Below are 72089 nucleotides of genomic sequence, written 5' to 3'. Positions count from 1 at the left end.
GCTAAAAGCCTCAAAATATGCACAAGACAAGGAACAACCCATAGGTAAACACCTATCTACAAAAAACCTGTCTTCCCAGAAACAGCCCAACAACCTCACGCTGTCTGGGTGAAACGGAAGCAAACGAAAAGCGGACTCAACATCAGTCTTAGCCATAAGGGCCCCACGACCACATTTCCGGACCCAACCTGCCTCTTCATCAAATGAAGAGTATACCACTGAACAAATCTCCGGATCGATACCGTCGTTAACCGACCTCCCCCGCGGGTGAGACAAATGCTGAATAAGCCGAAACTTATTGGGCTCCTTCTTCGGAACCACCCCCAACGGGGAAACAACCAAATTCGGAAAAGGAGGAGACACGAAAGGGCCCGCCATGCGCCCCAATGAAACTTCTTTTTGGATCTTCTCCGAAACAACTGACGGATGCTCCAAAGCAGAGCGCAAATTTTTCAAAACAAACGGGATTTCAAACGGAGGATCCGGAATCCGAAAACCCTCCTCAAAACCAGAATACAACAGCCCCGCTCCTACCCTATCAGGGTATCTATTTAGATAAGGGACCATCCTTTCCAGATTCACTGGAGTCTCCCCCTTGCAAATTACCCCCACCAGATTTGGACTTCCCTTTTTTAAAACACTTTGATGCCCCATGTGAGGAACCATTGCAGTTTGAGCACAGGTGTTTAAATTTACAGTTGGCCCCAAACTTACACTGGCCGTCATTAAACTGCCAGCACACCCCCGCCTTGTGCGTTCCAGACTGCCCTTGACCCCCACCACCCGTAGAGCCGGCAGTGCCGCTATTCTGGCTGGTGCTTCCAGCCCCGCCAAGAAAGGAACTCCCAGACTTATTTTGCGCTATCACCCGCATCCACAAGCCAATATCTTTTTGGTCCCAGCGGATAGCCGGACGCACAGCTTTCCTCTGACGAAACTGCTCATCATACCGCAGCCACGCCTGCCCGCCATACACTCTATAAGCCTCCCCAATAGCATCCAAATAACAAAATAACGCGGAGCAATTATCAGGGGCCTGTTCCCCGATAACACTCGCCAAAATAGCAAACGCCTGCTGCCAATTTACAAATGTCTGAGGAATCAAGCGCCACCTCCGCTTTTCCTCCTCTTCCTTTTTGCTATCCTCTTTCTTACTTTTGTCCAAATTGAACTTCTCAAGAGGCAATAGCGAAAATATTTCAACATATTCATCCTTCCAAATCCGCTCTTTCACCTCCTTTTTCAAATGGGCCCCCAACGAACCCTCAAAACACACATACACCTCGCCATGCGCCTGATCATCCAGATGCACACAACACTCCTTTTCCTTCTCGGTTTGCACCGACACCGAAACCGGCGTGCCAACACAAGGGCCCGACGCACCCATGCCCTGACCCGCCAACCCGTGGCCCAACCCACACTGCAACCGGCGACGACCCCACAAAACCCTGCTCCAAACGCAAAAGCAAGCTACGCACATCCGCCAACACATCACATACTCCCCCAGCCGACCCTGAACTGCTAAAACCAGCCTCAACCCTGCCAACCCCGGACTCAGCTAAGGGGCCCCCAAGCGCCACAGACGAAGACAAAAGCGGGTGACAAACAGGGGACATAGACGCATACTCACCGGGCTGCGAGGGGGCTGTGTGCCCTCCAGCCGGAAATCCTGGATCCCCAGATGATGACGCCTCGTGGACTTCGCGCCTCCCGGCGGCTAACTCACCGCCTCGTTGGTGCGGCCCGACGACCCCTGCAGACTGAGCCGGGGTGGGAGGCCTGAACCCCCCGGTGGAACTGGGCAGCGACACCCCCAAAAAGGAAGGCTCCTGCCTCCCCCCGCCGAGAGTCACTTCGGCCACGCCATCGCGAGGCACCCGGTCGCTTAGGGCCCCCCATGGCAACTGGGAGCCCGACAGTGTCCTCCGCTCCCGTCTTCTGGCAGCCGGCACAGACTCCGCTGGGCTGCCCTCCGGTCCCGCTGCAGCCATGGGGCTGTGGCACCATATCGGGGGGTCCGCGGCGAGCACCGCTGCAGGGGCACCGCAGCAGCGCCCCCCCGTTCCCGACAGCTCCCCCCACGGCCAAAATAATATACCAAAAATAATAATAATAATAATTTTATTTCTATAGAGCCAACATATTCCGCAGCACTTTACATTATAGAGGGGACGTGTACAGTCAATAGACATTACAGCATAGCAATAAACACATAGATCAAAACAGATACCAAGAGGAATGAGGGCCCTGCTCGCAAGCTTACAGTCTATAAGGGAAAAGGGGAGACACGAAAGGTGGATGGTAACAATTGCTTTTATGGTTTGGACCTTCCCTAGTGTAAGAATCGGGTGTTCCTGTTGCTGCATGAACCAGTTAACAGTCTAAATATGTAACAGTACAGACACAGAGGGCTAATAAATGCAAAAAGAATGTGAGCACATGATATGAGGAACCTGGATATGGTAAAAATTTAGAATTGAGCCACACAGGGAAATTTATGTTAATGCGTTGAGGCGATAGGCCAGTCTGAACAAATGAGTTTTTAAGGCACGCCTAAAACTGGGGTTTGGGGATCAATCGTACTAGCCTGGGTAGTGCATTCCAAAGAATTGGCATGTCTCATGAAAAGTCTTGGAGACGAGAGTGGGAGGTTCTGATTAATGAGGATGTTAACCTCAGGTCATTAGCAGAACGGAGGGCTCGGGTAGGGAGATAGGCTGAGACGAGGGAGGAGATGTAGGGTGGTGCTGAGCCAAGAAGGGCTTTGTGGGTGAGGGTAATAAGTTTATACTGAATTATGGAGTGGATGGGTAGCCAGTGTAATGACTGGCACAAGTTAGAGGCATCGGTGTAACGATTGGCAATAAATATGATCCTAGCTGCAGCATTCAGGACAGATTGGAGGGGGGAGAGTTTGGTAAGAGGGAGACCGATTAGTAGAGAGTTACAATCACAGAATCACAGAATCGTAGAGTTGGAAGGGACCTCCTGGGCCATCTGGTCCAACCCCCTGCTCAATGCAGGATTCGCTAAATCATCCCAGTCAGATGTCTGTCTAGCCTCTGTTTGAAGACTTCCATTGAAGGAGAACTCACCACTTCTCATGGCAGCTTGTTCCACTCATTGATCACTCTAACTGTCAAAAAGTTTTTTCTAATATCTAATCTGTGTCTCCTCCCATTCAGTTTCATCCCATTGCTTCTAGTCTTTCCTTGTGCAAATGAGAATAAAGTTGATCCTTCTACAATGTGACAGCCCTTTAGATATTTGTAGACAGCTATTAAGTCTCCTCTCAGTCTTCTCTTTTGCAAACTAAACAATCCCAAATCCTGCAACCTTTCCTCATAAGACAGGGTTTGCAGACCGGTCACCATTCTGGTCGCTCTTTTCTGAACTTGCTCCAGTTTGTTGATGTCTTTTTTAAAATGTGGTGCCCAAAACTGGACACAATATTCCAGATGAGGTCTGACCAAAGAGGAGTAGAGGGAAATAATGACTTCACGTGATCTAGACTGTATGCTTCTGCTAATACATCCTAGAATTGCATTTGCCTTTTTTGGACAATAGTCCAGAGGAGAATAATAATAATAATAATAATAATAATAATAATAATAATAAATTTTATTTTTATAGCGCCGACATATTCCGCAGCACTTTACATTTCAGAGGGGATTTGTACAGACAATAGACATTACAGCATAACAATAATCACATACAGTAGATTATAACAAATACCAAGAGGAGTGAGGGCCCTGCTCGCAAGCTTACAGTCTATGAGGAAAGAGGGAGACACGAAAGGTGGGTGGTAACAGTTGCCCTGATTGTATGGACCAGCCATAATGTTAAGTGTGTAACAGTACAGACACAGAGGGCTAATGGATGCATAAAGCATGTGGGAACGTGATGCAGGAATGAATAAGAGAAACAGTAAGAGTTTTTGCAGAGTCAAAAGTAAGAAAGGGTCAAATTCTAGAAATGTTTTTGAGGTGCAGATAACAAGAGCGAGCCAGTGATCGGATGTGGGGGGTGAATGAAAGATCTGAATCAAGTATGACCCCAAGACAGCGGGCATGTTGCTGGGGAGTAATAGTGGAACCACAGACGGAAATGGCAATGTCGGGTGTAGGTACATTAGTAGCGGGAGGAAACACAAGGAGTTCTGTCTTTGACAGGTTCAGTTTCAGATATAGTGAGGACATGATGTTAGAGACAGCAGTAAGACAATCATTGGTGTTTTCCAAAAAGGCAGGCGTGATGTCAGGAGAAGAAGCGTATAATTGGATGTCATTGGCATAGAGATGGTAAAAAGGTTGCACCCTATGTGGAATATGTGAAATTTTGTATGTTAGCTTACTGACCGAGCACTCTGCCCTCCACCAGGTGGTGATTTTAATTACAGCAGGTCCCTACTTACCCATAAATGCAGACATTGCTGACAGAGGTGTCCACATTCACCCAGGAATTCAGACATCAGATTTAGAGAGGTATTCACACAGTGTAGGTACCCATCAGACCACCTTGATGATGGTTGATGGGCAGATAATATTTGGCCAAATTTTATGCTAAGCGTCTCGTATTTTTTCCTAATACTCCAAAGCCGTATTGCTATTCAAATTTCACATATTCCACATTGACATGCTTTACCCTGATAGAGTGCAACCTTTTTTGTATATTGTATATGGGGGTAGCTTCTCCTGGTATGCACCTATTCACACTAGTCTGGATAAGTCATGCCCCCATCACCACGGCAGCGCGTCAAACCAAAAGAGGGACATGATAATATGTACACAAAACTTATAAAAATGAATCTGCAACTAATTATTGAAATGTAGAACTTAGAATAAGATAATGTATGGTATAAAGTATGAGATATCAATAATAGAGATTCATACATAGCAGAAAATGTAGCCTATGTAAAAAGATCAAAAATGACTATTGTCAAAAGCACATGCTGAATACATGCTATGTAATAGATGGTAAAGTCTCATTAGCTGAATTATGGACAAATTTATTATGAATAGTGCTAGATTATTAGAAAGGCTATCAAGTATATTGTGGGAAACCCCACAATTAAGAATGTAAAAGTGTATAGTATACATACAAATATTACTATGAATCAAACAGAAGTTATATTCAAATTCCCAAAAATAATAAGAGCCTATATATATATATATATATATACACTCACTGGCCACTTTATTAGGTACACCATGCTAGTAAGGGGTTGGACCCCCTTTTGCCTTCAGAACTGCCTCAATTCTTCGTGGCAGAGATTCAACAAGGTGCTGGAAGCATTCCTCAGAGATTTTGGACCATATTGACATGATGGCATCACACAGTTGGCGCAGATTTGTCGGCTGCACATCCCTGATGCGAATCTCCCGTTCCACCACATCCCAAAGATGCTCTATTGGATTGAGATCTGGTGACTGAGGAGGCCATTTGAGTACAGTGAACTCATTGTCATGTTCAAGAAACCAATCTGAGATGATTCGAGCTTTATGACATGGCGCATTATCCTGCTGAAAGTAGCCATCAGATGTTGGGTACATTGTGGTCATAAAGGGATGGACATGGTCAGCAACAATACTCAGGTAGGCTGTGGCGTTGCAACGATGCTCAATTGGTACCAAGGGGCCCAAAGAGTGCCCAGAAAAAATTCCCCACACCATGACACCACCACCACCAGCCTGAACCGTTGATACAAGGCAGGATGGATCCATGCTTTCATGTTGTTTACGCCAAATTCTGACCCTACCATCCGAATGTCGCAGCAGAAATCGAGACTCATCAGACCAGGCAACGTTTTTCCAATCTTCTACTGTCCAATTTCGATGAGCTTGTGCAAATTGTAGCCTCAGTTTCCTGTTCTTAGCTGAGAGGAGTGGTACCCAGTGTGGTCTTCTGCTGCTGTACCCCATCTGCCTCAAAGTTCGACGCACTGTGCGTTCAGAGATGCTCTTCTGCCTACCTTGGTTGTAACGGGTGGCAATTTGAGTCACTGTTGCCTTTCTATCAGCTCGAACCAGTCTGCCCATTCTCCTCTGACCTCTGGCATCAACATGGCATTTCCGGCCACAGAACTGCCGCTCACTGGATTTTTTATCTTTTTCGGACCATTCTCTGTAAACCCTAGAGATGGTTGTGCGTGAAAATCCCAGTAGATCAGCAGTTTCTGAAATTCTCAGACCAGCCCTTCTGGCACCAACAATCATGCCACGTTCAAAGGCACTCAAATCACCTTTCTTCCCCATACTGATGCTCGGTTTGAACTGCAGGAGATTGTCTTGACCATGTCTACATGCCTAAATGCACTGAGTTGCCGCCATGTGATTGGCTGATTAGAAATTAAGTCTTAACACACAGTTGGACAGGTGTACCTAATAAAGTGGCCAGTGAGTGTGTATATATATATATATATATATATATATGGCATATAGCTGAGATATAATATATATACTATAAAGAGTCGGCATGAGATATGCTCAAAAGTTATGACAGCAGTTATCAGCACACATATGAGAAAACTTTACGCAGCAAAAAAAATGCTTGCTTATATGTGTGTTTAATATAAATACATAAAAGACTATAGTAGTCATAATGTATATATCACAAACAGACGTAACGCCAAGATCCGTCTCAATAATGGAGTCCCCAGGAATCATATAGATAGCCAAAAGATTAACTTGATAGTGGAAATGGGTCCAAAGCAAAAAAAAGAACATAATAGGCACAGCAGAATACGACAATTTGAAATGGAATAATACCTAAGAGGTTAAAGAGAAATAAATTAGTAAAGAAAACCAGCAAAAAGCGTAAATCCAGAAATCCCCAGACCATTAAAAACAACACAAAATTATTCAAAGAAAATTGTTCAAAGATAAGACTTGAAACTGATAGCCTCATTGAGGCCTTCTGGCATAAGGGTCTCCAGAGTTACCATCCAGCGTGTTTCTTTCTGCAGAAGTTTTTGTTTGAGGTTGCCACCTTGGATACCCATATAAACACAATCAATGCCACATACTAAGAAACCTTTAGGGTTACAGTCGTGGGCCTAATAAGAAGTGTTTGGGAATTGTTTTCAAAAGGTGTGACTCCAAAGATTTGGCCGCATTTTTGATGTCCCTATCATGTTCCTGCACCTGTATTTTGAGAGGTCTTGTCATGTCAATGTATATACGGCCACAGGGGCAGTTGACATGATAAACAACAGCCTCTGTGTTGCATGAAATATGATGTTCAATTTTGTAGATCTTATCTGAAGATAAGTTGGAAAATTCTTTCATCCTCAGAATATTTCGGCAGGCAGAGCAATCCCCACATGGAAAACAGCCCCACGGAGGGCCTCTATTGTTTTTAAAAAAATAATTGTTTTTAGGGGGATATAGTGACTACCGCATAGGCTATCACCAAGGGTACGTGATCTACGCAAAGTAATGGACGGATAAGGTGTTATCTGTTATGAATGAGTCACTGGAGGAGGAAAAAACAAAAATGCAAGCTAAGTCCAGAAAACCGGAGAAGTTGGTAGCTAGCGGATTGCAGAACCCTGATACTATTCACAACAACTAACAGTAGCCGTGGAGCATTCCTACGGTGGTCCTAGATGCCTCTTCACAGCTGGAGAACTAAATATGCCTAAAGAAAGAAAGGGGAAATCTAAACTGCCCCAGAGCAGACCCCAAAGCAATAGACAGCCCCCAACATGTATTGTCGGTGAAAACAGATGAAAACACAAACACAGACAGAAAGACACACAGAGCAAACTGTTGTGAGTTCATTTTCCCCTTCATTACTGAGGCCCGAGGAACTCCCTCTTCTGGTAAAGAAAGGTAGTGAGCCTGATTATCAAACACCTGAGGCTGATGATGATGACTGGCTGAGTGGAGTTACTGACTGGATATAAGGCTGCCGACGCCCTTCTGACCTGCGGGTGATTTCTCTGTGGGATCCTTGGAGACCAGTCTGAATTCCTGCTCCTCTAAAGCTAAGTTTGCTTCTCAGCCTTTTGCATTTGTGCTTTGACCTTGTTTTGCTTTGTTTTTCTGGATTTCTGCCATTCCCGGCTGGGGTGTGCTGAATTCATTTAGCTCTGTCTTCTGAAAATACCTGAGTGCTGATTTAGTTTTTGAAGCCTAGCTGCTTCAGGGCCTTTTTCATATCAGCTTGTTGGCTTATGTCTTTGATAGGGTTTTGGCAGATTGCAGACAGCAGCCTTCCTGTCCTTTCCTATCTAGGTAGTTTTGGGCCCCGTCTTTGCTCAGTCTATCTTTCTGTCTGTGTTAGTATTTTCATCTTGCTTCACCGTCATTATATGTTGGTTATTGCCTATTGCTATGGGGTCTGCTCTGGGGCAGTTTAGATTTCCCCTTTCTTTCTTTAGGCCTATTTAATTCTCCGGCTGTGATCGAGGGGTCTAGGGCATCGTAGGAACCCCCCACGGCTACTGCTAGTTGTGTTGATAGGTTCAGGGGTCTGCAATCTGATAGTTGCCAACTTCTCTGGTTTTCTGGACTTAGCTTGTATTTCTGCTTTTGCCTCCTACGGTGACTCAATCATAACAGAATCACCTTACCGCAGATCCTAGGGTACTCAATAGCAGGAAAGAATTGTAAAAAAAAAAAAAAAAAAGGTGTGTATATTTTTTCCTCTATATCTCTGAGGCCGTAGGGGGAATTTTTTTTCTCTCAATGGAGATAAAGCAATTGTCTGATCGTGTGGAGCAGCTCGCTGCGGAAGTGCGGGGAATTTCCGCCTACCTTGCTCATTCACATGCTGCTGAACCAAAGATTCCTACACCTGATGTATTTCTTGGGGATCGGTCTAAATTTTTGAATTTCAAAAATAATTGTAAATTATTTTTTGCCTTGAAGCCTAACTCGTCAGGGAGCTCCGCGCAGCAGGTTAAAATTGTCATCTCTTTGCTGCGTGGCGATCCCCAGGATTGGGCGTTTTCTTTGAAACCAGATGATCCTATTCTGAATAATGTGAACGCATTCTTTCAAGCTTTGGGGTTGTTGTATGACGAACCTAATGCCATTGATCAGGCTGAAAAGACCCTGCTGGCATTGAGCCAGGGTCGTGATTCTGCAGAATTGTACTGTCAAAAATTCTGAAAGTGGGCAGTACTTACTACCTGGAATGATAATGCCTTGGCTGCTCTCTTTCGGAAGGGGTTGTCAGAAGCCGTAAAAGATACTATGGTGGGATTTCCTGTTCCCTCTGGTCTTGACGATTCTATCTATGTCATTAGCCATTCAGGTTGATCGGCATTTGCGCGAACGCAAAGCTGCTCGAGAGGTGTTGCCACCTGTTAAACAAATGTCTGAACCTATGCAATGTGATAGTTTTTTCCAGAGAGCAGCGTCAGGAGTTCAGAAGGCGTAATAAGTTGTGTTTTTTCTGTGGAGATGCCTCGCATATTATTTCTGTCTGTCCTAAACGAGAGAAACGCTTTGCACACACGTTTTTTGTTGGGGGTGTTCAACCTAAGTTTCTTCTGGCTATTACTCTGATCTGCTCCCTCTCCACATTTTCCGCCAAGGCTTTTGTGGATTCAGGAGCAGCCCTAAACCTAATGGACTTGGATTTTGCTAAACGTTGTGGATTTCCAATGACACCTCTGCAGACGCCTTTCCCTTTGAGGGGGATTAATGCTACTCCTTTGGCTAAAAATAAACCCCAGTTTTGGACCCAGGTGGTAATGCGGGTCGCCCCAGACCATCAAGAAAATTGCAGATTTTTGGTGTTGCATAATCTGCATGATACTATTGTTCTGGGGTTTCCCTGGTTACAGATTCATAATCCAGTGTTGGATTGGAAATCTGTGTCTGTGGTGAGTTGGGGTTGTCGGTGTGCCTTTAGTGAGGCTCCGGTGTTTTCCACCTCTCCTCAGTCGCATGATGTTCCTGATTATTTGGCGGACTTTTATGATGTATTTAGTGAGAATGAGTCTGCGTCTCTGCCTCCTCATAGGAGTTATGACTGTGAAATTGAACTGAGCCCGGGGTGTAAATTTCCCAAGGGTCGGCTCTTCAATTTATCTGTACCCGAGCACGAGGCTATGCGATCCTATATTAAGGAGGCGTTGGAGAAGGGTCATATTAGACCATCCTTGTCACCCTTAGGTGCCGTTTTTTTTTTTGTAGCCAAAAAGGATGGATCATTAAGACCTTGTATTGATTATCGTGCCCTCAACAAAATTACTGTTAAATATCAGTATCCGTTACCCCTGATTTCTGATCTATTTTCCAGAGTTAAAGGTGCTTGCTGGTTTACCAAGCTTGACCTCAGGGGGGCGTATAATCTTATTCGCATTAAGCATGGGGATGAATGGAAGACGGTGTTTAATACTCCGGAGGGACATTTTGAGTACCTGGTGATGCCTTTTGGGCTCACTAATGCCCCTTCTGTCTTCCAGTGTTTCATGAACGATATTTTCTGAGATTTTGTTGATAAATTTTTGATTATCTATCTGGATGATATTTTGATCTTCTCCAAGGATTGGGATTCTCATGTGGAACATGTTTGGACTGTGTTCCGGATCTTGAGGGAGAATTCCCTGTGTGTCAAAGGATCTAAATGCCTTTTTGGAGTACAGAGGATTTCTTTTTTGGGATTTATTTTGTCCCCGTCAACTATTGAAATGGACCCGGCCAAGGTACAGGCCATTCACGATTGGGTTCAGCCCACTTCTTTGAAGGCCCTCCAGAAGTTTTTGGGTTTTGCTAATTTTTATCTGAAATTTATAGCAAAATTTTCTAGTATTGCCAAGCCATTGACTGATTTGACTAAAAAGGGTGCTGATGTGTTAAATTGGTCTCCGGAGGCTGTTTCTTCCTTTCAGGAGCTGAAGCGAAGATTCACCTCCGCCCCGGTTTTGCGGCAACCTGATGTCTCACTTCCATTCCAGGTAGAGGTGGATGCTTCTGAGATTGGTGCAGGAGCTGTTTTGTCCCAAAAGGATCCTGTAACTTCTAAAATGAATCCCTGTGCTTTCTTTTCCCGAAAGTTCTCTCCATCTGAACGTAACTATGATGTGGGGAATAGGGAACTGTTGGCCATGAAATGGGCATTTGAGGAGTGGAGACATTGGTTGGAGGGAGCTAAGCATCAAGTCGTGGTCCTCACTGACCACAAGAATTTGATTTACCTAGAGTCGGCTAAGCGCTTGAACCCTAGACAGGCTAGGTGGGCCTTGTTTTTTACACGTTTTGATTTTGTGGTTTCTTTTCTTCCTGGAACAAAGAATGTCAAGGCAGATGCCCTCTCTAGGAGCTTCTTTGCTGATTCTCCTGTGGTGACCAAGCCTGCTACCATCTTAGGCGAAGGGGTAGTTCTTTCTGCCATCTCGCCCGATTTGAGACGTGCTCTAGAAGAGTTCCAGGAGGACAAACCTGAACGTTGTCCCAGTGGAAAGTTGTATGTTCCTGACCAGTGGAAGAAGAGAGTGATGTCTGAAGTTCATTGCTCTGCTTTGGCTGGTCATCCAGGTATTTTTGGTACTAGAGATCTGGTGAGTCGGTTTTTTTGGTGGCCCTCCTTGTCTCGTGATGTCAGGAATTTTGTGCAGTCCTGTGGGACGTGCTCCCGGTCTAAATCGTGTTCTCGCTCTAGTGGGTTGTTGATGCCTTTGCCTGTCCCCAAGAGGCCATGGACCCATATTTCAATGGATTTCATCTCTGATATGCCTGTCTCTCAAAGGATGACTGTTATTTGGGTGATTTGTGATAGGTAGAGTTGAGCGAAACGGGTCGAAAAATTTCAAAAGTCGCCGACTTTTGGCAAAGTCAGGTTTCATGAAACGAAACCCGACCCTAGGATGAGGTCGGCCACGAGGTCGGCGACTTACGCGCCAAAGTCGCGTTTCAAAAGTTTGTTTTGCGCTCTTTTTCAGCCAATCAGGATCCACGGACACTGTGGGCAACGTGATGACATAGGCAGGGGTCACCACCATCTTTCAGAAGGGCATGCAAGTGATTGGCTTGCTTTGGTGGGCATCACAGGGGGTATAAAAGGGCGTCCACGCCGACCGCCATCTTACTTCTGCCGATCTCAGTATAGGGAGAGGTTGCTGCTGATTCTGTAGGGAGAGCGTTAGGCAGGGAAGAAGACAAAAAAACTGCTTCTGCTGCTAGCGATTTGGCCTGCACAACACACCAGTCACTGTGTGTGCAGTGCAAGGGGAGGCTATATAGTGGTGTATCAGTGGTGTTGGTTGTTGGGCTGCCTTCTAAGGCTTCCTGACATTCCTGCATTGCTGTTTACCCACTGCTCCGCAAACTGCTTTTTTAAAAGCAATCCCAATTTTTTTCGTTTTGTCCTGCTGAGAAGAAAAAAAAACTGCTTCTGCTGCTAGCAATTTGGCCTGCACAACACACCAGTCACTGTGTGTGCAGTGCAAGGGGAGGCTATATTGTGGTGTATCAGTGGTGTTGGTTGTTGGGCTGCCTTTTAAGGCTTCCTGACAGGCTGGCATTGCTGTTTACCCACTGCTCTGCAAACTGCTTTTTTAAAAGCAATCCAATCTCCCTTATCCTCTAGTCACTTTTGTCACAGCTGTGCCATCGAGCCTGTCACATAGCGCTCAGATATTCATTGGGCCTCACACAATCCAAAAGTGTCCAGTGTCCAAAAGTGTGTGCAGAGATTCAAAATCTCCCTTATCCTCTAGTCACTTTTGTCACAGCTGTGCCATCGAGCCTGTCACATAGCGCTCAGATATTCATTGGGCCTCACACAATCCAAAAGTGTCCAGTGTCCAAAAGTGTGTGCAGAGATTCAAAATCTCCCTTATCCTCTAGTCACTTTTGTCACAGCTGTGCCATCGAGCCTGTCACATAGCGCTCAGATATTCATTGGGCCTCACACAATCCAAAAGTGTCCAGTGTCCAAAAGTGTGTGCAGAGATTCAAAATCTCCCTTATCCTCTAGTCACTTTTGTCACAGCTGTGCCATCGAGCCTGTCACATAGCGCTCAGATATTCATTGGGCCTCACACAATCCAAAAGTGTCCAGTGTCCAAAAGTGTGTGCAGAGATTCAAAATCTCCCTTATCCTCTAGTCACTTTTGTCACAGCTGTGCCATCGAGCCTGTCACATAGCGCTCAGATATTCATTGGGCCTCACACAATCCAAAAGTGTCCAGTGTCCAAAAGTGTGTGCAGAGATTCAAAATCTCCCTTATCCTCTAGTCACTTTTGTCACAGCTGTGCCATCGAGCCTGTCACATAGCGCTCAGATATTCATTGGGCCTCACACAATCCAAAAGTGTCCAGTGTCCAAAAGTGTGTGCAGAGATTCAAAATCTCCCTTATCCTCTAGTCACTTTTGTCACAGCTGTGCCATCGAGCCTGTCACATAGCGCTCAGATATTCTTTGGGCCTCACACAATCCAAAAGTGTCCAGTGTCCAAAAGTGTGTGCAGAGATTCAAAATCTCCCTTATCCTCTAGTCACTTTTGTCACAGCTGTGCCATCGAGCCTGTCACATAGTGCTCAGATATTCATTGGGCCTCACACAATCCAAAAGTGTCCAGTGTCCAAAAGTGTGTGCAGAGATTCAAAATCTCCCTTATCCTCTAGTGACTTTTGTCACAGCTGTGCCATCGAGCCTGTCACATAGCGCTCAGATATTCATTGGGCCTCACACAATCCAAAAGTGTCCAGTGTCCACAAGTGTCTGCAGAAATTCAAAATCTCCCCTGTCCTATAGACACCTTGTACCTTGTTTTACATTACTATATAGTTTGTTGGATTTTGTCTACATTTCTACCAAAAATGAGGAAGGCTGGTGGAAGAGGCCGTGGAATTGGGCTGGGGTTGGCAGCTGGTAATGATGGTGCTGGTGGTGGATCTGATGGTAGTGGCAAGAGCAAAATAGGACCGAATGCAGGAGGTGTTGAGCCTGCGTCATCGTCTGGCTACATAAGGCCTCGAACGCTTAGTTTTCTAGGAGTTGGCAAACCGCTTTTAAAGCCAGAGCATCAGGAAAAAGTTTTGTCTTACATTGCTGACTCAGCCTCCAGCTCTATCGCCTCCTCTTCTTCAGTTGTAAAAAGTAAAAGCACTGAGTCGTCATTGGAGGCTCATGTTCATGAACCACACCTTTCCTTGTGTCCTTCACCCCAACCAAGATTGAAGGATGACGCAGGCCATACTACTGATTACTCCATGGAGCTGTTTTCACATACCATGCCTGGATTATCAAGTCAAATGGTGAATTACCCAGGCCAAGATGAATCTGACATGTAGTGCACTGATGCACAGCCGCTGATGGATGATTCTGCTGGTACATTCACTCAGAGCACTACATTGTCCTCGCAGTGTACAGAGCCAGATTCTGACCCTGATGAGACTCAGGTGCCCCTTCCCGCACACTATACCACCATACACGGTGACACAGAGGAAGGTGCACATGACATAGAAGAGGAGGTGATGGATGACCCAGTTGTTGACCCAGATTGGCATCCATTGGGGGAAGAGGGTGCTGCTTCCAATAGCTCAGATGAAGAGCATCCACAGCAGACATCGACATCGCAACAGCTGTTATCTGGCAGGCCCGGAGCACTCCAAAGACAGGTTCCAAACATCAAAAGAGTTGCTGGACAGCTTGTCCAAAGGGTCAAAAGATCACAGCGTCCTAGGCCGCAAAATGTCTGCCAAAGTAGGAAGAGTGCAGTGTGGCACTTTTTTGAACAAAATCCTCATGATCAGGCCAAGGTTATCTGTAAGAAGTGCACAAAGACCTTTAGCCGAGGGAAAAATCTGAAAAATTTGAATACCAGTTGCATGCTTAGACATTTAACCAGCATGCACTTGCAAGCGTGGACACAACACCAAACCTCAAGTGCCACATGTGCAACTGATCACAACGAAGGTAGTCAGCAACGCTACATTGTTTCCCCCACTGTAAGCCCACCGGTTAGCACAGCAGCAAATGTTGAGGTGTCGTTGCAAGGCCACAGCAGTCAGGGAATCCCACTGTTATATCAACGAAAGACTGATTCTAGGCCATCAGAAAGAACACCAACTCCATCACCATCATCAACCCTCTCTCAGTCCGCCCTGTCCACCGCTACTTCCACCATATGCAGCTCTCAAGTCCAGCTCACCCTCCCAGACACTATGAGTAGGTCAAGAAAGTACTCAGTCTCTCATCCGCGTACACTGGGTTTGAACGCCCACATTGCCAAACTAATCTCGTTTGAGATGATGCCCTTTCGGTTGGTGGAAAGCACAGCTTTCCGCGAACTCATGGCCTATGCAGTACCACGCTATGACCTACCCAGTCGCCACTTCTTCTCTCGCAAAGCCATCCCAGCCCTCCACCATCATGTGAAAGACCGCATTGTCCATGCACTCAAGCAGTCAGTGAGCGGAAAGGTGCACCTCACAACTAATGCATGGTCCAGTCGGCATGGCCAGGGCCGTTACGTGTCCATCACTGCGCACTGGGTTAATGTGGTGGATGCAGGGTCCACAGGGGACAGCGGTGGTGGGACAGTGCTGCCTAGCCCACGGTATAGGAAACAGTTGGCTGTAGGCGTTCGACCCTCCTCCTCCTCCTCCTCCAGAAGCGAAAGCTCGTCCACAAAGCGCAGTCGTACGAGCACTCCATCTGCAGCTGCCACTGTTGCACACGATGTGTCCCCCTAGTGGAAAGCGTCAGCAGGCTGTGTTGTAGATGATGTGTTTGGGCAACAGACACACCGCCGAGGTGCTGGCCGAGTACTTGAAGCGACAAACTGAGTCATGGCTGGGCAGTGTACATCTTGAGGCAGGCAAGGTAGTTAGTGATAACGGCCGTAATTTTGTGGCAGCCATAGCCCTTTCAAAACTCAGCCACATACCTTGCTTGGCTCACACCTTGAACCTGGTGGTGCAGTGCTTCCTCAAAAATTATCCGGAGTTAACAGCCCTGCTAAAGAAGGTGCGAAGACTGTGCGCGCACATCCGCCGGTCGCCTGTACACTCCGTTCGTATGCAGAAGCTGCAGCGATTGCTCCACCTTCCCAACCACCGCCTCATTATCGACATTGCAACAAGGTGGAACTCCACCCTGCACATGGTGGAGCGGCTGTGCGAGCAGAGGCAGGCCATAATCCATTTGTGGGAGGATACACGGCCAGGCACTTTGAGAGCAGACATGGAGTTGACAGGTGTGCAGTGGTCGAAGCTGAAAGACCTCTGTAAAGTCCTTCAGTGTTTTGAGGAATGCACACGGCTGGTAAGCGCAGACGACGCCATCCTAAGCATGAGCATCCCACTTATGCGTCTGCTCATGCAAACTTTGACGCACCTTAAGGAGCAGGCGTCTGCAGCCAATGTTGATGAGGAATACTGTGCGCTGCTGAGATCAGGATAAAGTCACCACATGAGAAACTTTTTAACTCTTTATTCCCAACGCGTTTCGAAATGAAAAACCATTTCTTCATCAGGGGATGACAAGTAGTGAATAGATACAGCCTTCTCTCACAAGATGACTGTACAGCTGGCCAGTAGAGTTGAGCGATACCATCCGATACTTCAAAGTATCGTATCGGATGGTATCGGCCGATCTTTAAAAAAAGTATCGGTATCGCCGATTCCGATACCGGAAGTCCCATTCAAGTCTATGGGACTTCCGGTATCGGAATAAGAAAAACCCTTTCCTGCCCTTGTACAGCCTCTCTGGGGTCTGTACGGGCCTTTCGGGGGGCTGTGCCGGCCTGCCAGGGGGTCTGTGCAGGCTCCGGTGGTCTGTGCCGGCCTGCCGGTGGTCTGTGCAGGCTCCGGGGGGCTGTGCCGGCCTGCCGGGGGACTGTGCAGGCTCCGGGGGGCTGTGCCGGCCTGCCGGGGGGCTGTGCCGGCCTGCCGGGGGGCTGTGCCGGCCTGCCGGGGGGCTGTGCAGGCTCCGGGGGTCTGTGCAGGCATCGTCCGATGGGACTACAAGTCCCATCGGGCGATGCCTGCTACCATGACAGTGATTGACACATTAGCCAATGATGGGACAGTAGTAGTCCCATCATCCGGCTAATGTGTTAAATGTAAAAAAAAAAAAAAATTACATGCTACATACATACAACATGCATACTACATACATGCTACATTCATACTACATACTACATACATGCTACATTCATACTACATGCAACATACATACTACATATATACTACATGCATGCTACATACATACTACATGCTACATACATACCACATACATACTACATATATACTACATACATACCACATACATACTGCATACTACATGCTACATACATACTACATATATACTACATGCATGCTACATACATACTACATGCTACATACATACCACATACATACTACATATATACTACATACATACTACATACATACTGCATACTACATGCTACATACATACTACATATATACTACATGCATGCTACATACATACTACATGCTACATACATACCACATACATACTACATATATACTACATACATACTACATACATACTGCATACTACATGCTACATACATACTACATATATACTACATGCATGCTACATACATACTACATGCTACATACATACCACATACATACTACATATATACTACATACATACCACATACATACTACATATATACTACATGCATGCTACATACATACTGCATGCTACATGCATGCTACATACATACTACATACATACTACATACATACTACATACATACTACATACATACCACATACATACAATACATTCATACAATACATACATAGACATACAGTACATATAACATAGAGTAACATACTTACCAATACTTGTCACATTGTTCCCCGAAGCCATTGTCGTCTACGGAATAAATATTAACATAACAAACCACAAAAATACTCACCCACGATCCGAAGCAGTCCACGAGTGTGTCCCACGACGATCTTGGGTAGAGAACTGCAGCATCAGCTGTTGCTGCCGTTCTCTACGGGCTGCAGGAATCCAATGACGGAAGGTAGGTATCCTTCCGCACTGTATTCCTCCGCCACTTAAAAAAAAAAAAAAGTCCCTAGTCTCACTTTATGCCATTGCTGTGTGGGAATTTCCCACACAGCAATGGCATAAAGTGAGACTAGGGACTTTTTTTTTTTTAAGTGGCGGAGGAATACAGTGCGGAAGGATACCTACCTTCCGTCATTGGATTCCTGCAGCCCGTAGAGAACGGCAGCATCATCTGATGCTGCAGTTCTCTACCCAAGATCGTCGTGGGACACACTCGTGGACTGCTTCGGATCGTGGGTGAGTATTTTTGTGGTTTGTTATGTTAATATTTATTCCGGAAAGACAATGGCTTCGGGGAACAATGTGACAAGTATTGGTAAGTATGTTACTCTATGTTATATGTACTGTATGTCTATGTATGTATTGTATGAATGTATTGTATGTATGTAGTATATATGTGGTATGTATGTAGCATGTAGTATGTATGTAGTATGTATGTAGCATGCATGTAGCATGTAGTATGTATGTAGCATGCATGTAGTATATATGTAGTATGTATGTAGCATGCATGTAGTATATATGTAGCATGTATGTAGTATGTATGTGGTATGTATGTAGCATGTAGTATGTATGTAGCATGCATGTAGTATGTATGTAGTATATATGTGGTATGTATGTAGTATGTATGTAGTATATATGTAGTATGTATGTAGTATATATGTAGTATGTATGTAGCATGTAGTATGTATGTAGCATGCATGTAGTATATATGTAGTATGTATGTAGCATGCATGTAGTATGTATGTAGTATGTATGTAGTATGTATGTAGCATGCATGTAGTATGTATGTAGTATGTATGTAGCATGTATGTAGTATGTATGTGGTATGTATGTAGCATGTAGTATATATGTAGCATGTATGTAGTATGTATGTGGTATGTATGTAGCATGTAGTATATATGTAGCATGCATGTAGTATATATGTAGTATGTATGTAGCATGTAGTATATATGTAGCATGCATGTAGTATGTATGTAGTATGTATGTAGTATGTATGTAGCATGTATGTAGTATGTATGTGGTATGTATGTAGCATGTAGTATATATGTAGCATGTATGTAGTATGTATGTGGTATGTATGTAGCATGTAGTATATATGTAGCATGCATGTAGTATGTATGTGGTATGTATGTAGCATGCAGTATGTATGTAGTATGTATGTAGTATATATGTAGTATGTATGTAGCATGCATGTAGTATGTATGTAGTATGTATGTAGTATGTATGTAGCATGCATGTAGTATGTATGTAGTATGTATGTAGCATGTAGTATATATGTAGCATGCATGTAGTATGTATGTAGTATATATGTAGTATGTATGTAGCATGCATGTAGTATGTATGTAGTATGTATGTAGTATGTATGTAGCATGCATGTAGTATGTATGTAGTATGTATGTGGTATGTATGTAGCATGTAGTATATATGTAGCATGCATGTAGTATGTATGTGGTATGTATGTAGCATGCAGTATGTATGTAGTATGTATGTAGTATATATGTAGTATGTATGTAGCATGCATGTAGTATGTATGTAGCATGTATGTAGTATGTATGTAGTATATATGTAGCATGCATGTAGTATGTATGTAGCATGCATGTAGTATGTATGTAGTATGTATGTGGTATGTATGTAGCATGTAGTATATATGTAGCATGCATGTAGTATGTATGTGGTATGTATGTAGCATGCAGTATGTATGTAGTATGTATGTAGTATATATGTAGTATGTATGTAGCATGCATGTAGTATGTATGTAGCATGCATGTAGTATGTATGTAGCATGTATGTAGTATGTATGTAGTATATATGTAGTATGTATGTAGTATTTTTTTTTTTTTTTTTTTTTTTTTTAACATTTAACACATTAGCCGGATGATGGGACTACTACTGTCCCATCATTGGCTAATGTGTCAATCACTGTCATGGTAGCAGGCATCGCCCGATGGGACTTGTAGTCCCATCGGACGATGCTTGCACAGACCCCCGGACATCAGCACAGCCCCCCGGCAGGCCGGCACAGCCCCCCGGCAGGCCGGTACAGACCCCCACAGGGTGCACAGCCCCCCGGCAGGCCGGCACAGCCCCCCGGCAGGCCGGTACAGACCCCGGGCAGTCCACACAGCCCCCCGGCAGGCCGGCACAGCCCCCCGGCAGGCCGGCAGAGACCCCCGGAAGGCCCGAAATGACGGCGCATCATGATGCGCACACACCGCGCATCATGATGACGTCAGGCCGTCAATCAACTGAACTTCCGATTCAGATGCCGAATTCCGATATTGAAAAAATATCGGAAGTCGGTATCGGAATTCCGATACAGCAAGTATCGGCCGATACCCGATACTTGCGGTATCGGAATGCTCAACACTACTGGCCAGTTAAAAAGTTTCTCATGTGGTGACTTTATCCTGATCTCAGCAGCGCACAGTAAGCCTAAATTATTCATCCAAAAGGAACTATATTGACGGTCACGGTTGTGAACCTCGGGCGTGCAGCAGGCTGACATTGATTTATATGCTTTCATTCATTCTGGGGAAGGTGAGTAGATTCCATCTGAATTTATTTCATTTTTTACCCAGATAAGTCCCTATTGCGCTTTTTCTTTCCTTAGTTTTATAATGTTGATGAGGAGGAAGAGGAGGAGGGAATCCTTGATGACATTCAGCCATTGTCTGCTCAGGGACCTCTCCTGGACGAGGTGGAGGAAGAAGAGGAGGAGGAGGAGGATGATGGGGATGATTACTTAGTGGAGGAGGATGCATCTCGTGGGGCAAGTGAAAATGTTGGCGTGGCAAGGTCTGGTACAGGGTTTGTGCGTGACTGGAGGGATGTGGATTTGCCAGAAAGTGCTCCTTCACCCAGCACTCGCAGTGCATCATTGACACCGGGAACATTGGCCCACATGTCAGATTATGCCTTGCAGATCCTAAAAAGAGACCCACGCATTGCCAAAATGATGAACGATGACGACTACTGGTTGGCCAGCATCCTGGATCCATGCTATAAAGGCAAATTACAAAACATCATGCCACAGGAGAACCTTGACCTAATATTGGCTAATAAACAAGCAACTCTGGTAAATTGGTTGCTTGAGGCATTCCCAGCACACAGCAGCGGTGATGGTTCTCACACGAGCCGTACGGGCCGGGGGCAGCTTGGCAGAGGTGTTCGTGGTGCACACAGCAGAAGTGGCGTTGGAGACAGGGGTTTCATGACAATGTTGTGGACTGATTTTTCAAATACCGCTCACACAACTGGTAATACTGCATCGATGGAAAGTGACAGGAGACAGCAGTTGTCAACTATGGTTACAAACTATTTTTCCTCCCATATCGATGTTCTCCCACACAGGTCATTCCCCTTTGACTATTGGGCCGCTAAACTGGACACCTGGCCTGAATTGGCCCAATATGCCTTACAGGAGCTCGCTTGCCCAGCTGCAAGTGTGCTATCGGAAAGAGTCTTCAGTGCAGCTGGATCAATCCTGACAGAAAAAAGGACCCGTTTGTCAACCCAAAATGTGGATGATCTAACCTTCATTAAAATGAACCATGCATGGGTTTCCAAGGATTTTGTCCCACCTTCCCCTGATGACACATAGGGTGACAGAAAAATGGCTTGCTTTGGTCCACCTCTTCCTGGGACTTCACCTATTTCGCCTTTTGCATCAGCTGAATGTCCAACATCAATATATGCAACTTTCTAAAACTCCCTAACTGTGCTGCCTCCCCCCCCATGGCCGGGGTCACCACCTAGCGCACGACACGGTGCGAGTGCCGTTGCCCTGGACAGGTGGGTAGGCCGACTCTTGGGCGCGGGCACTGGCACAGGGTCCCTCATAGTGCAATCAAGTGTCTCTGACGGTGGTGGTGCACACCTGCCGTCAGACACACCGAGGTACTATGAGGGGCCCAGTGCCAGTACCGACGCCCACGAGTGGGCCCCCCTTGCTTGGGCAGGGCCCCAGCATTTGCAATCTTTACCTCTCCCTGCTCCTCCGCTGTGTAATCTGGGCCGTCAAATCCATACTGTGCTTGACACCGTCTGAGCCTGCCTCCTGATGTATAGACATATATTTTGAATGTGTACGCTATCCATACATGTTATCCGGGGATACGGTACCCTTTCTAACCTTTGTGCAATCACGTGCAATCCATACTGGGCCTAACACTGTCTGAGCCTGCCTCCTGATGTACAGACATATATTTTGAATGTGTACGCTATCCATACATGTTATCTGGGGATACGGTACCCTTTCTAACCTTTGTGCAATCACGTGCAATCCATACTGGGCCTAACACCGTCTGAGCCTGCCTCCTGAGACATATATTTTGAATGTGTACGCTATCCATACATGTTATCCTGGGAAACGGTACCCTTTCTAACCTTTGTGCAATCACGTGCAATCCATACTGGGCCTAACACCGTCTGAGCCTGCCTCCTGAGACATATATTTTGAATGTGTACGCTATCCATACATGTTATCTGGGGATACGGTACCCTTTCTAACCTTTGTGCAATCACGTGCAATCCATACTGGGCCTAACACCGTCTGAGCCTGCCTCCTGATGTATAGACATATTTTGAATGTGTACGCTATCCATACATGTTATCTGGGGATACGGTACCCTTTCTAACCTTTGTGCAATCACGTGCAATCCATACTGGGCCTAACACCGTCTGAGCCTGCCTCCTGAGACATATATTTTGAATGTGTACGCTATCCATACATGTTATCCGGGGATACGGTACCCTTTCTAACCTTTGTGCAATCACGTCCAATCCATACTGGGCCTAACACCGTCTGAGCCTGCCTCCTGAGACATATATTTTGAATGTGTACGCTATCCATACATGTTATCTGGGGATACGGTACCCTTTCTAACCTTTGTGCAATCACGTGCAATCCATACTGGGCCTAACACCGTCTGAGCCTGCCTCCTGATGTATAGACATATTTTGAATGTGTACGCTATCCATACATGTTATCTGGGGATATGGTACCCTTTCTAACCTTTGTGCAATCACGTGCAATCCATACTGGGCCTAACACCGTCTGAGCCTGCCTCCTGAGACATATATTTTGAATGTGTACGCTATCCATACATGTTATCCGGGGATACGGTACCCTTTCTAACCTTTGTGCAATCACGTGCAATCCATACTGGGCCTAACACCGTCTGAGCCTGCCTCCTGAGACATATATTTTGAATGTGTACGCTATCCATACATGTTGTCCGGGGATACGGTACCCTTTCTAACCTTTGTGCAATCACGTGCAATCCATACTGGGCCTAACACCGTCTGAGCCTGCCTCCTGAGACATATATTTTGAATGTGTACGCTATCCATACATGTTATCTGGGGATACGGTACCCTTTCTCACCTTTGTGCAATCACGTGTAATCCATACTGGGCATGAGAACGGCTGGCGAGCTGTTAAGCAAGCTACAGCACCTGTGGTTTGCACACATAAGTTTTTCATTTTTTCAGGAATGACGGTTAGGCCTAATTCCGGAACTGCGGTTGACCTGCACTTACTGGGAAATCATTGTTCGCGGGTAATAATTGTAATCAGTGATCCCCATCACTAACGTTGTTCAGCGGGTTATCTGCACCTGTAAGCGACAAACGCTGGCCTTTTCAGTGTAGCGCACATGCAGCCACGGACATGTAAGGGCATGACACACCAGGTATTGGCCAATCTCATGTGCCAGAGCCTCACGTGTCCCTTTAGTAAGCCAGACTCGGACCGCGGGGCATGACGGAGTCTCGTTCTTTAACGGAATTAAGCTTGCAATGTGTGCATCTGTTCTGTAGCTTGCATGGTTGAGGTTTCCCAGGTGGAGTCGAATTAAACCGTAGGCTCCACTCCTGGTGGTGCCCTTCTGGACATTCCTTTAAGGTTCAGCTTTGCAACCATACTGCCCACGTAAAACAAACACTTTGCCTTCATGAACGCTGTTTGGAGGGTCATGACTCGTCTGAATAACGCCGCCCAATCAGATCCTTCGTTGCTCCCAAGCATGACATCACACTCCCTAGGAAGAAGGTAATGCCACTGTGGCGACCGTACTCCTGGGGGCGACACAAGTGCACTGATGCCCAGCCACTGCTCGATGAATCTGCTGGTACATTGACCCAGACCACTACATTACCCTCGCACGCTACCCGGCCTGAATCTGACCCTGATGAAACTCAGGTTACCCTTCCCATATACAGTTCCATCTTACACGGTGACAAAGAGGAAGCTGCAGATGAAAGTGCAGGTTCGGCCCACCCGCCATCAGACACACCACCGTACTATCAGGGGCCCTGTGCCAGTGCCGTCGCCAATGAGTGGGCCCCCCCTGCTTGCCCAGGATCACAGCACTTGCAAAGTTGAAATACTGTGCAGTGAGATGGAAGATGGGGACGACGAGGAGTCTAGACTAGTACAGGGATTCCCTAGCGAGGAGACTTATTTGATTGTTTTCAATGTTGGGACAGCAATTTTTGGGGAGCACTATACTCTGGAGAATGATAGATGGGGCCCACCATACACTGGAACATTCCAAAGGTGGACATCAGACACTGGAGCAGCATTTACAGGGCCCATTATACACTAGAGCATTCGAAATGGGGCCCATTATGTTTGGAGCATTATTTGGGCCCATAAGACAGTGAAGCTTCATCCATGGGGACCAACATATACTGTAGCATTATGTGGAGCTCATCATATACTGTTTCAAACATTATATGGGACCAATGATTCTGTATGGAGAAATAGATGGGCCTCATCATGAGATGTAAAAAGTGAAGTATTTTTCATTGTTCTATACCGCTATTTCTCTGCCATATCGGAGCATGATGAGTTGTGGCATGTGTTAAAGGGGCGCTCTTTCGCCCAGGGCACATGAAAACCTGCAGCCAGCCCTCCCCCCCACAACTTTAGCCAAATAACCCCCATTTTTCAGTGCGTAACTTGTATTATGAAGTTAATTAAGGTTGACAAGCTTAAGTAAGAAGAATTGATGCTTTTGGCATTCAAATGGGCACTGTAGGTGTGTTTCCTGTCCTCCTCTCACTGCCGACTTTTATTCCCCATTGACTTACATTGGGTTTCGTGTTTCGGGACGACCCCGACTTTTCCCTATAATCGGACGATCTCTAAGATGGTTCATCTTGTACCACTCCCTAAGTTGCCGTCTTTCTCTGAGTTGGTGCCCCTGTTTTTACAACAGGTGGTTCGTTTGCACGGGATTCCTGAGAACATTGTATCTGACAGAGGAGTCCAGTTTGTGTCTAAATTTTGGAGGACGTTCTGTTCCAAGTTGGGAATTCAGTTGTCCTTCTCCTCTGCTTTTCACCCTCAGACCAATGGGCAGACAGAGAGAACAAACCAGACCTTGGAGTCGTATTTGAGATGTTTTATTTCCGCTGATCAGGATGATTGGGTTTCATTTTTGCCCTTGGCCGAATTTGCTTTAAATAATAGAGCTAGTTCTGCCACTTTGATGTCACCTTCTTTTTGTAACTTTGGGTTTCATCCTCGATTTTCTTCAGGGCAGGTGGTGCCCTCTGCCTGCCCAGGTGTTGATACTGTGGTGGAGAGAATGCACCAGATCTGGGACCAAGTGGTGGATAAGTTTTCTCTCTCCCAGGAAAAGGCCCAGCAGTTTTCCAACCAACATAGGATCATTGGTCCCCAGTTTAAGGTTGGTGATATGGTGTGGTTATCATCAAAAAATATTGCTATGAAGGTGGCTTATCCTAAGTTTAAGCCTAGATTTATTGGAACTTACAAGATTGTGGAGATTATTAATCCGGTCTCTTTTCGTTTGGCTCTCCCTGTCACATTTAAAATCCATAATGTGTTCCATAAATCTTTGTTGAAGAGGTTTGTTGAACTTGTTGTTCCGGGGGTGGCACCTCCAGACCCTGTATTGGTTGAAGGTAACATGGAATGAGGTAGAGAAAGTACTGGATTCCCGTCTGGCTAGACAGAGACTCCAGTATTTGGTTAAGTGGAAGGGTTATGGTCAGGAGGATAATTCCTGGGTCTCTGCCTCTGATATTCATGCCAAAAGATTGGTGCGTGCCTTTCATCGGGCTCACCCTGATCGCCCTGGTGGCGTAGTTGAGGGTTCGGTGACCCCTCCTCAAAGGGGAGGTACTGTTGTGAGTTCATTTTCCCCTTCATTACTGAGGCCCGAGGAACTCCCTCTTCTGGTAAAGAAAGGTAGTGAGCCTGATTATCAAACACCTGAGGCTGATGATGATGACTGGCTGAGTGGAGTTACTGACTGGATATAAGGCTGCCGACGCCCTTCTGACCTGCGGGTGATTTCTCTGTGGGATCCTTGGAGACCAGTCTGAATTCCTGCTCCTCTAAAGCTAAGTTTGCTGCTCGGCCTTTTGCTTTGGTGCTTTGACTTTGTTTTGCTTTGTTTTTCTGGATTTCTGCCATTCCCGGCTGGGGTGTGCTGAATTCATTTAGCTCTGTCTTCTGAAAATACCTGAGTGCTGATTTAGTTTTTGAAGTCTAGCTGCTTCAGGGCCTTTTTCATATCAGCTTGTTGGCTTATGTCTTTGATAGGGTTTTGGCAGATTGCAGACAGCAGCCTTCCTGTCCTTTCCTATCTAGGTAGTTTTGGGCCCCGTCTTTGCTCAGTCTATCTTTCTGTCTGTGTTAGTATTTTCATCTTGCTTCACCGTCATTATATGTTGGTTATTGCCTATTGCTTTGGGGTCTGCTCTGGGGCAGTTTAGATTTCCCCTTTCTTTCTTTAGGCCTATGTAATTCTCCGGCTGTGATCGAGGGGTCTAGGGCATCGTAGGAACCCCCCACGGCTACTGCTAGTTGTGTTGATAGGTTCAGGGGTCTGCAATCTGATAGTTGCCAACTTCTCTGGTTTTCTGGACTTAGCTTGTATTTCTGCTTTTGCCTCCTACGGTGACTCAATCATAACAGCAAACGATGGGGCCCAACTAACTAGATAGGAAAGGACAGAAAAGATGCTGGCTGCAATCCGCAAAAACCCTACCAAAAATGTCCCAACACGTCTGATAGGAAAAACGGCCCTGAAGTCACTAGACTTCAAAATCCCTATATCAGCACTCCGATATATTCTGAAGACAGAGCAAAAGAGATTTAACTGATCAGGGACAAAAATGGAAATTCAGCAGAGCCCCAGCCGGGGCTGGCAGAACACAAAACTAAGCAAATCAGACAAAATCTCATGGAACAATAACAGCGCAAAACTTAGCTTTAGAAGACAGGAACTGAACTGGAGGCCAGAGCTCAGAGCAGAGAAATCACCAGCAACCCTACAGGGCGTCGGCTGACTTATATCAACTCAGAGATTCCGGATGTCCAATCGCAATCCATCTGTTCAGGTGACAGGTTTCTCCCATCCAAATCAGTTTCACCACCTCCTTTCACCAGCAGAGGGAGTTCATCGGACATCAAAGGTGAACGAGAAAATGAGCTCACAACAGTTATCTGATGTTGTAGATCTTTGTCTGTAAGCAATACCGACCAATGTTTAGGCAGGATTTTATTTATCTCCACCCAATTAGATTTGAATTTTGTGATGAATCTAGGGGTTGTCTCTATATTTTTGGTCTTCTTTTTGGAAGATTTGATCAGACGCATATACCTATCTGAAAGTATTACTCCAAGGTACCTTCTATTAGGATTTATGAATCGGATATCCTCTATTCATAAACCGACAGGATAAATCTCTACCTTGTTTATGAAAAGTCTGATCATCAGAACAGATTCGACTGACCCGCAGAAATTGTTCTATTGGTATAGAACTCTTAAGTTTGGGCGGGTGTGAGGATGTAAAGTGCAATAATGCATTTGTGGTGGTGGCCTTATGGAACATGTCTGTGCTGATGGTCCCATCTATGGATTTTGAAATTTGCAAATCCAAAAAGTCAATAAAATTTTGACTGTATTTCCAAGTCAGTCTAATATTGAATTCATTATTGTTCAAGTGACTTAAAAAAGCATCTAGTTGTGACATAGAACCATGCCAGATGAATAGTATATTGTTAATATAGCGAAGACAACAAAACCATGACCCGGTATGACAAGGACCGTATCCCTCTCCCACAGCCCCTGGAAAAGATTAGCATGTGAGGGCACACACGACGCCCCCATTGCTGTTCCCTGGAGCTGTAGGAAGGGGTCGTGTTGAACACAAAAAAGTTTTGAGTCAATATAAAGTGTAACAAATTCAGAATGAATTGGATCAATTCTCGTTCAGGGTTAGTCATATTGAGAAAAAATTGGGCAGCTCGCATCCCGTAGTCATGATATATCGACATATACAGGGATTCCACATCGCAAGTAACAAGCCACATGTCACTCTCTAATGTGAGACCATCCAGCCTTTTTAGGACATCAGTAGTATTCTTTACAAAGGATGAAAGTGTTTCGACACATTTTTGAAAATAGAAGTCAATGATTATGCAAGCTGGTTCACAAAGACCCACAATGCCAAAGACAATAGGTCTGCCTGATGGAAATAGGGGGTCCTTGTGAGCTTTGGGAAGCAAATAGAGTGTAGGAGTTACTGGATGTTCTGGTAATAAAGCCTCCCTCATCTTTTTAGAGATAACAGTAGATTCAACTCCTTCATCCAAGAGGTAAGTTCTCTTTGGAAAATGGATAAGGGTATAGAGTCCAAGCGACGTTAGCAGTCCTTATTATTAAGCAGTCTGAATGCCTCTGCCTCGTACATCTGCACCAGCCAAATAACCACCTTACTCACCCTTGTCCGCACTCTTGATAACAATATCTTTAATAATTTTAAGCATCCTAAAAGCTTCTCTCAGAGGGCGGAATAGATTATCCTGTGAAATTTGAGGATCGAGCTTGTTGAAGTCCTCCTTCACCAACTTAACAAATATCTCATTTTGAGGACATGCGGACAAAGGGGTAAACACGTTAGACCGCCAGTCCAGATGCACTGGAACAGAGGAAGTCTCAGATGATAAATTCTCAGCTGCAAAGATTTCAAGATCATGAAGTGCCTGCAGTTCAATCGCAGACATAGATGGATCCACCTTGGGAGAGAAATGTTTCTTAAGAATAAGTTTACAAGCAAAAAGTTCCAGGTCCTTGATTAGAGTGAATCGATCAGAACCCTCCACCGGTGAAAGGGAAAGTCCTTTTGACAAGACCTCAATTTGTGATGAAGATAAAGAATGTTATGAAAGGTTGATTACATTCAAGGTCTCTTTCCTTTCTTGTCTCTCATGTTCTATGAATGTTTTTTCCCTTTTGAAACCGGTGTACGAAGATGCTGGTGATGATTGTTGATTGGACCTCCATTTATGATTGGTCCAAATCTTTTGTCTAAAAAATGATCACCACACGTTCCTTCAGAGGCAGTGGAAAGACTAGATATAGATTGTGATCTAGATTTGATTTTGGGTTGCTTCCGGCGCCAACGGTACACCCGTTTAAGCTGGTAATCTTTGAGGTCACGTCGATATTTTTTAGTTTTATTGTTTTGTACCTCAAGTTCCCATTTTAGGAGATTTTCTTCTAAAGATTAATCAACCTTTTTGTATTCGTCACCAGAATTTTATCACGTGTGACTTCAATTTCCTTTTCAATTGATTCCAAAGTTTTCTTTATCTGTGCCTATAAGTAGCTCCAACAGAGTGCGAGAGCACTTAGTGAGAGTGTCCTCCCATCTATGGATGAAGGAAGGATCCTCAACATCCAATGTGGGGAATAGTTTAATGCAAAAACCTCTTGGTATTATATCCTTTTGTAAATAATTTTCTAAAGCGGCCTTGTTCCACCAAATTGTAATCCTTTTTCTTATAAGTTTCCTAATTTTCAGTTTCAATTTCTTTTTTTATCATGTGTTTCTCTATCATTAGGCTGCCCCTCACCGAATACCACCCCGAGTTGCGTTACCCAGGTTTTGTCCATGTAACCTGTAAGGGAGTATGTAAACACAATATAAACAATAATAATTATCAACCTATAAACAATATCTACGTGGCCAAGCGATACGCACCCCTAAGCCTAAATCACTATACCTATACTAGAAAATCAGGGGATCTTTTGAAAAAATAACATAGTAAATTATTGTACCAATTAGACTGAAAAGCAATAATATAAATCTCAAGATCCAAGTGAAAAAAAAGGGGATTCCATAATCGATCAATAAAAATTTTATTTGCATATATTACAAAATAGACAGGACATGAGGCATACAGATGAGGTATACAGCTAAAATCAAAGTACAGATGATAATCATGGAAGACAAAATGGTGCACTAGGAAGAGAAAACAAGAAGAACAAGTGTCTCATAGCACCTGATTGCATGGAAGTGAAAAAACATCCACAAACTGTAAGATAAACAGACTTATAGGTCTGATAAAAAAGCTCACAGGTAAGGAGGTACTGAAGGTGACAATCTAAATGAGCTCTAACAGCAGAGCCGAGGCTGGTCAGCCAAACAGCTTAGCTGCATATAGATACAAGAAAAAGTGCAGAGTAATAGCCAAAATCAGGTCTAACCGCAGAGCCGAGGCTAACTATCCAGACCGCTTTGCTGCATATGGATCCAAACCAGAGTATAGATAATTACGGACGGAGTTGTCTCAAGCAAACAATAAAAGAATAGCATATAATCAAAATGTTACCTTGAGACATGATGTAAAGTACATGAAGGGGTGCAGGGACACGCAAGCCACGACGCGCGTTTCACCGCCTTCGGCTTTGTCAGTGAGGCGTGTTTAGACCTAATTTTGGCACTTCGTTTTTAGGCTTAGGGGTGTGTCCCGCTTGGCCACGTAGACATTGCTTATAGGTTGATAATTATTATTGTTTATATTGTGTTTACAGACTCCCTTACAGGTTACATGGACTATAAGAAACCTGACAAAACCTGGGTAATGCAACCAGGGGTGGCATTCGATGAGAGGCAGCCTAATGATAGAGAAACACAAGATATAAAGACTTGAAACTGAAAATTAGGGAACTTTTTTGGAAAAGGATTAAAATTTGGTGGAACAAGGCCGCTTTAGAAAATTATTTACAAAAGGATATAATACCAAGAGGTTTGCGCATTAAACTATTCCCCACATTGGATGTTGAGGATCCTTCCTTCAACCATAGATGGGAGGACACTCTCACTAAGTGCTCTCGCACTCTATTGGAGCTACTTATAGGCACAGATAAAAAAAACTTTGGAATCAATTGAACAGGAATTTGAAGTCACATGTGATAAAATTCTGGAAATACTCCCTAGTGACGAATACAAAAAATTTGATTCATCTTTAGAAGAAGATCTCCTTAAATGGGAACTTGAGGTACAAAACAATAAAACTAAAAAATATCAACATGACCTCAAAGATTACCAGCTTAAACGGGTGTACCGTTAGCGCCGGAAGCAACTCAAAACCCAATCTAGATCACAATCTATACAGTATCTAGTCTTTCCACTGCCTCTGAAGGAATGTGTGGCGATCATATTTTGGACAAAAGATTTGGGCCAATCAAAGATGGAGGTCCAATCAACAATCATCACCAACATCTTCGTACACTGGTTGCAAAAGGAAAAAAACATTTATAAAACATGAGAGACAAGAAAGGAAAGAGACCTTGAAGGTAATCAACCTTTCACAGCATTTTTCATCTTCATCACAAATTGCGGTCTTGTTAAAAGGACTTTCCCTTTCACCAGTGAAAGGTTCTGATCGATTCACTCTTATCAAGGATCTGGAACTTATTCTTCAGAAACATTTCTCTCCCAAGGTGGATCCATCTATGTCTGCGATTGAACTGCAGGCACTTCACGATCTTGAATCCTTTGCAGCTGAGAATTTATCATCTGAGACTTCCTCTGTTCCAGTGCATCTGGACTGGCGGTCTGAAGTGTTTCCCCCTTTGTCCGCATGGCCTCAAATTGAGATATTTGTTAAGCTGTAAAAGAGGACTTCAACAAGCTCGATCCTCATATTTCACAGGATAATCTATCTCGACCTCTTTTTCTGATCCCCCTTTGTATCCCCCTGTGTACAATAAGGATTTCTGCTAAATGGAATATTTTTTTAAAGATGATGCAATAAAATGGATTTTAATTGCCGAGTAGGAAGAATCCTCTGGAATCATTTGTTGTTTCCTGTGGCTAGTCCAAGATTACATCCGTCCAAGTCACACAAATTCAGTGGCCTAATACCGATGCTGCCATTTGGGAATGTGTACATTCTTAGATTTTCTTGTCATGTCCCATTTAGGACAGGGTGGTGAGGGTGTACTATTTAAGGGCAAAATCTTTTTACAAAAGATGCACATTTCACTCTACATATCTGTTAACGAGTCCAATTTAGCAACAATACATCCCATGACAATGCTACATGACACATGTTCCTTCCTTGGTTAAGGATTTTTTTTTACATAAGGGAGTGGGGGTAAAATGAAGAAATATAAGTTTTTTGTTTTGTATCAATATTTTACTAGCCCAATGAAGCAACTGTACTCACCATAACAATCCTGAAGGCTGGTGTTGCATCTGCCTATCCCTGCATGTACTTACCTACAAATGTAGCAGTCTTGGTTATGACTTTTTGTCAGAGAGGAGGAAGAATAATGTTTGTTATAAAAAATAATTGTAAATATCTATTGAGTTCTCATGCGAACATTAAAGCATGGATTAAATGGAGCAAAAGCTGGCTATGTGACCTACATATGACCCTTGTCTTCGGCTGAGATCCCCCTGCCTTACACTCTGGCAAAGAGTTAACTAAATTTGTAATCTGATAAATAGCAGATGGGAGCTCCATCCATTGCTTGTATAATAATGCAGAAGGTGACAGATTTTTGGTCCTTGCCTGCATTGGGCTGCTTTGTTCCATCCAAATTATGAATATTGAGGTTTTTATGAACAGTATAGATAAAACTGTTATGAAAGTCATATTTTTGGAGGCGTGACAAAGTGGCGCACAAAGTGCATTGTCTTACCTCACCTAGTGGTTATAATAACACTTTCAATCTAATAATGGAATAATGCACAGATGGATGATGCTATCCATGCCATGTTTCCTCTTCATAGAAAGGTAAAATTGTGATAGGAAACATGACAGTAATATCTCCCTGGCCAATATTAATTCTGGCTTAATACATGTAATACAATTGAATGTGTTGCATAAAGCACAGAGCCACAATGCTGAAAATATGTCTCCTATATCTTTAGAACCTACACCTATCACAAAAAACAATATTCATATGTGGTAACATGGCCCCGAAAAGTCTGGGACATTGTCCTTTGCTGCTTTTAAAGTGAGGAAGAGCCTAACTGCACAAGGACAGAAAAGTGTCTTCATCTTCACATCAAACTTTTGGCTCATATTCAAACTGACCACTTCAAAGGAAGCATCTGCATCACAGACTTTCTGTTCAGCAGGTGGTCATTGAGAAAATGGGAGGAAGACATTGTCAGCTCTTCTTCCCGTGGCCTTGATTCACAGTTCGTAGCGATGCTCCTATGCTCGAAATGAAGATAACAGTGTGCTTAATTTGTCAATGCAGGTGTGAGATGTAGACACAAGATATTCACAGGGGCCCTCCACTGTTATTGTTCATCCTTGATGTGACTCTCCCAGTTTATAGTTTTGGTCTCCTAACATTTATTTTCTAGGCTGAATTTACCTCCACTGAATTGGACTCAAGATGTCGGGACTAAGACGGACATTGTCTCTGCAAACCCAAGCATCCTAATAGATAAGTAAGTTTCTGGGATGGGTAGCCAACGAAAATTAGACATCAATGAAAGTATTTCCACATTGCAAAGTAATGGCATACTTCTAGAATCATAGAATCATAGAATGGTAGAGTTGGAAGGGACCTCCTGGGCCATCTGGTCCAACCCCCTGCTCAAAGCAGGATTCGCTAAATCATCCCAGTCAGATGTCTGTCCAGCCTCTGTTTGAAGACTTCCATTGAAGGAGAACTCACCACTTCTCGTGGCAGCTTGTTCCACTCATTGATCACTCTAACTGTCAAAAAGTTTTTTCTAATATCTAATCTGTGTCTCCTCCCATTCAGTTTCATCCCATTGCTTCTAGTCTTTCCTTGTGCAAATGAGAATAAAGTTGATCCTTCTACAATGTGACAGCCCTTTAGATATTTGAAGACAGCTATTAAGTCTCCTCTCAGTCTTCTCTTTTGCAAACTAAACATTCCCAAATCCTGCAACCTTTCCTCATAAGACAGGGTTTGCAGACCGGTCACCATTCTGGTCGCTCTTTTCTGAACTTGCTCCAGTTTGTTGATGTCTTTTTTAAAATGTGGTGCCCAAAACTGGACACAATATTCCAGATGAGGTCTGACCAAAGCGGAGTAGAGGGAAATAATGACTTCACGTGATCTAGACTGTATGCTTCTGTTAATACATCCTAGAATTGCATTTGCCTTTTTTGCTGCTGCATCACACTGTTGACTCATATTCAGTCTGTGATCTATTAGTATACCCAAGTCTTTTTCACATGTGCTGTCACTTAGCCCTATTCCTCCCATTCTATATATGCTTTTTTCATTTTTATTGCCCAGATGTAGTACTTTGCATTTCTCCCTGTTAAAAACCATTCTGTTAGTTGCTGCCCACTTCTCCAGTTTATTTAAATCTTTTTGAATTCTCACTCTCTCTTCTCTAGTATTATCTATCCCTCCTAGCTTTGTGTCATCAGCAAATTTAATCAGTTTACCCTCAATTCCTTCATCTAAACCGTTGATAAAGATGTTGAACAATACAGGGCCCAGGACAGAGCCCTGTGGTACCCCACTTGAGACATTCTTCCAACTGGATGTGCAGCCATTTATGACCACTCTTTGGGTCCGATCACTAAGCCAGTTATGAATCCACCTAACAGTTGCCTTGTCCATTCCATACTTAGTCATTTTTTCAATAAGGATTGTGTGAGATACTTTGACAAATGCTTTGCTGAAGTCAAGATATACTATATCTACAGCATTTCCTTGATCCACCCAATCAGTGATTCCGTCATAGAAGGAAATTAAGTTAGCCTGACATGACTTATTAGTTACAAACCCATGCTGACTCTGTTTAATCACTTCATTCTTATCCAGGTACTGACATACATGTTGTTTAATAATTTGTTCAATGATCTTTCCTGGTATAGAAGTCAGACTCACCGGCCTATAGTTGCCTGGGTCCACCTTCTTCCCCTTTTTGAAGATAGGAACAACATTTGCTCTTCTCCAGTCTTCTGGCACTTCTCCTGTTCTCCAAGAATTTTCAAAGATTATGGAGAGGGGCATCTTCCAAGCCTTCTTTATCAGTGGTGATCAAACCTCTGGAATCCAAAAAGATTAAGGAAATGAAGGTGCCCTCTTCATGTATTACTGAGTCCTCTCCATTGTACTAATGCCCAGAGTGAGTGTGGGAAATTGCAGCCTAGTTTTATTGAAGATTTTTTTGGGCACAGTGAGTGACCCAAGAGGACTAAGGTTCAGAAACAAAATAAAAGGAGACACAGCACTAAACTAGCAAGGTGGCACCTTTATGCTCAGCATTATTGGACATCCCAGAAATCGAACCTCCACCATTCATAAAGTTATGGTGAAAACTGGCAAAATGTAAGCACTGGGGTCCTGGGTTCAAATCCAACCAAGGTCAATATCTGCCAGGAGTTTGTATGTTCTTCTCGTGTTTACATGTGTTTCATCCGGGTTCTATGGTTTCCTCCCACATTCCAAAGACATACTGATAGGAACTTAGATTGTGAGCCCCATTGGGGACAGCGACGATAATGTGTGTAAGGCACTGTGGAATTAATGGCGCTATATAAGTGAAAATAAATAAATAAATTAGTGTACATAATGCAAATTCTTTTCCAAGTCAGTGGTGGTCATGGTTTCTCGTTAGGAGACCCTCATGAGCACTGTTGAAAAAGTCAGAGCATTTCAAGGAAAAAACATTAATATGAAATGATAATTAACAGCGATATTCAACCCAGTGGTCAAACATTGTTCCCGTTTCATCAGCTTCATGGTCTCCAATGATGTTTCAGCATGAACATTTGATCAGTTGGCTTCAGCAGTTCTATGTCTATGCTGGATGTCATACCTGGAATAATGAAGAGAAGAGAATGGAGGGAGACTGAGAGGTGATGAAACAGGATTATCAAGAGGTCAGTGACCATTACTACCTAGATTATGTAATGCCATTCATTGTCATTACTAAAAATGTTTGGACAAGCACTTGAGTGAAAGGAGTAGAAATCCAAATCCTCTCATCTGTCTGGATCTTGAGATATTGGGCTGCAGCAATGAGCTGAATATTTGTCCTGATTAGTGTTGAGCATTCCGATACCGCAAGTACCGGTTATCGGCCGATATTAGCTGTATCGGAATTCCGATACTGGCTTTCGATACTTTTTTCATATCGGATACCGGAATCGGAAGTTCCCATAATGCTATGAGCCCGCTTGCTTTGATTCAGCCAATGGGAATCCTCAGAAGTGTGGGCACATCCTGTTAGGCATATAGGCATGTTAACTATTGACATGGCTGTGATTGGCTGCTGAATAATGTCATGATGCACTATAAAAGCCGCCGCCGCCGCCATTTCTGGTCACTCTGCTGTGAATTCAGTTAGGGACAGGGTGCTGTTGAAGACTGTGAGGGACAGTTAGAAATAGCGATTCTACACAACATATTGTGCTTTACCCAGGCTACATAAACCACCACTGTAGCTTGCTTTTCCCTAGCAGCAGTGTTCACAGCTGTCTGCAAGGGCTGTGTGAGTGCAGCTCACGCTGAGTAGTGTGTCCTGCAGCCACGTCTGGTTGTAGGCCGCCCAGCGTGCCTCACTGCTTCCTCATACATTTTCTTTTTGAGCTGCTTATTTTTCAAAAATTCTATCTAGTGTGCTTCCATCCGTATCCATATACGTTGGTTGCAAACACTAGTAGTAGACAGCGGAGCCTTTCTGCAGCCTTTCAGTGCTAGTGCCCACTTAGCTGCACTGTTCATGGCTGTCTGAGAGGTCTCTGACTGTGTGTGAGTGCAGCTCACGCTGAGTAGTGTGTCCTGCAGCTACGTCTGGTTGTAGGACGCTCAGCGTGCGTCACTGCCTCACACATATTTTTCTTTAATTGCAGCTCATTTTTTCTTCTCTATTAGTGTGCATCCATCCGTATCCATCTACATTGGTTGGTTGCAAACACTATATAGGAGTAGATAGAGGAGCCTTTTTTCTGGCTTGTGCCCTTCAGCTGCAGCCAGATTAGTATTACCCAATTTTTTTGGAGCCTCATCTTTTGCATTGTAGGTTACCTGCCTGCATTGTAATAGCTCCAAAAAGTTGGTGATACTATCACTTTCAAATCTTAGGTCACATCCTTTTAGTATTTTTTCACAAAAAACAACAAAGTTCACCAAACACTACATTTGAAAGTTGTGTAGGCCACATTAGCTCCTATTAAAGTGTAGTCCACACACACACTTCATAAAATTAGTGTTTATTCGGTCGTCCATGACAGCACCACCTGAGAGAGGGGATCCGCCCTTTAGGAACAGGAAACCTACAGATACAAAAAGGGTGGCACCTCTCCCACGCATCAGTTGGTTTCCTTTAGGACGATAATAAATCTTAAGGCCCTCAACAAGTTTCTGGTCATACATCCGTTTAAAATGGAAACAATTAAATCTACAATAAAATTGCTGTTCCAAAACTGCTTTATGGTGGTGTTAGATTTAAAAAACGCATACTACCACATACCCATCCATGCAGGCCATCAGCGGTTTCTCAGAGTGGCGGTTCAGTTGGATGGGTCAATTCGACATTTCCAATATGCGGCCCTCCCCTTTGGAGTGGCAGTCGCTCCCCGAGTATTTACTAAAGTGATAGCGGAGGTCATGGCCCATCTACGTGAATCAGACATTCTGGTGATCCCCTACCTGGACGATTTTCTTATTGTAGGCAAAACGGCAAATCATTGTTTACAACAGCTACAAAAAGCAATGTCTGCCCTAGAACGGTTAGGATGGTTGCTGAACGTCAAAAAATCTTGGTTGCAACCAATGAGAGTTCAACAATTCTTGGGCCTAACCCTAGATTCTGAGAAACAGGAATGCAGTCTGCCTCCGGAGAAGCTTGTTCGCCTCCATTATCAGATCCTGAACGCCTCCAATAACCCCACCATATCCCTCAGGAAAGCCATGTCTCTTCTAGGCTCTCTCTCGGCCTGTATCCCGGCAGTCCAGTGGGCCCAGTTTCATGCAAGGAAACTACAGAGCGAGGTCTTATTACAGCAAAAAGTCCTTGGGGGTTACTTAGAGGGACAGCTAACCTTGTCCCGTAACACAAGGGAGTCCCTAGAGTGGTGGTTAGACAAGGATAATTTGTCTAAAGGGGTGCCCTGGGAGTATAACGTAACCCGCATAGTCACCACGGATGCTAGTCCTTCCGGTTGGGGAGCTCATATGGGTGAAATACTAGTCCAGGACCAATGGCAACATCATCAGTTAGGAATGTCGTCTAACCTAAAAGAATTGACAGCAGTGGAGCAGGCGGCTAAAAAGCTCCTTGTGTATCTACAGGGCCATCACGTGCGAGTGTTCTCCGACAATCAGGTCACCGTGGCATATATCAATCACCAAGGCGGGACCCGTTCCAGACCCCTGATGATTGTAGCAGAGTGGTTGTTCCAACTAGCAGAACAATACTTTCTATCTTTAACAGCGTTGCATATAAAAGGAAGAGACAACATCACGGCAGACTTTTTAAGCCGCAATCAGCTAAAGCAAGGGGAATGGTCCCTAAACACCTCCATATTCAATCTGATTGTACAAAAGTGGGGATATCCAGAGGTATGAAAACAAACAAACCAGCTCACCAAGTGTTCACCGCAGACCTCGGAGCTCCGTCTGGACTGACGTGTAATCAATAGGAAAAAGCAATTAGTTCCAGCTGCGTGTAAAAAATTTCTTCTTTATTTCAACATTAAAAATATGTCATCTTCATAGTATATGCCATACACACGGACACGGCAACGCGTTTCGATCTGTAAGATCTTTGTCAGAGCCATAGAGATACACTGATCTCAGCTGCATATATACTACATTTGATCCAATGACATGCACAAATACAATCACATGACAATTAACTCATTAAAATTACATAGCAATGTACAAAATAAATTAAAACACATGTTGCAAAAGAGAAATATTTATCTTTTCAACAATAATGAAGCATTAGGTCATTTCGTTTATTTAAACCATTCGGGGATCGGACATCTAGGTGATAAATCCAAAAAGCCTCTCTTGTTAACAGGCGTCGCTTTGAATCTCCGCCGCGGAAAGGAATTTTAACCTGTTCTATTCCTTGCACTTTGAAACTCGAGGTATTTCTAGCATGGTGCCTAATGAAATGCTGCGACACAGCTGATATATTACGATTCATGTTATTCGTATTCTCAATATCATGTAGATGTTCCCTAATGCGCATCTTCATTTTTCTAGATGTGCACCCTATATATGATAATTTGCAAATAGTGCAATCTATCTTGTATATTACATTAGTTGAATTACAATTGATATATTGTTTTATGGTATATTGCACTTTATTTGCCGCATCAGAGAATTTTTTTGTGACATTTGCATATCTACATGTTTTGCATTTTGTAGCTCCACATCTGAAAAAACCATTGCAGGTTAACCAGGTTTTATTAGTTTTATTATTGAGAGAAAATAAATTAGGTGATAATTTGTCTCCCAATGTAGGAGCTCTTCTCGATACTATATTAATACCTGGCTTTAATATATCGGCCAATTTGCTATCTTCATATAAAATGGGCAAATATCTATTAATGATTCCCTTGATTTGTGGAAATTGGTGACTAAACTGAAAACAAATATACGGTTTCTTTCCAATAACTGTCTCATTTGCGTTGCCACCAGAAAAAATCATTTTATTGCGTTTTTTATTTTTTACTATTTGTTGTGCTCGATTTAAAGACCAATCCGGATACATGCGATTTTTTAATTTTTTCTTTACATGTTCCAGTTCACTATCTAGATTACTCTCTTCACTACAATTACGTTTAACCCTTGTGAGTTCTCCTACTGGTATTGCTTTGAGGGTATGTTTATTGTGACTGCTAGTCGCATGTAAGATGGTATTCCCACTATAGGGTTTATGATGTGTTTTCGTAGAGATTATTTCCCCCTCAACACCAAATAAATCCAAATCCAAAAAAGATATATGTTCCATATTATGTTCATGCGTAAATTTAATATTGTATTGGTTAGAGTTTAGATATAGCATAAAGACAGGTATGGCAGATACATCTCCATCCCAAATTAATAGGGTATCATCGATATATCTGCCATACCATGCCACCTGTCCATAAAAAGGATTGGAATCTGAGAAAATAAATTCATATTCCCAATACGACATAACCAGATTTGCAAGGGACGGTGAAAATTTGGCTCCCATGGCTACTCCCTTCAACTGTAAATAATAACACTGGTTGAAGGAGAAAAAATTATGTGACATCAAAAATATTACTACTTGCAAAATATAATTAATTAGATCCATAGAGTAGTTACTAAACCTTTTTAAATGAAATTGCAAAGCTCTTATTGCTAAATCATGAGGGATACATGTATATAATGATACTACATCACAACTAAGCCATGAATATGATGACAGCCACATCTTGTTAGAAAACATTTGTAACACCTGTTTGGAATCTCTAATATAGCCAGGCATCCTCTGTACAAGGGGTTGCAACAATGTGTCAACCCATTGTGACAAATGCTCATGTGCTGAACCGATGCCCGAGACAATCGGTCGCATAGGAGGAATGCCACAGCCTTTGTGTATTTTGGGTACTCCATATATAATTGGAAGCACCGGTTTTTTCACTTGCAGATATTCTGCCTGTTTTTTAGTAATGACTCCTAACTCCAAACCTTCCATGATAATTTGATTAGTTTTATCCCTAAATTGTTCTAAAGGGTTATAATCCAGTTTCCTGTATGTCAATTCATCTGACAATAACTCAATCATTTTATCATAATAATCTTTAGAATCTAGAACCACAACTACCCCACCTTTATCTGACATTTTTATAACAATATCTGTCATTGATTTTAATTCTCTTAGGGCTATAAATTGCTTGCCAGATAGATTTTTAAATTTACTATTTTTTTGATTAAACAAAATTTGCAATTCCTTTTCCACTATATCTTGGAATCGGTCCATACACTCAGATCTCGCGTGGACCAGATAGAAATAGGGATTTTTTGTGGAAAAATTTAATGACTGATTAACATATTCCATCTCTCTATTTTTTTCTGTATCCAAATCTTGTAAAGTTACCAATGACACCTGCTCCTGAAAGTTCATATGTAAAAATTCGTTAGTTATTGTCTGAGTGTTGTCATCACATTCTCCTTCTTCATTCATTGTTGTTTGTGAATCATTCATAAAGTGTTTTTTGACAGTCAAGTTCCGCATGAACTTATTCACATCTAGTATAGTTGTGAACAAATCAAAGTCCTGATCCGGAGCAAAGTTTAACCCCAAAGATAAGATCTCAATTTGATCTGGAGTTAAATCTCTGGATGAATAATTTTGCACATTCTTAATTACTTGGTCATGTAATGCTTCTTGCGGGTAGTAATTCCTACTGCGCCTGTGGTGCTTGCGACCCCCGCGCCTCTTGCGTTTTTTGAAAAATGTTGGCCTATATTCACACTGGTTGGTGCATTATCGTCTGAAGCACTCAAGTAATTATCAGAGGAGTCTGGGTCTGATGATGTAAAGGAAACATGCGGTTTGTTCAGTCTAGCTCTTGAATATTTGCGTTTTTTATGAGCATGGCTTTGTTTGAGAATGGACTTAGGAGTTTTATCAAAATTAGTCCACTTGCCCCAGTCATATACTTTGTTGCTTGTGTAATCATTAGTATCTCGCACAAATTTTTTCTTTTTTCTAGTAATAACTTCTTCCTCCAAAGCTGAGACTTTCTCATTTATTTTTGCTATGGAAGAATCAAACTGTGCCAATGTCTTGTATTGCAGTATAGACGAATTAACTGTTTCCATCTCCTGCTGAATGTCTTTCAGTTTAGTCTCTTCCTGCCGAACAATCAGTTTCATTAAGTTCTGAGAACAATTGCCTAGAATAGTATTCCATTGCTCTATGAATTCATCCGAGTAGATTGTGGTGGGAATTTTTTTAATTCGCAAACCTCTCGGTATCATTTCTTTGCTCACATAATTGTTAAGCGTTTCATGATCCCACCACAGTTTCATTTCCTGCATACGAAGTTTTTCCAAATTAATCAGACACTCATTAAAGCCTGTAACACTGCTGTCTGGCTCTTGCTGATTAGAAAAAAACCTCTGCAGCCTTTAAAGACCGATCCCTGTTCAGGTCTGTGGCCATATTAAAACGTGACCTCTGAGAATGTTATCCCGTGTAGGCAAGACGAAAATATTCTTGTATAAACAATGTTAGTACTTTAGATATCCATCAATAGATACAGATCTGGGAGCAAGGCAGTCCAACCATAACATGAAAGCAAACAAAAGCCAGCTCACCAAGTGTTCACCGCAGACCTCGGAGCTCCGTCTGGACTGACGTGTAATCAATAGGAAAAAGCAATTAGTTCCAGCTGCGTGTAAAAAATTTCTTCTTTATTTCAACATTAAAATTATGTCATCTTCATAGTAAATGCCATACACACGGACACGGCAACGCGTTTCGATCTGTAAGATCTTTGTCAGAGCCATAGAGATACACTGATCTCAGCTGCATATATACTACATTTGATCCAATGACATGCACAAATACAATCACATGACAATTAACTCATTAAAATTACATAGCAATGTACAAAATAAATTAAAACACATGTTGCAAAAGAGAAATATTTATCTTTTCAACAATAATGAAGCATTAGGTCATTTCGTTTATTTAAACCATTCGGGGATCGGACATCTAGGTGATAAATCCAAAAAGCCTCTCTTGTTAACAGGCGTCGCTTTGAATCTCCGCCGCGGAAAGGAATTTTAACCTGTTCTATTCCTTGCACTTTAAAACTCGAGGTATTTCTAGCATGGTGCCTAATGAAATGCTGCGACACAGCTGATATATTACGATTCATGTTATTCGTATTCTCAATATCATGTAGATGTTCCCTAATGCGCATCTTCATTTTTCTAGATGTGCACCCTATATATGATAATTTGCAAATAGTGCAATCTATCTTGTATATTACATTAGTTGAATTACAATTGATATATTGTTTTATGGTATATTGCACTTTATTTGCCGCATCAGAGAATTTTTTTGTGACATTTGCATATCTACATGTTTTGCATTTTGTAGCTCCACATCTGAAAAAACCATTGCAGGTTAACCAAGTTTTATTAGTTTTATTATTGAGAGAAAATAAATTAGGTGATAATTTGTCTCCCAATGTAGGAGCTCTTCTCGATACTATATTAATACCTGGCTTTAATATATCTGCCAATTTGCTATCTTCATATAAAATGGGCAAATATCTATTAATGATTCCCTTGATTTGTGGAAATTTTTTGCAACTCTTTTGCAACATGTGTTTTAATTTATTTTGTACATTGCTATGTAATTTTAATGAGTTAATTGGCATGTGATTGTATTTGTGCATGTCATTGGATCAAATGTAGTATATATGCAGCTGAGATCAGTGTATCTCTATGGCTTTGACAAAGATCTTACAGATCGAAACGCGTTGCCGTGTCCGTGTGTATGGCATTTACTATGAAGATGACATAATTTTAATGTTGAAATAAAGAAGAAATTTTTTACACGCAGCTGGAACTAATTGCTTTTTCATATCCAGAGGTAGACCTCTTCGCCACCAGAGACAACAGGAAATTGAAACAATTCTGCTCCCTAAATCCCAGAGAGAATCCTCTGGCGGTAGATGCTTTCCTGATAAAGTGGGACTTCAGACTAGCCTACGCCTTCCCTCCCCTATCTCTTCTACCCCTGGTGATGAGGAAAATCAGGAAAGACAGAGCGAGGGTTATAGTTATCACTCCATTTTGGCCCAGGAGAGCATGGTTCTCATGCCTCAGGACCATGTCGGTGTCCGATCCTTGGGTTCTGCCGGATCTCCTGTCCCAGGACCCAGTCTTCCATCCTCAGGTGGCTGGCCTACATCTGACGGCGTGGAGTTTGAACGGTCATTATTAGAAGAGAAGGGCTTCTCCTCAGACCTAACTAACACCCTACTTAAGAGTAGAAAAATCATTACCACGAAAATTTATGTTAGAATTTGGAAAAAATTCCTTCAAAACTCAGGAGTAGTCGCTGGGGATTCAGCACCTATAATTCAGATATTAGAGTTCCTACAAAAAGGTCTGGACATGGGGCTTTCTACCAGTACCCTTAAAGTACAAGTGTCAGCCTTGGGGGCCCTTTATAGCTGCAACATCGCTGGTAATTATTGGGTAAGCAGGTTCATTAAGGCGGCAGGTAGATCCAGGCCAATAATGAAGGATAGATTCATGCCGTGGGACTTGAACCTAGTCCTCACTGCTATGACGGAAACCCCATTCGAACCTATCTCGTCGGCTTCCCTAAAAAACCTGTCCCTCAAAGTAGCCTTCCTGGTAGCTCTAACATCAGCCCGCAGAATAAGCGATATCCAGGCATTATCTAGGCGTCCTCCTTATTTACAGTTCAAAGAGGATAGGGTAATACTTAGACCTGATCCAGCGTACTTGCCTAAGGTAGTTTCTAGTTTCCATAGGACACAGGAAATAGTTCTCCCATCCTTCCTCCCTAATCCAACTAACGAGAAGGAAAAGACACTACACACCCTGGATGTTAGGAGAGGGCTCATAGAATATCTGACAGTCACCGATCCCTAGAAGAAAGATAATGCCCTATTTATCTCTCATCAAGGCCCCAGGAAAGGTTGTAGGGCATCGAAAAATACACTAGCCAGATGGATTAGAGAGGCGATTTCAATAGCATACACCTCAAAGGGCAGGTCGCCACCCAGGAAGCTGAGGGCGCATTCCACCAGGGCCATGGCGACCTCATGGGCCGAAAGATCAGAAGTCTCCATTGACCAGATATGTAAGGCGGCTACTTGGTCCTCTCCGAGCACCTTTTATAGTCATTATAGGCTAGACCTGGGTGCTTCCACAGACCTCTCTTTTGGTATAAGGGTGCTGCAGGCTGTAGTCCCTCCCTAAAGCTGATATCACTCTCTGTAAATCTCTCAGGTGGTGCTGTCATGGACGACCGAATAAAGTCTTAGTTACTCACCGGATAACGGTATTTTTCGGAGTCCATGACAGCACCCGTATATTCCCTCCCTTTAGTTTAATTTGGGTGTGCAGGTCTTTCTCTTGTATATGCTCACTGGTGATAAAAGTTTATAATTGTAAAGAATACTGTACATAAACCATGCATTAACCTTGAAAGTCCTCTTGTGCTCTGTAATCCAACTGATGCGTGGGAGAGGTGCCACCCTTTTTGTATCTGTAGGTTTCCTGTTCCTAAAGGGCGGATCCCCTCTCTCAGGTGGTGCTGTCATGGACTCCGAAAAATACCGTTAACCGGTGAGTAACTAAGACTTTCTTCTACCTGTAAACAGCTGTTCAGGAATAAGCACACTAAGGCCCCCCTTTGTACTTTTCTGCCTATCTTTATCAGTCTAGCAAGATGAAGAAGGCAGGGAGTAAGGCACGCGGGCGTGGGGGTGGAGTTTCAGCAGGGAGAGGACGTGGGGATTCTGCAGGGAGAGGACGTGGGGATTCTGCAGGGAGAGGATGTGGGGATTCTGTGCCTGCTGCGTGCACCAGTGAGTCAGCATCCCCCAGTTTTAGCAGGCAACAGTCCTTTATGCGCAGCTTTGTATGACCTTGCCGTACCCCACTGCTGCGGGAGGAACATATTGAAGCCGTTGTCGGATGGATGGCAGCTAACGCATCGACTTCAATGACTTCCACATCCTCTCAGGGCCAGAGCACCGAAGAGCAACCATCTGTCTCTTCACCACCTGCCAAAGTGCCCAGGCAGTCAGAGAGCCCTGGACAGGAGCCATCACAGTCTCTACTTCTGTTCTCTGAATCTGTTGTCTTGGAAAGAGGGGGCCAGCCAAGCAGCATTCCAGAATGTGAAGAAGAGGGAGTATGCAGTGATGCGCAACTTCTTTGTCCCTCTGAATCTGAAGAGGCGGGTGGGCCAGTGCCTATGGTCAGCACACCTCAGTACGCATCAGATGATGACGAGACACAGATGCCACTTTCTGATGCGTACGGTGCTGGCGAGACAACCCAGGAGAAGCAGGTGTTTGAAGAGGGGAGTGTAGATGATGAGGTCCTTGACCCATCATGGCGTGAGGAACAGGAAGGTGGTGAGAGCAGCTCTGAGGACGAGATTCCCCGAACGGCCAAAACAGGAGAGAGAGGGAGGGGGCAGACATGGTTGCCTGTAGCCTCCACTTTGGCACCCGTTAGGAGCATTCCTCTTTCAAAAGGCAAAACGGGCGCTACCAAGACTTGCAGTGCGTGGTCCTTTTTTGACACAGTTGCAGATGACATTTGCTTTGTCAAATGCAAGCTGTGTCATCAGAGAGTCTAAAGAGGGAAAAATGTCAGCAACCTCAATACCACTAATATGTGGAAACATGTGCGGACCAAGCTCGAGGTGGAGTTACACAGACACACTGAAGAAGTAGGCCAACATACAGCACCACCTACCACCTCTTCAACTCGTGTTGGGGCCTCTTCCTCCAGCTCACACACAGCTGGTTCGGCTTCCTCACAGGATCGCCAAGGAAGAACCTCTGGCACTGTTGTCCGGAGACCCTGTGACATTCCACCCACAGCACCACGTTCCCAGTCATCCTCACACTCCCAGGCCACTCGAAAGCCATCGGTAGCACAGGCATGGGAGAAAAGGCGGCCATACTCGGCAAACCATCCCCGAGCACAGGCTCTGAATGCTGGCATTGCCAAACTACTGGCCCTTGAAATGCTGTCATTCAGGCTGGTGGAGACTGACACCTTCCGGGACTTCATGGCATTGGCAGTCCCACAATACACCGTGCCCAGCCGCTTTTATTTCAGCAGGCGAGCCGTCCCTGCCCTGCAGAAACATGTGGAGGGAAAAATAAAACATGCGCTACTAAACGCCGTTAGTAGCAAGGTCCACCTGACCACCGATGCGTGGACCAGTAACCATGGACAGGGACGATACCTTTCCCTCACTGCCCATTGGGTCAATGTTGTGGAGTCCGGTACAGATCTGGAGAGTGGCGCTGTACGTGTTCTGCCAACTCCACGGATTGCAGGAATCCAGTCTGTACACATAGACTTCTCCTCCTATTCAAGTTCCTCAGAAACAGCGCAGCAGGAGCCTGTTACGACCGATATGAGCACAGCCGTGGCCAAACGTCAACAGGCCGTACTCAAATTAATTTCTTTGGGGTATCGAAGCCACACAGCGCAGGAGCTCTGGAATGCCATCAAGCAGGAGAGCGACGTGTGGTTTGTGCCAGCGAATCTCCAGCCGGGCTTGGTAGTGTGTGACAATGGCCGAAATCTGGTGGCAGCTCTTGGCCTAGGCAACCTCACTCACATTCCATGTCTGGCACATGTGCTGAATTTGGTCATGCAGAGCTTTCTGAGGGACTATCCGGATCTTGATGCACTGCTGCACAAGGTTCGCATAGTGTGCGCTCACTTGCGGCGTTCCAGCACGGCAAGATCGCGCCTTGCTGCTCTGCAGCGCCGATTACACCTTCCGGAACATCGCATCATATGTGACCTACCCACCAGGTGGAATTCAACGTTACATATGTTGGAGCGGTTGTGTGAGCAGCAGGCAGCAGTCATGGAGTACCAGCTGCATCAGGCGCAAACAAGTCGCAGTGTGCGCTGGTCATACTTCAGCACCACTGAGTGGGCCTCTATGAAGGACATCTGCCTCGTTTTGCGTGCCTTCGATGATTCCACATGGATGGCGAGTGCAGATGATGCACTAGTCAGCATGACTGTCCCCCTTATCTGCCTGCTTCAAAAAACACTGCAAGCACTAAGGGATGAGGTTTTGGAAGAGGATGAGGAGTCCCAAATGCCATCTGCTTCTGGACAGTCTGCGCTACGTGGTTCCTCACAAAGGCCTAGGCAGGGGACACTTTGTGAGGAGGATGAGGAAGAGTCGATGGAGGAGGAAGACATCTCTCCACAGGAGGGAGTTACACAAAGCTCTAGTCAGTATGTACAGCGAGGGTGGGGTGATACAGAGCAGGCAGAGATCACGCCTCAAGCAGGGGACAGCGGTTCTTTGGCAGTTGGGAGTCTGCAGCACATGGTTGATTTCATGCTGCAGTGCCTGAGAAACGACCGCCGCATCGCCCACATTCTCTACACGGCTGATTATTGGGTGTACACCCTCCTAGATCCTCGCTACCGGGACAACTTACAAAGCCTCATACCAACGTTGAACCGGAAGCGTAAACTGCGGGAGTACCAAGACACACTGGTTCAGTCCATCATGTTTTCCATTCCACCCGACAGCAGTGGTGCTAGTGCTTTACAAAGCAGCTCTGTGCGTCGAGGCATTGGAGGAAACTCGGCACAAAGAGAGAGCAGAGGCAGCACCTCAGCACAAGGCAAGACCACTGTGGCCCAAATGTGGCAAAGTTTTGTGTGTCCGCCACAATTGTCTACACTATCACAGACGGCTCCAGTCAGCAGGAGGCAACGTTTCCATCAGATGGTGACAGACTACATGTCTTGCCCTCTCAGTGTACTCCCAGATAGCTCTTCCCCCTTCAAGTTTTGGTCTCTAAGCTGGATACATGGCCAGAGCTTAGCCAGTATGCATTGGAGGTGCTGGCTTGCCCTGCTGCCAGTGTATTATCGGAACGCGTCTTTAGTGCCGCAGGTGGTGTACTAACAGACCGTCGCACGCGACTATCTTCCGATAACGTCGACCGGCTTACTTTTCTGAAAATGAACAAGGCCTGGATCTCTCCAGAATTTGCCAGTCCTCTTCCCGACTAAATAATTGGTTGGCAACTGTATCCAGGTCTCAGATGTGTCGTCTGCACAGAGAAAAACACACTAGCTCCTGTGTTAGTGGGGTTCAGTAACGCCAGCTGCTCCACTGCTGTGTGGACGGCAAAGTCTCCTGCTCCATCCACATTCAAACTCCTACTGATTTTTAACCGTGCTCCACTTAGGCCTCTGGCTCCACTGTCTCTAGTATTTCCCCTGGCCTCCAACCCCGCCTGTTACAGCTCTGAAGTGCCGTCTGCACAATCCACACTTGTTCTTGTGTTACTTGGGCTCAGTCACGTCAGTTGATCCCCCGATGTGTGTCCGGCAAGGTCTCCTGCTCTGTCCACATTCCCATTACTAGTAGTGTAAATGAGGAAAGAGCAGGAGACGTTGCCGGACACACATCAGGGGATCAACTGACAGGACTGAGCCCCAGTAACACAGGAACAAGTGTGGATTGTGCTGACGCCACTTGAGAGCTGTAATTGGCGGGGTTGGAGGCCAGGGGAAATACTAGAGACAGTGGAGCCAGAGGCCTAAGTGGAGCACGGTTACAATCAGTTGTAGTCTACAGCCTCTATAAAACCAGCTGCAAGTTGGCCTCCACCTGCTGCATGCCTCATCCTGGGCTCCAACAACGCCAGTTGGCGTTCAGAAGTGTCGTCTTCCCAGGGAAAAACACACTAGCTCCTGTGTTAGTGGGGTTTAGTAACGCCAGCTGTTCCCCTGCTGTGTAGACGGCAATGTCTCCTGCTGACTCCGCTTGCCCAAAACATCAGGCCTCAGCCTGCTCCATGCCTCAACCTGGGCTCCAACAATGCCAGTTGGTGTTCAGAAGTGTCATCTTCCCAGAGAAATACAGACTAGCTCCTGTGTTAGTGGGTTTCAGTAACGCCAGCTGTTCCCCTGCTGTGTAGACAGCAATGTCTCCTGCTGACTCCACATGCCCAAAACATCAGGCCTCAGCCTGCTCCATGCCTCAACCTGGGCTCCAACAACGCCAGTTGGTGTTCAGAAGTGTCGTCTTCCCAGAGAAAAACACACTAGCTCCTGTGTTAGTGGGGTTCAGTAATGCCAGCTGTTCCCCTGCTGTGTAGACGGGAAAGTCTCCAGCTGCCTACACATGCCAACAACATCAGGCCTCAGCCTGCTCCATGCCTCATCCTGGGCTTCAACAATGCCAATTGGTGTTCAGAAGTGTCATCTTCCCAGAGAAAAACACACTAGCTCCTGTGTTAGTGGGGTTCAGTAACGCCAGCTGTTCCCCTGCTGTGTAGACGGCAATGTCTCCTGCTGACTCCACATGCCCAAAACATCAGGCCTCAGCCTGCTCCATGCCTCAACCTGGGCTCCAACAATGCCAGTTGGTGTTCAGAAGTGTCATCTTCCCAGAGAAAAACACATTAGCTCCTGTGTTAGTGGGGTTCCGTAAAGCCAGCTGTTCCCCTGCTGTGTAGACGGCAATGTCTCCTGCTGACTCCACATGCCCAAAACATCAGGCCTCAGCCTGCTCCATGCCTCAACCTGGGCTCCAACAACGCCAGTTGGTGTTCAGAAGTGTCATCTTCCCAGAGAAAAACACATTAGCTCCTGTGTTAGTGGGGTTCCGTAACGCCAGCTGTTCCCCTGCTGTGTAGACGGCAATGTCTCCTGCTGACTCCACATGCCGAAAACATCAGGCCTCAGCCTGCTCCATGCCTCAACCTGGGCTCCAACAACGCCATTTGGTGTTCAGAAGTGTCGTCTTCCCAGAGAAAAACACACTAGCTCCTGTGTTAGTGGGGTTCAGTAATACCAGCTGTTCCCCTGCTGTGTAGACGGCAAAGTCTCCTGCTGCCTCCACATGCCAACAACATCAGGCCTCAGCCTGCTCCATGCCTCATCCTGGGCTCCAACAACGCCAGTTGGTGTTCAGTAGTGTCGTCTTCCCAGAGAAAAACACACTAGCTCCTGTGTTAGTGGGGTTCAGAAGCTGTTTCCCTGCTGTGTAGACGGCAAAGTCTCCTGCTCCATCCACATTCAAACTACTACTGATTTTTAACCGTGCTCCACTTAGGCCTCTGGCTCCACTGTCTCTAGTTTTTCCCCTGGCCTCCAACCCCACCAGTTGCTGCTCTGAAGTGGCGTCTGCACGATCCACACTTGTTCCTGAGTTACTGGGGCTCAGTCACGTCAGTTGATCCCCTGATGTGTTTCCGGCAATGTCTCCTGCTCTGTCCACTTTCCCATTACTAGTAGTGTGAATGAGGACTGAGCAGGAAACCTTGCCAGACACACATTAGGGGATAAACTGATGTGACTGAGCCACAGTAACACAGGAACAAGTGTGGATTGTGCAGACGCCACTTCAGAGCTGTAACTAGCGGGGTTGGAGGACAGGGGAAATACTAGAGACAGTGGAGCCGGAGGCCATAGTGGAGCAAGGTTACAATCAGTAGTAGTCTACAACCTCTATAAAATCAGCTGCAAGTTGTCCTCCGCCTGCTGCATGCTTCATCCTGGGCTCCAACACAGCCAGTTGTAGCTTGGAAGTGCCGTCCGCACAGATAGAAACACTCACTCCTGTGTCTGTGGGTTTCAGTAACGCCAGCTGTTCCCCTGCTGTGCGGATGGCGAAGTCTCCTGCTGCCTCCAACATCACGCAACATCGTTTTTTCTACTTGCTCCAAGTAGGCCTCAGCCTGCTTGGAGCATTAATCCTGGGCTCCAACACAGCCAGTTGTAGCTTTGAAGTGCCGTCCGCACAGATAGAAACACTCGCTCCTGTGTCTGTGGGGTTCAGTTACGCCAGCTGCTCCCCTTCTGTGTGAATGGCAAAGTCTCCTGCTACCTACACCATCACACTACTACTGATTTTTAACCGTGGTCCTCTTTGGCCTGTGGCTCTACTGTCTCTAGTATTTCCCCTGGCCTTCAACCCCGCCAGTCGCTGCTCTGAAGTGTCGTCTGCACAATCCACATTTGTTCCTGTGTTACTGGGGCTCAGTCACGTCAGTTGATCCCCTGATGTGTGTCCGGCAATGTCTCCTGCTCTGTCCCAAGTCCCATTACTGTGCAGACGACACTTCAGAGCAGCAACTGGCGGGGTTGGAGGCCAGGGGAAATACTAGAGACAGTAGAGCCAGAGGCCGAAGTCGAGCAAGGTTACAATCAGTAGTTGTGTACAACCAATATAAAACTCGCTCCAAGTAGGCCTCATCCTGCTGCATGATTGACCCCTGGGCTCCAACATCGCCAGTTGCTGCTCAGAAGTGTCTTTAGCATGGGTTCTCCCTCCTGCCTAGCCTGGTTCCAGCACGCCTGCCGTTTCCGGGTAGTGTCAACGTCACTTTGCCACCGATACGTTGTTCTGTCGTGTTGTGGTCGGGTTAGCCGAGTCTATGGTGCCTGCAGTTTCGGTGCTTCCTATGTGGGCTGTGGGTTCTGGTACTAAAGGCTGGTTCCGTAGTGCCAATAGGACAAGCACACCCTGTTGGACTGTGGGATTCGGTAACTGCGTCCTGCTCGCGGCCTTGCAACTTTGTTGATTATGGGTACCTTCTGCTACCCATCCAGGTTCCAGCACCGTCAGCTGGTTCTCGGCAGTGTCTTTGGCACGGGTACTCCCAGCCAGGTTCCAGCACCGTCAGCTGTTTCTCGGCAGAGCCTTTGGCCGAGCTGCCTCCTTCTCGGTGTCCGAGTTCCAGCAACGTCTGCTGGTTCTTGATAGTGCTTTAAAGCACCGGTACCTCCTGCTTAGAAACCGTGTTCCAGCACCGTCGGCTGGTCCACAATTGTGCCATTGGCTCTTGTTTCTTCTGCTACCCATCCGGGTTCCAGCACCGTCAGCTGGTTCTCGGCATTGTCTTTGGCACGGGTACTCCCTCCTGCCCAGCCTGGTTCCAGCACGCCTGCTGTTTCTGGGTAGTGTCAACGTCACTTTGCCACCAATACGTTGTCCTGTCGTGTCGCGGTCGGGTTAGCCGAGTCTATGGTGCCTGCAGTTTCGGTGCTTCCTATGTGGGCTGCGGGTTCTGGTACTAAAGGCTGGTTCCGTAGTGCCAATAGGACAAGCACACCCTGTTGGACTGTGGGATTCGGTAACTGCGTCCTGCTAGCGGCCTTGCAACTTTGATGATTATGGGTACCTTCTGCTACCCATCCGGGTTCCAGCACCATCAGCTGGTTCTCGGCAGTGTCTTTGGCACGGGTACTCCCTCCTGCCCAGCCGGGTTCCAGCACCGTCGGCTGTTTCTCGGCCGAGCCTTTGGCCGAGGTGCCTCCTTCTCGGTGTCCGAGTTCCAGCAACGTCTGCTGGTTCTTGGTAGTGCTTTAACGCACAGGTACCTCCTGCTTAGAAACCGTGTTCCAGCACCGTCAGCTGGTCCACAGTTGTGCCATTGGCTCTTGTTCCTTCTGCTACCCATCCGGGTTCCAGCACCGTCAGCTGGTTCTCAGCAGTGTCTTTGGCACGGGTACTCCCTCCTGCCCAGCTTGGTTCCAGCAAGCCTGCTGTTTCTGGGTAGTGTCAACGTCACTTTGCCACCAATACGTTGTCCTGTCGTGTTGCGGTCGGGTTAGCCGAGTCTATGGTGCCTGCAGTTTCGGTGCTTCCTATGTGGGCTGCGGGTTCTGGTACTAAAGGCTGGTTCCGTAGTGCCAATAGGACAAGCACCCCCTGTTGGACTGTGGGATTCGGTAACTGTGTCCTGCTCGCGGCCTTGCAACTTTGTTAATTATGGGCACCTTCTGCTACCCATCCGGGTTCCAGCACCGTCAGCTGTTTCTCGGCCGAGCCTTTGGCCGAGGTGCCTCCTTCTCGGTATCCAAGTCCCAGCAACGTCTGCTGGTCCTTGGTAGTGCTTTGTAGTACTGGTACCTCCTGCTTAGTAACCGTGTTCCAGCACCGTCCGCTGGTCCACGGTTGTCCCATTGGCTCTTCTTCCTTCTGCTGCCCCTCTGGGTTCCAGCACCGTCAGGTGGTCCTCGCTAGTTTAATTTGCTCTTGTGTATATAGCAAATTGGTATGGAGATAAATGTATAATTATATTAAAACTTAGCTTTTAATCTTAAATTAAAAACTGTATATTGCAAATTAAGGTGCCAAAAAAAACATAAAGTGATAGTGTCTGTGCAACCGTGCCCATAAAATAAGATTGTATTGAGACGCTTCCTATTGTCCAAATATGAGCGGATTACAATCCTCTTTAATGTCTAAATATGGCCAGGTATTGATATTACCAAACACTAGCCATAGAACATCTCAGTATATGCACCAAAGCACTTTTTAGAGGTTATCTTAGGTAACTAAATCATTAATCCTATACTCATTTCCAAAATTTATGAACAATTATCATTAGGATGCGAATCATAAAAATATAAGATATCTATTTCTCCAAAATCAGATATCTATTGCATTGGCATATTTTACAGGTCAGAAAGAACAATATATCGCATCTATGGAGTCCAGTATAGTGTTGTGCCTATATTCCACAAAAATACTGCATATTAAATACTCTCATGATGCATTATTAATATGTCCTTATACTCATCTCATGTGTATTAGTCCTATACACTGATGCCTGTATATGCACTCTTGTGAGAAAGGCCCCCAGTCTTAAAAGAACTTCATGTCTGCATTCATCTGGGCCGCCTTAGTCCAACACCGTTCTCCCAACGCGTTTCATCTAATCAGGACTCATCAGGGGAGTTTATGGAGTTCAAATAGACACATGGCGAGCAAATGTCGCCTTCCTTTTATATAGCTGAGCACCACATTGTATCCTATCCATTTCCGGACGCCGGGTACCTCATTTCCGGTCCCACCATATGTAATGGCCCATCTCCATCTACATGCCCCACTTCCTGGGCTCGGCTTACGGCCATTTACATCACATCCGGTCTCGGAGGTACAGCGTCATCATAGCGCCGTTCACATGACCCATAGTGTCCATGGTAACCCGACGCTGCATATCCTCCATCTGATCGCGCTCTCTACCGCTATCTCCCAATTGTATCAATAGACTTGTTGATCAATCATATTAGAAGCGGCTACATCCAGATTATATATAGGAATTTATTCAGACTTTTTCAATTTGCTGAATACCCTATTAATGGACACTTTGCATGGATTCCATAACCATCTTTTCATTCACATTTAAAATAGATAAGGGAAAAGGACGTATCTACAGTATCCCTCACCCAGAGAGAAATAATATGAGGAAATCAGATACGGGGAGTCGTATATTCAATTGGTATATTATTACATATATGGGGGTCAATTAGTAGTCTGATCTAATGTTGCATGCTAGACAGGGGACACCACGGATCTTCCTGTTATTAGAAGTATAGAGAGGGTGCTCACTAGGGCTCTCCCTGATAAGCCCTCTCTACCTCTTCCCTACCTCACGCGGAGGTTGGCACCCTAATAACCTGCGCAAGTGGCGCCCCCACTCAACGGCGGCTCTCCCTAATATACCTCACCCTATTGTTCCCTCCCTACAAGAAGGAAGAAAAGGAGAGTATATCGTTTAATCCTTTAGGGTGCATTGTCTGTAGGGTAAATATCCAGAAAGTTTCTCTTTGGAGGATGTATTTATCCCAATCACCCCCTCTCTGATTTCTGGGTACCTTTTCGATACCTATAAAACTAGCCATCTTGAGATCTCCCTTATGAAACTGATTAATATGATTGGCTACCGGGGTATCACGTTTATTGATAGTATCTCTATGATGTTCTCCTACCCTTACCCTAAGCTCTCTCTTTGTTTTGCCAACATATTCTACCCCACATCTGCACGTCATCTTATATATAACCCCTACGGATCTGCAGTTAATAAATTGATGTATGGGGTATATTTTTCTTGTGTTATTACTGCAGAATTCGTTGTTTTTTTCAATTGAGGTGCAGTATTTGCAGCAACCACATTTAAAGCATCCTTTTGGTTGGGTGCCAGCACTTTTTGGGGTAAAATGGCTACGGACCAACCTATCCTTTAAGGAACGGCCTTTCTTGTATGTAATCTGCGGGTGACTAGAGATAACTCTTGTGAGGTCCTGATCCATACACAAAATCGGCCAATGTCGGTCTATTATTTCTTTGATATCCTTGGCTCCGTTACAATATTTTGTGATGAATCTTATAGTTCCATCATCATCGGTTTTCTGCCAGGAGTGAGTAGGTCCTTCCTATCCCTAGCCAGGGATGTCCTATAAGCATTCCTTAGGATCCCATCTGGGTATCCCCGTTCTAAGAAACGGGATCTCAAATCATCGGCTTGCGTCTTATAGGTAACCTGATCCGAACAGTTCCTTCTCATTCGAAGGTACTGCCCCTTAGGGATACCTTTTTTCAAGGGAACTGGATGGTTAGATTCCCATCTCAGAAGTGAATTAGAAGATGTAGGTTTTCTATATGTCTTAGTAAGAAGGCGTCCATTTTCACCCCGTTCAATCAGAACATCCAAAAATGGTATACTACGAGCATTGACCTCACAAGTAAAACTAAGGCCCAGATCATTCTTATTAAGGCCTTTTACAAAGTTACAAAAGCCCTTCTCATCACCCTTCCAGATTATAAAGACATCGTCCATGTAGCGAAGCCACAGGACAATGTTTTCCTCCGCCACTTCTGAGTGCTCTCCAAAGATGGCATTTTCCTCCCACCAGCCCAGGAGCAAATTTGCATAAGATGGTGCACAAGGGCTACCCATCGCGGTGCCCCTGAGCTGGTGGAAGTACTTGCCATCAAATAGAAAAAAGTTCTTTGTTAAACAGAATTCAAGGGCCCTCATCACAAATGAATTGTGTTCCATATATTGTAAACCTCTCGTTCTTAGATAAAACGCGTTGGGAGAACGGTGTTGGACTAAGGCGGCCCAGATGAATGCAGACATGAAGTTCTTTTAAGACTGGGGGCCTTTCTCACAAGAGTGCATATACAGGCATCAGTGTATAGGACTAATACACATGAGATGAGTATAAGGACATATTAATAATGCATCATGAGAGTATTTAATATGCAGTATTTTTGTGGAATATAGGCACTACACTATACTGGACTCCATAGATGCGATATATTGTTCTTTCTGACCTGTAAAATATGCCAATGCAATAGATATCTGATTTTGGAAAAATAGATATCTTATATTTTTATGATTCGCATCCTAATGATAATTGTTCATAAATTTTGGAAATGAGTATAGGATTAATGATTTAGTTACCTAAGATAACCTCTAAAAAGTGCTTTGGTGCATATACTGAGATGTTCTATGGCTAGTGTTTGGTAATATCAATACCTGGCCATATTTAGACATTAAAGAGGATTGTAATCCGCTCATATTTGGACAATAGGAAGCGTCTCAATACAATCTTATTTTATGGGCACGGTTGCACAGACACTATCACTTTGTTTTTTTTGGCACCTTAATTTGCAATATACAGTTTTTAATTTAAGATTAAAAGCTAAGTTTTAATATAATTATACATTTATCTCCATACCAATTTGCTATATACATTATTGATCGGTATTGGTAAAGTAGACCCCCGCTTATACTATTTAATTTGCTCTTGCAGCTTCTGCTACCCATCCGGGTTCCAGCACCGTCAGCTGGTTCTCAGCAGAGCCTTTGGCCTAGGTGCCTCCTTCTCGGTATCCGAGTTCCAGCAACGTCTGCTGGTCCTTGGTAGTGCTTTGTAGCACAGGTACCTCCTGCTTAGTTAGTAACCGTGTTCCAGCACCGTCAGCTGGTCCACAGTTGTGCCATTGGCTCTTGTTCCTTCTGCTGCCCCTCCGGGTTCCAGCACTGTCAGCTGGTCCTCGCTAGTTCCATTTGCTATTGTTCCTTCTGCTACCCATCCGGGTTCCAGTACCGTCAGCTGGTTCTCGGCAGTTCCTCAGCCTTCTTGTACCTTCTGCTACTTTTCCAAGTTAAATCTTGTGGAAATGGTTTTTGATTCTCACTCTGGATCTCCCTGACCGTGACCCTGAAGATGACGACCCTGAAGACCACACAGAACAATACCTAAAAGATGACCCTGAAGAAGATGACCAAGAGGACAAAGAACAGGAAGACAACCACCAAGATGCAGAACAACAAGAGACAGACGAACAAGAAGCATAAAAACCAAAAGCAGAAGAACATTAAGCATAAGACTAAAAATCTGAGCAAATGAAATTATCTAATTTATAAGCAGAAGAAGACTAAGCAGTGTATGGGGGTGAGTCCGTTCCTCCTCGTGGTGCCCCTGGAAAAGGCCTGCTTCTGCAGGCCAAACCGAACGCGGACAAATCCTGTTGTAAATCTTTTGTGACAGGCTGAACGGAAGGTGTAATCTTCAAACTTTTATAGATTACAACTACAGGAATGCCTGACACAAATAAGAATATGATGAAGAAGAATGGGAAGAAGATGAAGAAGTAGAATATGAAGAAGAATAATAGTTGAATAAGAAGAATATGAAGAATGTAAAAAAAAAAATAGGAAGAAGGTGAAGAAGAAGAAGATGAATAAGTTGAAGAAGAAGTTGATGAAAAAGATGCTGCTGAGGATGATGAAGGAGAAAGAGTGGGAGAAGTAAAAAAGAAGGTGAAGAGCATGGAAGTAGTGAAACATACATATCTGACAAAATATTAAAGACTTTAACAGTCAATATCTTTGTAACTACGAATGTCTTTAAAAAAAAAAAAAAATTACTGCTATTCCATTTGATTGGGCTAAAGCTCTATGGCTTTAATGTCTCCTACACCTCCCACAATACATTCTACATTATTATTAGTTGTGTTTCTTCATGTAGAATTAACCTACAGGGAAAAAAAGGGTTTTTTTTAATTCCGATATTTCTGTTCCATTGACTTGAATGGGACTTCCGGGATCGGAATCGGCGATACCCGATACTTTTTTTTTAGATCGGCCGATCCATTCCGATCCGATATTTTTCAGTATCGGGTGGTATCGCTCAACACTAGTCCTGATAATATGAAAATCCAATTACAAGAATTTGAGGTTTAACTGGGATAATCATACTTCTTATGCCGTATACCCCGCACGCACAGTCTGATAGTCCAGGAATTATTCCCACCTAGTGTTTACATCTGTATAAATAAATTGGTCAGAATATAAAAATTGTCACACCCCTATGGACGAAGCTTACATTTTCCAGGGTGACTTTCAGTTACATTGATGCCCATTTCAATGAGAGATTATTATCACATTTGTTGGGAATTCTTAAGATGAAGAAATCTGTTTGAGGCACATTAAATTCTTAAATTTTTCAAAAAATTCCAAAAATGTTGTTATTCGTATCTTGCAGTTCAAGCAAAATGGCTCGTGGCTGGCCACCACTTTGCTGATTTATTAAGAGCTGGTAAAGAGGTACAAAAAAAAACTCCCCTTTGAGCTCTCTGCGCAGCTCTCTTCTTTACTCCTCCATGGCATGTGATGTACTTTTGATCCGGCTTCTTTTGCTGAGGTGTTCTCAGTAGTCAGCGGACAACACAGTGCCAGAAGCCCGAGCAGAAAGAGAAGATGGAGGAAGAATACATCGCATCACATGGAAAAGTAAAGAAGATGCTGGAGGAAGCTGAGGGCCAGTGAGGAGCTGTGGAGACGAGACAGGTGACAATCATTATGTTTTTTATTTTCATTACTACATTATATTATGTTCTAGGGCAGGAATCCCTAACCAGTGACTCGGGAGCCACATGTGGCTCACCAGATGCTGGTGCACGGCTCATGGCTGTCTGCCAGTTTGGTGAAGTAGCAACAAGTCTACCAAGAATCTATGAAGAAAAGGTCTCCAAATACTTACTTTTTGTAACAAACCCTGCTGGCATCGCTGCATGGCCTCCCATCCCCCACACACCAACTTACTCATTGCTCCAGGCCATGCTGTGATTTCTGTCTGCTGCCAGCTCCATGCTCTGTGCCTCTTGTCTCCTATCTGCTCTGTGCATGTTTCCTGGCTGTGTGCATAGGGGGGCAGTGCCAGAACTCTCAGGTACTTATGGAGTCAAAGTGCAGCAGTCTAATGAGGCCCCTAGTATTTAGAGCAGCTCCACCCAGTGAAACCTTGCCTGTGCAATGTGTTAACTCAGTGTCTTTCTACTGAGCTGCCAGGTCTTGCTCTGTGTTTCTCCTACTCTGGAGGCATTACTCCTAGCTTTGGTTGCTACTTCTCTGTTTGCCCTCCAGGGGGAAGAATATCCTGGTCTTTGTGTCTTTGCTATTGCCTTGCTTTGTACCTGTGTATACTCTGGTCCCTGTGTCCTTTGCCCTATCTTGTACTGTTGCCCTGTCTGAACTCTGTCTTACCTTTATCTGTCTGTATCCTTGTCTTTGTCTTTTTTCCCTGCTGTGTCTTTCCTTGTGTCCTCCCTGTCTGCTTGTGTTCTGCACTCTTGCGGCTCTGTTCGTTCTCCACTCCCTTGCAACTCTGCCTGCTCTGTTCTCTTTAGACTCTGCCTTTGCTCCGTACTCTTGCGGTTTTGCTTGGTTCTGGTTCTGCTACTACAGAAACTCTTGCTGCTCTGCTACTCTTCTTCACAGTCTTGTGGCTCTGCTCGTGCTCAGCTCTCTTGCATCTCTGGCTGCTCTGTACTTTTTAGGCTCTGCTTGTGCTACGTACTCTTGCAGTTCTGCTTGGCTCTGGTTCTGCTGCTGCAGAACCTCTCGCTGCTCTGCAACTCTTCTCCGCAGCCTTACGGTTCTCCTGTGTGAACAGGTCCCAACCTGTTCTGTCATACTCCACTCTTTCCTGTCAGTACCCGTACCTGCTCTTCCTGTGTGAACAGGTCCAAACCTGTTGCGTCATACTCCACTCTTTCCTGTCAGTACCCATACCAGCTCCTCCTGTGTGAACAGGTCCAAACCTGTTCCGTCATACTCCACTCTTTCCTGTCTGTACCAGTACTAGCACCCGCTGTGTGAACAAATCTCTACCTGTTCCTTCATACACCACACTGTTGTGAATTCTCTTACTTCTGAATCAGGTCTCCCTCTGGTGGTTACTGTGGGTAGTGGAGCTGACTGGATTAACAGAGGTCTGCCACCTGATGATGATGATTGGAGATCTGGGGTTACTGATTGGAATATTTTAAGTCAGCAGGCTTCCTTCAATCCCTGCTGATGATTAGTTCTTCCTGTGCGGGGAATTTCTGCCTATCTCGCTCAATCATCTGCTGTAGAACCAAAGATCCCTACTCCTGATGTGTTTTCTGGGGATCGGTCTAAATTTTTGAATTTTAAAAATAATTGTGAACTATTTTTGCTTTGAAACCTAACTCATCAGGGAGCTTGGTGCAGCAGGTTAAAATTGTCATCTCCCTGCTGCTCGGCGATCCCCAGGATTGGGCTTTTTCTTTGACACCTGGAGATCCTATTCTGGCTAATGTGTATGCATTTTTTCAAGTCCTGGAATTGTTGTATGATGAACCTAATGCTATTGATCAAGCTGAGAAAACCTTATTGGCATTGAACCAGGGTCAGGATTCTGCAGAATTATATTGTCAAATTCCAAAAGTGGGCGGTCCTTACTAAATGGAATGATGATGCCCTAGCAGCTCTCTTTCGGAAATGTCTGGCAGAAACCATAAAAGATGTTATGGTGGGATTTCCTGTCCCCTCTGGTCTTGATGACTCTATTTCATTGGCCATTCAAATTGATTGACGTTTACGTGAACGTAAAACTACACGAGAGGCGGTGCCACCTTTTGAACAAACTTCTGAACCCATGCAATGTGATAGGGTTTTGTCTAAGGCCCAACGGCATAGGACCATTGGTCCCCGGTTTAAAGTGGGTGATATTGTTTGGTTGTCTTCAAAAAATATTCCTATGAAGGTTGCATCTCCAAAATTCAAGCCAAGGTTCATTGGACCTTATAAGATTTTGGAAATCCTTAACCCCATTTCTTTCCATTTGGCTCTTCCAGTTACGTTTAAGATTCATAATCATAACATTTTTCATAAATCTTTGTTGAAGAGGTTTGTTGAGCCAGTAGTTCCCATGGCAGTGCCCCCGACCCTGTATTGTTTAAGGGTAATTTGGAGTATGAGGTAAAGAAGATATTGGATTCTCATCTGGCTAGACGGAGACTCCAGTACTTGGTCAACTGGAAAGGTTATGGCCAGGAGGATAATTCTTCGGTCTCTGCTTCTGACATTCATGCTGTGGGATTGGTTTGTGCTTTTCACCTAGCCCATCCTGATTGGCCTGGTGGTGTGGATGAGGGTTCGGTGACCCCTCCTCAAGGGGGAGGTACTGTTGTGAATTCTCTTACTTCTGAGTCAGGACTCCCTCTGGTGGTTACTGTGGGTAGTGGAGCTGGCTGGATTGACAGAGGTCTGCCACCTGATGATGATGATTGGAGATCTGGGGTTACTGATTGGAGTATTTAAATCAGCAGGCTTCCTTCAATCCCTGCTGGTGATTAGTTCTTGCTGTGCATTCTGAGGTCTGATGTCTCCTGCCTGATCCTGTATTTTTCAGTTAAGTTGTTCATTTGCTAATCCTTTGCATCTGATCTGGCTTTGCCTCTGCTTGTTGTGAGGGTTGAGCAGGCTCCTTGCTGGGGGCAGTGCTGAACCCCGCTCCATATGTTACAGCTTGTGTTAGTTTGTTCAGTCCCCTGTTATATTAGTCTCTTTTGCTTTGCTGTCAGTTCATACCAGAATGCTGATAAAGTAGGGGCGAGGTCGTGAGACCTCAGTGTTTTTTTGTACATCAGACGTGTTGTATTTTTTAGGGTTTTTGCGTGATTGCAGACAGTGTCTTTCCTTTCCATTCCTATCTAGTTAGTTCAGGCCCCATCATTTGCTCAGTCTATTTTCTGCCTGCATTTGTGTTTCATCTTGTCTCACCGACAATATATGTTTGGGGGCTATCTATTTCTTTGAGGTTCTACTCCGGGGCAGTTTAGATTTCACCATTCTTGCTTTAGGCCTATTTAGTTCTCCGGCTGTGTCGAGGCATCTAGGGCATAGTAGGTACGCTCCACGGCTACTGTTAGTTGTGTTGTTAGGATTAGGGGTCTGCAATCTGCTAAGCTACCAACCTTTCTGGTTTCCTGGTGGCCTGGCCTATTCCTGCCATCCTCCTCGGTGACCTGTTCATAACACCACACCTGCTTGCCCCGTGCCTCAGCCGTTCTGCTTGCCCTGTGTCTCAGCCATGCCTACCTGTCCTGTGTCTCAGCCGTAGCTGCTTGCCCTGTGTCTCAGCCGTGCCTACCTGCTCTGTGTCTCAGCCGTGCCAGCCTGCACTGTGTCTCAGCTGTGCCAGCTTGCCCAGTCTCAGCCATGCCTGCCTGCCCTGTGTCTCTGCTGTGCCTGCCTGCCCTGTGTCTCAAGCCGTGCCTGCTTGCTCTGAGTCTCAGCCATGCCCACCTGCCAGTGTCTCAGCCGTGCCCGCCTGCCAGTGTCTCAGCCATACCTGCCTGCTTGGGTCTCTGCCGTGCCTGCCTGCCAGTGTCTCAGCCATGCCACCGTCTCCCCAAGTGGGATCAGCAGCCACAGCCAGACACCACCCTGGAGAGGCACCTGGCAGGTGCCTGCCACACAAGCCTGACCTAACGATCAGAGGCCCAGTGAAAACCATGGCAGCTGTCCTAGTCATGCCCCTTTCAGGGTAATCTGGTTTGTGGCACAGTGGGGCTACAACCCCTCTACTCACGCCCACCAGTAAGGGTGTGAGCATGACACTTTTGTAAGTAACCCCACAAAGAAAAGCAGATCTGCATGACCATTCGCCGCTCTTGGGGTTGGATAGATAAATCAAGTGCTAGCCTTGACATAGGATTATACATCCAGATAGACGGGGTGATTGGTACAAGAATACCAAATGAGGGAAAGGTGAGAACTGGGAACTAATAGATGCAAGTTTATTGCCTTGTGTTTTTTGTACAGACCCCTTGACTGTCATTATACCGGTATCAGGGACTCCAGGTGTCAGTAATGTGGGGGAGGCAGGAGCTGGTTGTCACTATTCGGGGGATCTGGAAGTATCTTGTGACCCTCACTGGGAGCTAAATCTGGCTCTTGAGGTAATAAAGCTTGGGGGTCACTGCTCTAGGGTCTGCTGAGACTTCAGAGCATAATAAGGCACATGAGATTAACATTGAATACATTTGATGTAATTTAATTTTTGACCAAATCTGAATGAGTTACTGAGTTCAAATTTTGTCAGATTCACTCATAACTAGTGAATAATCATAGTATGTCATTTCTAAGTAATTCTAATAAAAATGTTTCCTTGAATAGGTATAGCAGCCTCAGGGAGCAGAGGAAACCCTTCATCAACATGGTAAAGGCTTACGGCTCTGCACTTATTCTTTTGCCGGCCTTCTCGTTTGCAATGAATACTGAAGTCTCTCTCCGCACTCTCTATTCCTTTGAAGACTTTGGCATGAAAAACCGGGTGGTTTTCTTTAATCCTCAATATCTCCGAAGCCTTACATCTTACTGGAAAGGCATTGGGCTTAAGTTCCAGCGTATGTCCTCAGGTCTCTTGATGGCCAGTGCAGCCTTCGAGATTTGTGAGAAGGTAACACTCTATGGTTTCTGGCCATTTTCTGAAGATCTTGAAGGGACCGTGATTCTTCACCACTACTATGATAACAAACTTCCTAAGCCCGGTGTCCACTCTATGCCTGAAGAGTTTTATCAGTACTTGCTGATGCACAGTCAAGGAGCTCTGAAGCTCCAACTAGGGCAATGCTAAGGCGCAAAAGAACACAAGTATTGCAAATGGAGCTGGTAATATTTACAATGTTTACGGGAATGTGGAACAGGAATCACCATTTTTTAATTTCCATAAAGCAATCTATGTGAGATAATGGTTAATCGTACAACATCGCTTGAGAAAGAACCGCACAGGTCCAGTCTTCCAGAAAAAGAAAGAAGCCCTTTCTTATAATCTCCATGAACTTTGTGAGAAAGACCAATAATGTACTTGAAAAATTTGTGAAGATTTCTATAATTTATCCATTTGAGACCAATCCATTGGCTGCTGATCAGAAATGTTATTCATCACTGTGAATTCAACTCACAAAATTGGATTCATATTTATTTTAATTACTATTTGTTGTATTTTTCTTACTTTTTGTCTGTGATTTTACCATTTTTTTCCCACATCAGGACTGCAATTAAAACAATGTGATAAAGATGATTCCACCAATCAATGAGAAGAATTTTATTGAGTGGATATATTACATACACACATATATACATTTATAGATATATACTGTATAAATACAGTATACAGTATATTTACATCTCTCTCTCTCTCCCTATATATATATATATATATATATATATATATATACACTGCTCAACAAAGTGTAGGGAACACTTAATCAACAGAATATAACGTCAAGTAAATCAAACTTCTGTGAAATCAAACTGTTCACTTAGGAAGCAACACTGATTGACAATCAATTTCACATGCTGTTGTGCAAATGGAATAGACAACAGATGGAAATTATTGGCAATTATCAAGACACCCTCAAAAAGGGAGTGGTTCTGCAGGTGGGGACCACAGACCACATCTCAGTACCAATGCTTTCTGTCTGACGTTTTGGTCACTTTTCAATGTTGGTTGTGCTTTCACACTCGTGATAGCATGAGACGGACTCTACAACCCACACAAGTGGCTCAGGTAGTGCAGCTCATCCAGGATGGCACATCAATGCGAGCTGTGGCAAGAACATTTGCTGTGCCTGTGTCTGTCAGCGTAGTGTCCAGAGGCTGGAAGCGCTACCAGAAGACAGGCCAGTACACCAGGAGATGTGGTGGGGGCCGTAGGAGGGCAACAACCAAGCAGCAGGACCGCTACCTCTGCCTTTGTGCAAGGAGGAACAGGAAGAGCACTGCCAGAGCCCTGCAAATGACCTCCAGTAGGCCACAAATATGCATATGTCTGCACAAACGGTTAGAAACCGACTCCAGGAGGATGGTCTGAGGGCCCAACGTCCACAGATGGGGGTTGTCCTCACAGCCCAACACCGTGCAGGATGCTTGGCATTTGCCACAGAACACTAGGATTGGCAAATTCACCACTGGCAACCTGTGCTCTTCACAGATGAAAGCAGGTTCACACTGAGCACATTTGACAGACCTGACAGAGTCTGGAGCTGCTGTGGAGAGCGATCTGCTGCCTGCAACATCCTTCAGCATGACTGGTTTGGCAGTGGATCAGTAATGGTGTGGGGTGGCACTTCTTTGGAGGGCTGCACGGTGTGTGCAGACACATAACCATGTGTGCAGACACATACACATTTGCGGCCTGCTGGAGGTAATTTTGCAGGGCTATGGTGGTGCTCCTCCTCTTCCTTCTTGCTCAAAGGCTGACGTAGCGGTCCTGCTGCTGGCTTGTTGCCCTCATACAGCCCCCTCCAAGTCTCCTGGTGTACAGGCCTGTCTCCTGGTAGTGCCTCCAGCCTCTGGACACTACACTGACAGACACAGCAAACCTTCTTGCCACAGCTCGAATTGATGTGCCATCCTGGATGAGCTGCACTATCTGAGCCACTTGTGTGGGTTGTAGAGTCCATCTCATGCTACCACAAGTGTAAAGCGCAACCAACATTCAAAAGTGACCAAAACATCAGCCAGAAAGCATTGATACTGAGATGTGGTCCGTCGTCCCCAACTGCAGAACCACTCCGGATTAGAGAAAAACTGCAGGTAAATCCGCAGGTCAAAAGACCTGTGGTTTATCTGCAGTTTTTCTGCAGATTTCCCTTGCGGCTTGCCACCTGTCATAGAGCAGGGTCTAAACCGCTGCGGAATCCACACAAAGAATTGACATGCTGAGGTTTTGAAACCGCAGCAAATCTGCGTGGAAAATTCCGCTTGTGTGCACTGCGGATTTCCTTTACCATAGGCTAAAAGGGTACTGTACAACACAGCAGAAACTGCTGCGGACCTGCAGGGCCAAAACCGCTGCGGATCCGCAGCAGAATCCGCAGTGTGTGTACACACCCTAACCGACATTGCAGGAAGCAGCGATAAATAGCAAATCTGAATTCAGACTAAGGCTAGGAAAGGTAACCCCTTTATGGTCAGACCGCGAGAAGGGGAAAACAGGGCTCCAACCCTGGTCTGGAGCATGACAATTATAATGTAGGAGCATGTGAGAAGCTATTGATTTTTTAAAAACTTTAGCACTAATATCATCATTTATTATACTTATTTGCACATCTAAAAACTCTAGACTACAGTGCCTTTCGAAATTATTTGGCTCCCTGGAACTTTTCAACCTTTTCCCACATATCATGCTTCAAACATAAAGATACCAAATGTACATTTTTGGTGAAGAATCAACAACAAGTGGGACACAATTGTGAAGTTGAACGAAATTTATTGCTTATTTTAACTTTTGATGGAAATTCAAAAACTGAAAAGTGGGGCGTGCAATATTATTATTATTTGGCCCCTTTACTTTCAGTGCAGCAAACTCACTCCAGAAGTTCATTGTGGATCTCTGAATGATCCAATGTTGTCCTAAATGACTATTGATGATAAATTTAATCCACCTGTGTGTAATCAAGTCGCCGTATAAATGCACCTGCTCTGTGATAGTCTCAAGGTTCTGTTTGAAGCACAGAGAGCATCATGAAGACCAAGGAACAAAGCAGGCAGGTCCGTGATACTGTTGTGGAGAAGTTTAAAGCCGGATTTGGATACAAAATGATTTCCAAAATTTAAACATCCCAAGGAGCATTGTGCAAGCGATCATATTGAAATGAAAGGAGTATCATACCACAGCAAATTTACCAAGACCAGGCCGTCCCTCTAAACTTTCATCTCAAACAAGGAGAAGACTGATCAGAGATGCAGCCAAGAGGCCCATGATCACTCTGGATGAACTGCAGAGGTCTACAGCTGAGCTGGGACAGTCTGTCCATAGGACAACAATCAGTCGTACACTGCACAATTCTGGTCTTTATGGAAGAGTGGCAAGAAGAAAGCCATTTCTCAAAGATGTCCTTAAAAAGTATCGCTTAAAGTTTGCAACAAGCTACCCGGGAGACACACCAAACATGTGGAAGAAGGTGCTCTGGTCAGACTAAACCAAAATCAAACTTTTTGTCAACAATGCCAAACGATAGGTTTGGCGTAAAGGCAACACAGCTCATCATCCTGAATACATCATCTCCACTGTCAAACATGGTGGTGGCAGCATCATGGTTTGGGCCTGCTTTTCTTCAGTAGGGACAGGGAAGATGGTTAAAATCGATGGGAAGATGGATGGAGCCAAATACAGGACCATTCTTGAAGAAAACCTGTTGGAGTCTGCAAAAGACCTGAGACTGGGACAAAGATTTGTCATACAACAAAACAATAATCCAAAACATAAAGCAAAATCTAGAATGGAATGGTTCACAAATAAACGTATCCAGGTGTTAGAATGGCCAAGTCACAGTCCAGACCTGAATCCAATCGAGAATCTGTGGAAAGAGCTGAGAACTGCTGTTCACAAACGATCTCCATCCAACCTCACTGAGCTCGAGCTGTTTGCCAAGGAAGAATGGGCAAGAATTTCAGTCTCTCGATGTACAAAACTGATAGAGACATACCCGAAGCGACTGCAGCTGTAATCGCAGCAAAATAGTGGCGCAACAAAGTATTAAAGGGGTCGAATAATATTGCACGCCCCACTTTTCAGTTTTTGAATTTACCCAAGAATTTTAAATAACCAATACATTTCGTTCAACTTCACAATTGTGTCCCACTTGTTGTTGATTCTTCACCAAAATTTACATTTGGTATCTTTATGTTTGAAGCATGATATGTGGGGAAGGTTGAAAAGTTCCAGGGGGCCGAATATTTTCGCAAGGCACTGTATTAGGCCCAAATTTTGCTGTAAATTTCATGCTAATTTTGTTGTAATTATTTAAATAATTAACAAAGTCATTAAACTCTGTTTCTGTTCCTGCCCATACAACAAATATATCAACCATGGTCTCAGGGGTTGGATCTATTACTGAGCCGCTTTCCAAGTTCCTAGATTGGAGACTAAAACCTTTATTAATATTAATACCAGCACATATAAAAGACATTAATGATTTTATAAAAATTCTTTCAGATTTGCAGTGGAAAAAAGCTTGTAAACTGAATGGATAGATGCTGAAAGTTTATATCCGAGGATCCCACAATCATTGGGGATAGATTCTATTGAGAATATTCCGGAATAACCACAGGATACAGAACTAGATATGACATTCATGACAGAAGGACGAGATGTTGTATTATCTCATAACGCCTTCACCTCTGACAATAATTGGTATGTGCAAGTAGCGGGGACAGCAATGGGTGCGCCAGTGACACAGCAATGATAATATCATTACTAAAGTTTAAAAACCCAACAGCTTCTAACATGCTCCTACATTATAATAGTGCACACCCCGGCAGGTATTTCTATGCAGCCCCACACTCCGGTCCTGAGTGCCGGCGGCAGTGCCGGGTATTGATGCCACAGACTCGTGCGAGTTTCATGCGTCACACTCACAAGTGTGACCCCGGCCTAAGACGACTCAACAGCAGTGATGCAGGTTGTGAAACTCAAGCAATAGAGCTCACAAAAAACTTTAGAGCTCGGGGTTACCCTTCAACATTACTGAAAGAGGCACATAATAGAGCTAAAGAAAAAACGCAGAATTAATAAAAAAGCCAAGAACTGATAGGATTAAAAGAAACATAGATTTATTTTTAGAAATAACCCAAATATGAGTTTGATAAAGATTGCGATCAGAAAAAACTGTCATTTATTGGAAAGTGACCGAGACCTTAGTACTGGAGCTCAGAATAAACCGCGAGTTACTTATAGAAGAAACCAAAATATTGGCGACCTACTAGTGAGAAAAAGACTTACAGCTGATATAGAAACGTCTACATGGTGAACAGATAGTAAACCAATAAGGAATTTTTGTTGGGGACACTGTTCATACTGTCGGCTGCAGATTACAGGGAAGGTTTTAAAATTAGGTAAAATTACGCATATAATAAAAGATTTCATCACGTGTCGTACGAATCACGTGGTATATCCAATTTTATGCCCTTGTCACTTCTACTATATCGGAATTAGGCCACTATGCACACGCTTCAGGGAACATTTCCATTCTATCACAAACAATGAAAGGGTCAGTGAGATTCATCAAACACATACATGATTGCCACAATGCAGATCCTAATGGGTTAAAATTTGCAAATATTGAGCATGTAGAAAATCCACTAAGAGGAGGCAATAGCAATAAATTACTTCTGTCAAGAGAAGCCAAATGGATTTTAGACACTGAAGCCCAGGGCCCTCTAGGCTTACATGACAAGTCAGAGCTGTCTGTTTTGTGTGACATGTTTTTCTTTGTGCACACGTGTGATGTTTAATCAGTGTTGTTGTATTCGCCTCACGCTGGTGTAAAGGGAATGAGGTGTGTTCACATAGTAACATTGACCAGTAGAAGCGCAAACTAGCGCAAAACGTTCGAATTATCCTTAATCGGATAACGTCCCTCCTCGTGGGATCATGTGATCACCACATACGGCACACTGACAGCGGGTTACCCTTATAGGGAGAATGTGCGGTTACCCTGTGTTCACTCCTATATTCCAGTGGTGCAATCATGTGGGCGGTTTGTCTAAACAGCGACACTGACATTTTAGAATGTGCACACAATGAAATGGACATGTGTTGTAGGTCAGTGGGCGGGTCCCCGATAGACCACCTCAACTGTCTCCATTGGCCGGAGGTTGCTTTTATAGCGATATTGCTTCCCACTCAGGCATGCCCCCAGGAAGAAGCATTAGCGAAACGTGCATCGGGGTTACGGGAGGCAGCATGCAGCCATTACCCATGTGTCAGCTTTGACCCATACAGGTAATATGTACATCTCCTAGCTTTACCAGTCTTTATATATATATACCAGTGCACTCCCGATTACTTCTACATTGCCTTGCTGTCATTTTGTGATGTCACCTCTATGAGTAGTTATCCTCTGATGGGATCTTTCCCACAGCAGTGTCTCCCTGCATAGGCGGCACACCTTATACATTAGTTATATCTCATATCACACCAGGAAACACTGTGTCTGCAGAGTTTATCATTCCCAGGCCTCAAGGATTGGTGATTGGGGACACACTGCTGTCCAGGCACTCTGGCCACATTATTTACTCCCGTGAGGGGTGCGATTGTTCACCCTCACCTGATTCCATTGGTGACAGTTGGCTTCCATGCAGATATCAGGATATTATAGTACGGCATGTTTACCCGATTATATATATTTAACATCTCTCTTTATGCACGACGGCTGAACACGGGAACAATTAGGATTTATATATAGTCATTTGTTTTACAACTACTAGTAATTTGCTGCAACTGCCCTCCGTGTGTTTGTTGGTTTGAGGCACCTTTTTGTCATTAATGTTTTCTCTTTTATGTATTGCTTTAAATATTCAAAAATAAAGTGCTCCATTTTATTTTGCGCTGAATATAAGCACTTCTTGATTTGTATGTTGCATACATGTGGCATGATCATTATGGCTTCCTATTGTCCTGTAGATAGTGTTGAGCGATACCACCCGATACTGAAAAATATCGTATCGGAATGAATCGGCTGATCTAAAAAAAGTATCGGGTATCGCCGATTCCGATCCCGGAAGTCCCATTCAAGTCAATGGAACAGAAATATCGGAATTAAAAAAAACCCTTTCTTTCCCTGTCGGTAAATTCTCCATGAAAAAAAACAACTAATAATAATGTAGAATGTATTGTGGGAGGTGTAGGAGACATTAAAGCCATAGAGGTTTAGCCCAATCAAATGGAATAGCAGTAATTTTTTTTTTTTTTTAAAGACGTTCGTAGTTACAAAGATATTGACTATGTTAAAAAGTCTTTAATTTTTTGTCAGATATGTGTGTTTCACTACTTCCATGCTCTTCACCTTCTTTTTTACTTCTCCCACACTTTCTCCTCCATCATCTTCAGCAGCAGCAGTATCTTCTTCTTCTTCTTCTTCTTCCCTGTAGTTGTTATCTACAAAAGTT

General features: G+C 44.5%; 1 protein-coding gene across 1 annotated transcript; it reads left to right on the top strand.

The window, feature by feature from the left end:
- Positions 1-28080: 28080 nt before the first annotated feature.
- On the top strand, positions 28081-64992 carry LOC141050166 (alpha-N-acetylneuraminide alpha-2,8-sialyltransferase-like). Its single transcript, XM_073546999.1, has 5 exons — positions 28081-28139; positions 29901-29959; positions 31715-31898; positions 33668-33754; positions 64308-64992. The coding sequence occupies exons 1-5, from the start codon at positions 28081-28083 to the stop codon at positions 64765-64767; spliced, it is 849 nt and encodes a 282-aa protein (XP_073403100.1). The 3' UTR covers positions 64768-64992.
- The last annotated feature ends 7097 nt before the right edge of the window (positions 64993-72089 follow it).

This window comes from Dendrobates tinctorius, unplaced genomic scaffold (genome assembly GCF_039654945.1).
Source record: "Dendrobates tinctorius isolate UK_male_01 unplaced genomic scaffold, ASM3965494v1 ptg000151l, whole genome shotgun sequence".
Taxonomy (NCBI): Eukaryota; Metazoa; Chordata; class Amphibia; order Anura; family Dendrobatidae; genus Dendrobates; species Dendrobates tinctorius.
The sequence above is the reverse complement of the archived record's forward strand: the minus strand, read 5'-3'. Positions and strand labels throughout refer to the sequence as shown.

Excerpts from the sequence above, each read along its gene's own strand:
- LOC141050166 (XM_073546999.1), top strand. The coding sequence starts at position 28,081 with ATGACCCGGTATGACAAGGACCGTATCCCTCTCCCACAGCCCCTGGAA. Across the intron at positions 28,140-29,900 it reads CCCCTGGAAAAGATTAGCAT|GCTGCCCCTCACCGAATACC; the intron begins GTGAGGGCACAC and ends CTCTATCATTAG. Across the intron at positions 29,960-31,714 it reads AGGTTTTGTCCATGTAACCT|TGAAAGGTTCTGATCGATTC; the intron begins GTAAGGGAGTAT and ends CCCTTTCACCAG.